At 43.4% G+C, this 72,089-nt stretch overlaps 1 protein-coding gene across 1 annotated transcript; it reads left to right on the top strand.

Moving 5' to 3' along the window:
• Positions 1-19,919: 19,919 nt before the first annotated feature.
• LOC138920977 (collagen alpha-2(I) chain-like) lies at positions 19,920-58,665 on the top strand. Its single transcript, XM_070252755.1, has 9 exons — positions 19,920-20,794; positions 38,771-39,360; positions 50,049-50,138; positions 52,483-54,188; positions 55,191-55,390; positions 55,967-56,108; positions 56,500-56,585; positions 57,307-57,515; positions 58,231-58,665. Exons 1-2 carry the CDS (start codon positions 19,920-19,922, stop codon positions 39,099-39,101), a joined length of 1,206 nt encoding a protein of 401 aa, XP_070108856.1. The 3' UTR covers positions 39,102-39,360; positions 50,049-50,138; positions 52,483-54,188; positions 55,191-55,390; positions 55,967-56,108; positions 56,500-56,585; positions 57,307-57,515; positions 58,231-58,665.
• The last annotated feature ends 13,424 nt before the right edge of the window (positions 58,666-72,089 follow it).

Genomic DNA, 72,089 nt, shown 5'->3' with positions numbered 1-72,089 from the left:
GGTGATAGAGATTTCAAAAAGCATTAGGAAACATTTTATCTCCTAAATTCACTAAGTGAATGTTGGATATGGTTATCACTACTCATGTTTTCACTAACTTGTATTGCAACTCGAGTTTCTTTAGTTTGTGATGAGGTTTTCTCTACTGTAAACAAGGCAGTGGGGAAACTGTGTCCACCTTATGAGGTGGCGATATGACTTAAACAACCTGGATTTTTATGTCCAGCAAGGAAAATAATAATATTTAAATACGGCACTTTGCACATGGTGATATTTAATAAATAATTATTAATTTGGTTTAAAGATTGCAGCCATTTCACATGAAGTAGTAAATATTTAACATCATAAGCTATCAGTCCGAGAACGAACTGGAAAATATTTACTCTCAGATCAGCTGGGGACAATACAGTGATTAGATATGAACAAGCTCTGACCAACAGAACAGATACCCTGCAACTTACTCAATTAAAAAAATAGAATTATGTTTTTTTGCAAAATACATAAATACAAAGTAAATGCAAAATACAAAGTAGAAATCTCTCTCGGACTCCAAAAATCAATACACTACCTTACTTGAGAGCTGGATCAGCTTTTTACCCCTTTACTCCTACGTAAAGTAATGTGTGCCATAAATGTTAGTTGGGAAGAAAAATAAGCAAACTTAAGAAATAATCTTTCTTTACATAAAAAGTAAATGGGTTTTTTTTGACAGTTAATCATTTGATTATAGACCATAAAAATCACTTAACAAATAAAACCATTTCAATTTTTAAAGTAAATTTGGGTCCTATTTTATACTCGAGAGCATATTTATTCAAGTCACGAGCATACTTCTGGAGTTTAAGACAAATGGTAATTCATAAGTTGCTAATTGTTCTTCCCTGCTGGGGCTCTAAACAAAATGGATACATTATTTTAGGTTAATTGCTTGAGACAGTTCAATTTGAAACCCCGTATTGATAGTTCTGTGATCATTTAAATTCAGAATGCTTTCTAAAAATTACGTATACTGATACCATCTACTCATTGATCAAATGTTCTTTTTAAGGTGAGAAGTATCCTTACAACTTGTAATACATTTTAATGGCTCCGATTCGAGTGATTCTCTTTAAATGTGCCTAAAAAGTAATTCATGGCCTTTTCTTAATTTGGTGGATTTTTTAAATCTTATTTTTTTAAATTCTAATCATTTCATGTGGTGCTAAAAACAGGCAAATGTTCTACAGCAGTTCGTACACAAATTATATACCCCTCTTCCCTCTTCACTGTCCTTTCCAGGTAAATTATCACTTGGGCTTCTTGCTATCCCTGGAAATGTGTAATTTCACAAAATATGCAATGTACAATGTTCAGAAACTGAAACTTGATGACTTCAGATGAACGGGCATTCTTGAATTGGCAAGATTTTTAGCTAAAGTAATCTGTACCGGGTGTTTATTTGGCTTGGCAGGCCCCTAAGTACAGACTTCTGGGTTTGCATGAGTCTCATCATTTTGATACCATGAGCAGGACTGTCTTTTTTATTCGTTTTATTGACTCTACACCAGAATTATATTTACACAATAAAATCTTGTAGTGTATAGGTTAGAATATTTTCAGCTGCAAATGGCAGAAAACCCAACTCAAACTAGCTTAAACAATCAGATATTTGTTGGCTCAATTAATTAGAAGAGAAGGAGGAGGGGCCTTAGAGGTGACAGTCCTGTCACCTGCTAGAGTTCTTTGCCCCACTCTAAATAGAACCTTCATCTTCAGGGTAATAGCAAAGTAGTTGCAGAACAATCATGCAACGTCTGGAGAGAGGGTTACTCTGAGGATCTCTCACTGGGATGATGAGTCGTTCTCAGATGCCCCTTGGAAACCTCTCCTCACATTATTTTGGTCACACGTCCTCTCCAGTCACTTGCATTAGGGATGGAGTTAGCCTTGGATGCACCAGAGTCACCCGTGGAGCAGGTAGTGAGGTCTGCTTCTCCTGAGGTCCATTCGAGGTGTGAGGAAGGGGAAGACACTTGAATAAAGTCTGCAAAGGAACGGAGAAGCGAATGCTTGTGGACAGCAGAAATGTCTAGTTCAGGGGCTGGGCCGATGGCCGAGTGGTTAAGTTCTCGCGCTCCCCTCCGGCGGTCCAGGGTTTTGCCAGTTGGGATCCTGGGCGTGGACATAGCACAGCTCATCAGGCCATGCTGAGGTGGCATCCCACATGCCACAACCAGAAGGACCCACAACTAGGATATACAACTATGTGCTGGGGAAATCTGGGGTGAAAAAGCAATAAAAAAAAAGTTTGAAAACAAAAAAGAAATGTTTATTTCAAATGGTGATTGGTGATCATATATTAAATAAAGCCCTCCAAAAATCAAAGGTAAATAAAAACATTGAGAGAGCAATGCTCTTCTATATGTAAAGAATTTTTATTTTGTAGCTTTAGAAGTATAGAGAGTCAGGAGACTTTTTGCAATCCTGTCTTTCAAATTCATAGTGTGTTTTCGACTTTTTGCAAAAAAGGAGTCATATACCAGGCGAGTCATTCTGTAGCTGCTATTTTTTAAATCAGGCTGTAACTTTAGAAATAATATCCAACATTTTTTCCTTTTTGCCTCCCCTATTCATTACTGTGCATTTCAGACGATGTTTTTGCTAACTTTTTATGCAACCAAACTTTACCTTTTCTTTTTTTTAACCAAACTTTAACAAGGACTTCCTGTATTCACAGTACGGTGCTAAGCACTCCTTCACACATCTTTCACACATTATTGGCATGTGTAGAGTTCACGTAATCAGTGGAGGAGGTAGAGTTTAAGGAGGATATGCTGGGCTATCTGACAATAGGATTTCTTTGAAGTGATTAATTGTAAGAAATAAGAGATATGCAAAGTGTTATATTACTTTTATATTTATGTTAAATCTCAGTTTAGTTGCTAGACGTATTCAAACATCCTATTAACATTCATGCTTCACTGGACACTTGATTTAAGTGTGATCTTAACTGATGCTTATAAAATCAATCATATGGTTAGAGATCCATCTATTATAACCACCTACAAGAAACTCCTGAGCCTATGAAGCTATTTCCTCCTTTATAAGATACCTCACCGAATTGCGGGAAGATCCCAGTGAGATGAGCTAGGTAAAATTGTAGAGCAATGTCTCTCATAAAGCAGGCTCTCTGTAAAGGTTAAGCAACTTCTGGAAAATGTCTGTTGATGGGGTCTCCCAATTAGAGAAGCTAACATTCAAAGGACGTGAGGCATGTACATGCAAATCCTGTAATTTTGCAGTATTACAAGATTTTTTTTTTTTCAAAGATTGGCACCTGAGCTAACAACTCCTGCCAATCTTCTTTTTTTTTTTTCTGCTTTATCTTCCCAAACCCCCAGTACACAGTTGTATATCTTAGTTGCAAGTCCTTCTAGTTGTGGGATGTGGGACGCCACCTCAACGTGGCCTGAGGAGCGGTGCCATGTCTGCGCCCAGGATCCGAACCCTGGGCCACCGCAGCAGAGCGCGCGAACTTAACCACTTGGCCACTGAGCCAGCCCCTACAAGATTGTTTGTTTAATGAAGGACAAAAGTAAAAAATATAGAAATTAGTACAGTGTCTGGCTGGGTGGCACAGTGGTTAAGTTCACACGTTCCGCTTCTCGGCAGCCCAGGGTTCGCTGGTTTGGATCCCAGATGCAGACCTGGCACCGCTTGGCACACCATGCTGTGGTAGATGTCCCACATATAAAGTAGAGGAAGATGGGTATGGATGTTAGCTCAGGGCCAGGCTTCCTCAGCAAAAAAAGAGGAGGACTGGCAGTAGTTAGCTCAGGGCTAATCTTCCTCAAAAAAGAAGAAAAAGAAATTAGTACAGTTTAAGTTCAGATTCCCAAAAATCTATAAAGAGGAAACCAAAAATTTTTTTAAATTTTTCTAACAGAACACAAACATGTGTGTCTAGTATGGTCTGCTCCATAAACCCGGAGGAAAAAAAATCAGCTACACGTATCTCTTATTTTGTTCCAATTAACCCCGTCAGTCAAAACAACACCTACAAGCAGGTAGCCCAGTAAACCTTAAACTCCACCTTATCCTCTCCTCCCACTCCCCACCCCTGTGACTACCTCCACTTCCCCACCTCCCACCCCACCCCATCACCATTTACCAGCAACCTCCAGGGATCACTCAGTGCCAGTTCGGTCAATCCTTGCTGAGAGGCTGAGTGGAGAGATGACTGAAGTCCAGTCGGCCCACTGCTACCGGTGTTTCTCACTGCCACACAGTGCCACTGTGGAAACCTGGTCCCCAGAGCTCCTCAGGTCCTTGTTAACCCTTGCTGAGCTGGTCCAAGCCCATGCTCTGGCTTCAGGGACGCCTCCTGCTTGGATTCCTGGAGTAGAGCTCTCATTATTTGTCTACAATGTCTTGCTTAGCCATTATTCCCCAAAAACACCATCTCTAGGCAGCTGGGTCCTGAGGGTCTTGTAACATACATCATCAGCTGTGTCAGATCAGTCGTCCCCCCAACAACACTTGGGATCTTATGTCGAGCCTGGATCGGCCAAGACCTGCTCCCTTTTCTAAGGACACTGTATCCCCAGGCATCCCATTGGCCCTCTCTGCTACTGTGTCTTGATGGGAACCCTCTGAGTCTACCCTGACAGCTCACTCTAACTCCAAATTTTGGGGTATGTGTCTTGGTCCCAGTCTTTCTGAGTCTGCTATCCTCTTCATGCAAATTTCACATCTGGGTTTGTAAGGAGTAACAACATGGAGTGAGTGTCGAAAGGACTCTATCCTCATGCATACCTCCTCACTCTATACTCACATAACTAGGGAAACCACAATTATTAGTTTCCTATGGCTGCTGTTATAAGTTATCACAAATTTGGTTTAAAACAATACAAATTTATTCTTTTATGGTTCTGGAGATCAGAGGTCTGAATAAAATCTTACAGGAACAAAATGAATGTTTCTGCAGAGCTAGTTCCTTTTGGAAGAGAATCCCTTCCTTACCTCTTCCATCTTCTAGAGGATGCCAGCATCCCTTGGTTGGTGGCCTCATCACTCCAATCTGTACTTCCATTTTTACGTCATCTTCTCCTAACTTTAACACTCCTACCTCCCTCTTAATAGGACCCTCATGATTACATTGGAACCACTTGGATAATCCAGGATGATGTCCCTATCTCAAAATGCTTAATTTAATGATATCTGCAAAGTCCCTTTTACCATGTCAGGTAACATTTTAACAGGTCCTGGGGATTAGGACATGCACATCTTTGGGGACTCATTATACCATACCAATCAAGCCATTGCTTAGACAACAGAAATCTGCTTCAGGGGCACATTCTGTTTCCACCCTGTGCTTAGTGGACGGTAACAGGATTTTTTTTTTTTTTTTGAGGAAGATTAGCCCTGAGCTAACTACTGCCAATCCTCCTCTTTTTGCTGAGGAAGACTGGCCCTGAGCTAACATCCATGTCCATCTTCCTCTACTTTATATTTGGGACACCTACCACAGCATGGCGTTTGCCAAGTGGTGCATAGATCCGTGCTGGGATCTGAACCGGTGAACCCTGGAGCACTGAAGGAGAACATGTGAACTTAACTGCTGCGCCACGAGGCCAGCCCCAAGGATTTTTAAATATATGCCTCAGTGAACATTCCCTTAAAATCCACATTAACCAGCGTCTACCTCACACCTTCCTAGCTGCATGGCAGAGTGAGAAAAAAAACTCAAAAGCCTAGGATGTCTTTATCCAATAGGTTACTAAATAATATGTGATTAGAGGACAAGATGGTCAAAGGCATGATTTGAACATGGAATTCACAACTTCCCCTTCCTATGGTCTATCCTGAGTCTCCTCTTTCTCTCTTTCCTGCTGGGCCTCCATGAAACCCTGCCTCAGGGCCACCCCTTACAGTTCTCTGCTTGGGTTCAAGGCTGTCCACCTTCGAAAGGCTAACTGCTAGGTAGGTTTGCCTATTTCAGTGGGGCGCCAGGTTCACACTGCCACGAGCTGTAGTGAGCAACATGCTGACCTCAAAAGTGTTGCTGACTTTAGGTTTTTGTCTTGCCTCATCCCTGAACAACGAAAAAATGTTTACTGTGGGCCAATTAGAATACCCATTCCACTTAAGTATTTTAGGCAATGCTAATACAGAAAATACTCAACAATAAAACAATGAGGAGCCACATTTTTAGTCATCTGATATGAACAGTTATCTAATACCAGCTTTATTGGAAAGTACCCAGAATATTAAGTTGAACTACACGCAATTGCCTACTTTTCCAGTTTTTTTAACCTACAAAAATGGTAATTTCATAAGATAAAACAAAATAGAAAGTCTGTTAATGGAGGCCTCACAGACTCCAGCAGCATTCACCTGAAGCTCTATAAGGGACAACTGGTGACTCGCCAAAACATACTCCTCCCTCCCCCACCCGGACCCTGGTGATATCTTGGTGTGTTGGGTACCTTCTGTTTGCCTCTCCAGACCCATTCTCCACCATCTCACCATCACCCTACTCCAGATCCTGGGAGACTGGTCTGGCCATATGGCCTTCAGGGGCGTTAGACATGGGGATCAGAGGGCAGGAGGACAATGAGGTGAGAGGGTTTAGTCACCCTCCTCCTACTCCCCCAGCTCATCCTTGGTTATCTGCCTCCCTCCCTAAAGGCCACAGACATTCTCTTCAAATAGCCTCAGGGTCCAATCAGTCCTGGGACAGGTAACGGCTCTCTCCTTGCTACTTCTGGAGTTCTACATAATCGCTTATTTTTGTTTTTTCTTAAACTCTCCCCATGCTTTTAAAAATAATCCTTTTACCTAGTTTGAACTTACTCTGTATTTTCTTCAGAAATCCTGACGAAAACATTTAAATAATCACCTAACCCAGGTTCTCCAAAATAATAACTCCCACACATTTCATTTTGTGGGTGGCATCTCCTCTAAGCACCCCCGGAACCAGAGAGAGGGTGGAGGGTTGTGAGGGATATTGCAGGCTGCACATCCAGCTAGACCCGCCCAGGAGGGAAGGAGTCTTCAGATGATTCCAACCCCAAGCCTCCTCATCCTCCACCTGAGACTCGGGACATATAGGATTGGAGGGCCTGCTGTAGCCCATGTGAATTCCCCATCCACAGAAACCAGGAGACATAAAAACTTACTGTTGCTTTCAGCCACTGCATTTTGAAGCAATTTGTAACACAGCAACAGATAACTACTGCACTTGTCCTCTCTAGTGTCTGCCCTGTGAGGAGCATCCAACCTCTCTCTCTTTCTCACTCTCCATCAGCTCTGCCCTCACTGAGGCTAACCATACAGCAGAGCAGCGCGACTCATTTCTCTGGTTTTCTAAATCTTTCCTGCAAGATTTAACGGCACAACACAGTGGTAAAGGGTGCACACTCTACATCTACCGTGTGGCTTCGAGCACCAGCTCGGCCACTTACTAGCTGTGAGCCCTCGGGCCAGCTATGTGATCTTTACACGCCCCCGTGTTTTCATCTGTAAAATAATAATAGCACATGGCTGATAAGGTTATTAGGAGAATTAAATGGGTTATTATTTGCAAAGGTCTTAGAAGAGTGCCTGGAAGATAGAAAGTGTCACATAACTGTTAGTTAAACAAAATAATGCAGTGTCCCAGAAAATGACCATTTTCCTCCCAAACAAAGCAAAATGGGTAAGATTCACTGAATCCAGAAAATCTTAAAGGAAAATCTTAAAAACCTAGTCTTTTCGAAAGTATTTCAATAAGGGTAAGATGCTAATTACCCAATGTAAGTCCTTGATATAAGTACACAGACATACTGTTTAGCTAGTGCAAATTTTTCTGTGGCTTTCTGAAGCATAATTTTGAACTTCCTTACATAGACTGTAGCTTTCTCCTCTGCTCTTTAATAAGTCTTGAGATGTGTATCACGTCTGGTAGATGAGCCAAGATTCCAATAGGAAACAGATGATACTCTCAAACTGGGTAATTCAAGAGAGTTTAATTAGGGAACTATTTTTAAAAGGTGGATAAGATTTAAGAAAGCCAAAAACAAAGGATAGTACAGCTAGTAATGGCAGGGAGCCATCACCTCCCACAAGCTGGATGGCAAGAAGAGCTCTGTGGAGAAGGCTGTCTTGAAGAGACTTTGGCAGAGGCACATAGCCCACCAGGGATGACCCAGTGGGAGGTTACCAGGTGCTTAGTTATTGGTTGCTGTGTAATGAACCACCCTCAAACCAACTAGGGTAAAACAATAATTATGTATTATGCTCACAATTTTGTGGGCTAGGAATTCTGGCAGGACACAGAGGAAATGGATCATTTTTGCTTCACAATGCCTCAAGCCTCAGCTGGGCTGGTTTGAACAGCTGGAGATGCCTGGGACAGCTCAATGGGGGTCATATATCTGGGGCCTCAGTTCTGCTGTTGGCTGTGTTTCTTGGTTCTTCTCCATGATATATCTGCTGGGGTTGGAATGTCCTCCAAGATGGTGTCTTCACTCACATATCTGCCCGGGAAGGCCGGAATAGCTGAGGGGGGACCAGCATTGCTCTCTTTCCACGGAGTCTTTCCCTGTAGCTTCCTCCAGCAGGGCAGTCACAGGGTAATCAAACTTCTTACATGACAGCTCAGAGCTCCAAGAGTGAGCGCTCCAAGAGACTTGGGTAGATGGGGCTGCAAGGCTTCTTGTGATGACTTTGCCTCAGAAGTCCAAAAATGGCACTCCCTCTGCATTCAGTCATTCAAGCAAGCCACTTAGGCCAGTCCAGATTAATCGAGAGGGAGGAATTAGGCTCCATCTTTCACTGGGAGAAATAGCAGAGAATTTCCCACCATGTTTAGTCCACCGTATCAGGTCAACGAAGATTTTGAGCTCATTCTCCTCCTGCCCCCCATCTCATACTGATGCTCCCTATCAAGGCAACCAGTAGCCAGAGGGGAAAGGAGTTTAATGAGGTGGTCCTTACAGGTCAGCCCTCTGGGGAACACAGTAGGACCTGGAGGGACAAACGGAAGATGTCCAGCACATCCAATGGCTCTCCTAATCCTCAAATGCTTGTCTTAGGTCTTTCAAGCACTGTGCCAGAGTTATACAGGGGTGTGTTCTTAAGAACATAAGGATGACCATGAGGAGAGAGCCATATAAGCCCTCCATTACCTACACTTGTATTTCCCATTATGGTCCCTTTTACTCTTACCGTCTTAATCAGTGTTCATATAGAGTTTTCATTTGGGATAGAGTTTCATCCTCAAAGCACACTCTCCATTTCTGGTACCTCAATTTCTCCACCTACAGGAAAAATAACCTTACTTCCAGTTGGAATCTGCCTATGGAATATTCTTACAAGTGATTCCTACACTAGAGCAGCGAGCACCGTGTCAGTCTGTGCGTGCCAGCGTGCTGAGGCTTGGGAGGCAGTGCGCTTGACCCACCAGCATCGTTGGACACTGGGTCCTCTTCCATCGTGAGGTTCAGTTTTCCAGACAAGTTTTTTGGTGGAGGGCAGGGAGTGGTAGAGTCTCAGGCAAAAGCCTCAAAAATCACACTCTACGTCTTCTTCTCTTTGCTTTGTCTTAGGAGTCAAACAGTTATCACCTTCTTCAGCAAACACTGGTAAAGTGGCATTTAGATTCCACTTCTTCCAGAATCTTTTGCTAACCATCAAATCAGTGACTTTAAAACATCTTGTAGTCTCATTTTAAACTAAGTCTCATCATAGTTTTCCAGGTTCCCCAAATAGAAAGAGCTTGTTTCTCTTGAATAGTCCACATACGTCTAGTGACAGGTGATACAGGGCACCACAGGAAATCTGGCCCTTTTTGTCCTGGGACCAGGGGATTCTGAAGAGTGGGCGGTAGGAATATTCTTGTAAGTCATTCCTGCACTAGGGCAGCTAGCAAAAACTTAACAATAAAAAGAATTGACTTTGAACCAGTTACAGACGTCACCTTTAAACTAAACTAAATTAAACATATCTCTACCTCAACCTCCCCTTAGCTGGATCCCAAAATGGCTGCAGCCACTCCAGTGATGCTACTGAAGAAGTCCAAGATTGGAAGGTTGGGCTGGCGAGAGTCAGCTGTCTTCATCAGGCAGCAGTTAAACACACACAACCATGTGGACACATTGCTAGGGACCCACTCAGAGACTGAAGAAGGGGCCCTGTGAGCGAAGGACCCTAAAAGCTTCCTTAGCTTTGGGGTAAATCCACCTCCACCCTTTCTGCAGATGAGTTTTCCTGGGGGAGCCCTTGCTCGTCTCTGCCTCTGAGCCTAGGTCAGGGACACCCTGATTCAACTTGACAGATCCCCCATCCCCCCCGTGCCAAATCACAGGGAACAAAGTCACATGTTTGAGTTTCTCTCCTCCAGAAGTTCGAAGCTTCTTGTACAAATTAATCTAACTCTATCTCAGGGGCTTCCTTTGCTCACGGGTCTTAGAGAACCGCAGCCTTTTGTTTCAAGATCTTCCTTCCACTTCAGACAGGAGAAACCTTCCTATCCTACATTTACATAAATGTAGGCAAAACTTAGATAAGGGCAAAACTTCAAGTGATTCTTAGCAGAACAAAGATCTGATTCAAAGAAACTTTTTGCCTCCTTTTCCACAGGTTGGAGATGCTCACTTAATTTTTAATTCCCCCCCCCAATGCCTACCCACAAGGATTGTCTGTCTGAAGAGGCTCCCTGTTACTCATCCATAATATTAACCTCTCTGAAAAGATACAAAGGTAGATACCAGCTTTTTGAAGGCAACTTCAACTAATATATGTATATATACCTATCAATTATATACTCTAACATTTCAGGTTAGAGGATGTGCAGCATATGCATTTTACTGTTCTCAGGGAATTTATAATCTGGAATTCAATACCTTACTAACATTAAGCATCCACTCTGTGCCAGGCAATATTGTAGGAGCTGAGAACCCACTGGTAAAAAATCAAACAAACTCAGTCTTACGGCGATTACAGAGATCAGGAATAAACAAACAAATGATAAATATAGACTATAATCTCCAGAACAGATAAATGCTATCAGGAAAAACACAGCTGTGTTTGGCAGTGCGGTGATTGTGTGTCTTATTTCCTTATGTGATCTGAGGAAACTTCTCTGAGATGGATGGTGAGCAGAGACCCACATTAAGAGAGAGGATTAGCTATGCATCTATTTGGGAGAAGGTATTGGTTTTTCCAAGGATTTCCAAGATTTAAAAAATAATCCTAATAGCAATAAAAATTGTTAATGAGTCACAAGAATAGTAAATAAGGTGTCAGAAACATTATTTGTTCATTCATTCATGTAATAAATGATTACTGATCCCTTTTATGTTTCTAGGGGTACATATATGAACACCAGGTCCTGGGGGGCTCAACTAGGACCAGCATGAACATGACGCAGTGCCTTCCCTCCAGAAGCTCATGTTCCGATGTGGAAATAAATTTCAAATAAATAGAGCTTTACAATACGGTGCAATGAGTGAGCGGGTGCTGTAAGATTACTTAAGAGAGATACCTAAATGAGACTTGTGTGGGAGGTGGGGCCCAAAGTGGGCCTGGGAGTGTGTGCTTCCGGGAGCATCTGAACTCTAAATTAAACCCAGAGGAAACAGTAGGAGTTAGCCTGAAGCCAGAGTACGAGAGCATATTTTAGCCACATGCAAAGTCCTGGGAAAGCGAGAACATGCTACATTTATGGAATTGTGGCACTGATGCCTCCGCAGTAAACCGGGTTCAGAGGGCAAATGGCCTTATAGTTCTACTGAGAAGATTGTCCTTTACCAGAGGACAATGGGGAGGCACTAAAGTGTTTCAGGAGGAAAGCGACTCCACCAGGCTTACGCTTTAGAGAGCACTCTGCCTGCGACATGGAGAGTGCATGGATTCACAGGTTGAAGACAAGAAGTAGGATAGAGAAAAGGGGATGGATTTAAGAGTCATGATGAAAGATCAATCTTCAAGACTCCAAGATGGGTTGGAAAGAGAGAATTGCAAAATGAATTAGTTACACCAAAGAGGTGACTTCAGAGACTGGATTCGGAGTCAGTTTGGGATGATGCGCTGGATTTGAATAGATGGAGAAAGGAGTTTGATAGGAAGGAGGAGGCTGGAAGTCCCTTCATGTAGTTATTCTCTGAGCAAGAATTATTGAGCTCTAACTGTGTGCTGGGCACTCTAATTACTACTGTACATTTATGATGTCACTTAATAGTCACAACAAGTCTATGTGGGCTGTTGTTTACTCCTGTTACAAAGAAGGAAACTGAAGCATTGAGCAGTTGACTAAATTGCCCATGGACACAATGCCAGCATATGAAAAGGAGAATATAAACTTCCAATCTAGAGAACAAAAATCAGTCCCATGACTTTATAACCATTTCTCATTTTACAGAAAAAAAAAATTGCATTTCCCACCAGTCCATAGGTAGAGTGACTTTTGGCTGTTTAAAATATATAAAGAAACAAATTCACTCTCAGCATAAAGTAAACCAAAATATTGTCACTAACGAAGAGATGCAAAAAGACTAATGCAGACTCTGAAAGTGTTCCAAAGAGGAATTTCCCGAGATGTTTTCAGCAATGGCAACACAGTGGATCAAAATAGATGGCCTTCCATGGCAACTATTGCAAAGAGAAAATCACTGGCATTGATCAATTAGGGAGTTTTAAGACATTATTAAAACGTTTTTCAGATTCCCAGCCCTAATATGAAAGAGATTTTGCAGGCCTTACTCTCATGCTGGAATAGTTTGTGCAATGCTTCTAATTTATGCACCAGCTCAGTGAGCTCACAGAGAAGAATGAAAATAAGTGAACTGAAGGAATTGGGGCCTGTTATGAGGATGTAGTTCCTTCTTTCTATTGATTTACTGATTACTCTTCTTGGAAGTGCTATCACTTAAAGACAACATTCTCTGTAAGCACGGCTGGAAATTTTATCCTGGAACTTATAGATTAGTATGACTGCAAGTTATTCCCTTTCACTATATTGTTAATTTTCCTATAAGAAAGGAGTAGGGAAATTGAGTCACTATGACCGCATCTATAAAGAATGAACTTCTAGCTTAATCTATATCGCCATACAGCCTTTGTTTATTCAAAAATGTATTTTCAAGTCATGTATCAAACTTGAGCGAAAAATTTTGCACATTTTATAGTATTCCTAATTTTGGAATCTTGCGTGAGTTTTCATTGATTTTATTAAATTGTAAAATGTTGATTTTTGTTTTAAAAGAATTGATTCAAAGAAGTTTCTCCAAAGGCTACTCCTAAAAGATGAAAATTCTCTCCAGTCATGAGGTTCTTTCTTTTTCTCTGGCATGATAATTAAATCCTACTTTTTCTTACAAATTTGGGAGGAGGCAGGCTTCACAACGGTGTCTATGCAGCCATCTGAGACTCTGAGCATCAAGTAAAGAATTTTTATCTATTAAAATAGGAAAGACAAGTGATTCTCTAGACTAGCAATCAAGATCAATAAATCTCTTTTCTCTTCATTTTCTTTTGAAAACACACATTTTTGTTCCTTCAGCCTTTAAAGAGTCTATTTTCAATGACCTACTTTTAAACTGGCTTTTAGTTAAGTGTGTCAAACCTGGATGCAGTTGGCTTCACAGCGTTTCACTCGCCGCTCTCTCTCTAAACTCATTATTTTATTTTTAGTCATTCTGACTACTGCAGGATATTTTCTCTAGAGAAAGGAATCTCTTCTTTAACAGGAAAGTGGATGGGAAGTGTATAGATTTGTTCTGGGTATGAGCGTTTTATGTGATTTTATGTTTCTACGAGTGGTTCATATTATTTATCAATGAAAACAACATAATTCCTCTGTTTAACACACTCTCCATATGCAGGTGAAAGGGCAGAGGGGAACCTCAGGAGCTCCTGCAGTGATCTGCTTCTTAGAAGGGACCTCAAAGCATCATCAACAGATGGGTGTCCACCCCATTTGTGAGAACCTCTAGGGAAAAATTCCACAGTTGGTTTTCATCATGAATCCATCTGTACTACATCCCTCTGTCAGGAAAGTGTGTTTAGTATCTGTCCCAAATCCCTCCTGTTTTAATGTAAGGCCATTTCCTCTCTGTGCGACCTTCATTGATACGAAGAACAGCTGCACACCATCCTCTGTGTAATGTCTTTTTACATGGATCAGCCTTTGTGTATCAAACTAAATTCTTGGCTGCTACAAGAGACTTGGGTAGAAAACCTCATGTTTGATTTGGGAAAGAAAATATTGTGTACTGATTGGAATCATTGCACTATAACACAGTTTTATTATTCATGAGTTGGCTCTGTCTTTGAGATTGAGAATTATGATCTGATTTAAATTCATGGATTTCAAGTACTAGGCTGATCTGTACTTTGCAACAACTTGAAACATGTACTCCAACACTACCCTCAGAAATCTGCTGTTTCACACAAGCCTAGTGCTGCTAAGAGTAAAAGGTGATCTTATTAAGTGTGATAAGACTTCCAAAGACCACTAAAAGAAGTAAAGAATTATTTATTCTTATCAAAGATTAATTGCTGATATCATTTACATACAATATGTATATAGAAATACTGCCCAAGGACTCTAAGAGAAAGCCCACATTTCTTAAATTGACCCAACAAAGATCTGCTGAACATACGCTATGACCCAGTCACCATGCTTTATCACAGTGTTATTCCAGACGGATTGCTGTGCTGGCCTCCACCATCCCCACCTCCTGGTTTTCACATCCTGGTGTGATCCCCTCCTCTTGTGTGAGGGCAGGATTTGACTTGTTTCCAACAAACACAATAAGGCGAAGGTGATAGGCTGTATGTGATTATGTGTATGTGATCGCATGATTATGTTACATAGGATTACAGTGCCTATCTTGCTGGAGTCTCTCTCTTGCTGGCTTTGAGGAACCAAGCAGCCATGTTGGGGAATTCCATGTGGCAAGGAAGTAAAGGTGGCTTCTAGAATCAGAGAGGGCTGGAAGCCAGCTAGAAGCTGGCAAGGAAAAGAATCCCTCAGTTCTACAATCGCAAGGAACTGAATTCTGTCAACAGCCTGAGTGAACTTGGATCTTTCTCCAGGTGAACTCAGACGAGACTGCAGCTCTGACTGACACATTGATTGTCTCATGAAACCCCCTGAGCAGAAGAGCTGGTTCAGCTGAGTCTTGACTTCTTATTCACAGAAACTAGAAGATGATGTAGGTATGTTGCTTTAAGCCACTAAAACTGTGGTAATATTGTTACATAGCAATAAATAACTAATAGACACCTCTTTGGTCTTCATCTTTCTCAACCTGGGAATCTTTGAAGCATACAGGCCAGTTATTTTGTAGAAAGTCCTTCAAAATGGGTGTGTTTATGTGGAAATTCCTCAATCTAATCCTCATGATTAGATTCAGATTTTTGGCAGGACTAACACAGAAATGATGTTGAGGCCTTCTCAGTATATCCTATTAAAAGGTATATATGGTTGGTTTCTCCAATAAAGCGATATCTAAATGATCACTTGGTTAGAGAGGTATCCACAAGGTCTCTTCGTTGTACAGATACTATTTTCCATGGTAACTAATATGTAACTTGTGAGGAGATACCTTAAGATGATGTAAATATCGCAGTCATCACCAAACTTTCACCTATTAGTTTCAGCAACTGTTAATGATTTTCTAACTATATGATTCCTTTTATGTTTATTACTTGGCATTCTACTGTAAGGGACATTCTCTTCTCTCCTATTTATTTACTTATCTAGTTATTTATTCATATCAGTATAGAATCACAGTTTCTTTAGTCAATGGTTTATAATTTGTTACTACTACTATATATTTTGATATTCCAAGTGCTCCAGATCTGTCCATTGGAAACCCCCTTCTGTTATATCTTCTGTCCTTCTGATACATAATTGCCGTCATTTTTAAGCCTTTTTTATTTTCTGGCAAAACAAAATTTCTGGGCACTTGCACTTTCCCTGTCCTAGATGTGGAATATTTTCTCCAAAGGCTCTTAGTTTCTTTTAAAGTGGAGAATGGTATTTAGAAACCAAAATCTGGGTACTAAGGGTACTCATTGCTACTAGATGATCATTGCTTCTAGTACCTCTCAGTGACACAGCTGGAATATAGATAGCTAGATAGATGGATAGATATATAGATAGATACATACATATATAAATTTAACAAAATATATGCAACACATATACATTAAAACTACGAGACATTGCTGGGAGAAATTTTAAAAGACCGGAATAAATGAATAAACATACTATGTTCATGGATTGTAGGACTCAATATTATTAAGATAATTATGAAGATGACTTCTGCTTAGCATCTCACAAGGCTGCAATCCATGTATGGGCTGGGATTGTGGTCTCGTCTGAGGTTTAACTGGGGAAATATCGGAGCTCACTCAGGTTGTTGGCAGATTTTACCTACTTGTAGTTAGAAGACTGAGGGATTCATTTTCTTGCTGGCCAGAGCTCCTTGTAGGCTGTCAACTGGAGGCTGCCCACAGCTCTTAGAAGCTGCCTGCGTTTCCTTGTTATGTGGGATTTCCCCACAGACAGACACACATACACACATACATTTTATTTTTAACCTCCAATTCCATTTCAACACCACAATGCACCTTCTAGTCTTACTCCTTCAACAGTGAGAAACCTAGATACCATTATATGTGCAAATATATTTACTCAATTTTATCGAGCCTAGAATACACAGGATTGCTGCAAGGGAGCAGAAGATATCGTGTGGCATTTGGAAAAATAACAAGGCAAGGCAAGAAAGATGTCATGACTCTTACAATTTGTGTTCTCTTTTTTGGAAAAGGAACTTGATCATCCATCATTTTGTTTGTTTATTCTGGTTGTGTGACCAAAGCCTTTAACAGTAGAGGTAGGTAAAAGTCACTCACGTAGAACTTCGTAAGCCATGTTACAGAGTTTGGGTTTTATTCTAGTACAATGGGAATGCATTGGAGGGCTTTCTGTCAAGTCACATTTGTTTGTTGTAAATGGCATTAACAGCATTTTTCAAGTTATTTCCTGGTAATGTTTATTATTTACTCATTCTTCAACTCATTTTAAAACAAAATTTGAGATGCTTAGAGCAATCCATACCAATAAGTTAAAAACATAAAATAATTGAGCAAATTGGGATAGAATAAAATGGAGCTAAAAAACAAGAGGCCAGGGTGAGGTCTGTTCAAAATACACTTACCTTTAAGTACTTTAAAATTACAAGAGGTATTGTTACAATTTTTTCCTGAACTTTCTAGAGCATTCTAGAGCATATCCCTTGTATTATGCTCACCTCAGGTAAAAGACTTAAGCGGGAACCCCCAATCCACCATCTACACCACAGGGAATTGAGACTCACCGACGGGAAAATCCATGGATTGCTTTTCTTGCAGTGAGTTTTTTAGAAACCTTCCTAATTTCTGATAATTTAACCCTTTAAGGTTAGGAGAGAAAAAAGGACACTTGGATAGAGCCTGTTTATTTAATCAAGGCAGCCAACCAAAGCAAATAATTCAAGCCAAAAATTGACTCCATCTTTAGTAGGTAAGTGGAGTTTTAAATTATAATTGACTTCCTGTTCGAAGAAACACATGGATTTCCACAGGGAAACACTGAGCAGTGAGGAGAAAGTCTCTACTTCAAGAGCACTGTCACCAGTATCACAGTAACACATGAAGAGAGAACTCTCATTTTAAAATCGGACACAATTTATCACGCACTACTTCACACACTACTGCTTTGCTTACTTTTTATTGGCTTGTGGTTACTTGCGTACCACAGTCAAGTTTTCGAGAAACTGAAGTTACAAAAGGACAATTCTTTAATGTGGGAAAGATACACCATTGCACTGGAGAAATGGAAGACCTTTTTTAACCTTCTCATATTATCAATTTAATTATGTGTTTCTATGTAGTGAGTAATGTCTTACGTTCTTGCCAAGAATGTTTTGGAAGGAGTTTGTAAAAGTATGTCAGTTCAATCACTTTTGGTATATCGCTGCTAATGGGGTCGTTCACACGTTGTGAAACACACAACGCCAGATTTAATTCTGCCCCAAAATTTAGGTCATTGCGAAATACCTTACTAAAATTGCAAATGCAGGACAGGGAGATGGGGGTGAGGACAAAGCAGAGGAAGACACCAATTTCTTCTTGTAAAACATGACAGGGATGGGACAAAACAGAGAAGGAAGGCTGATCCCTTTTATAGGGATTCTTTTTCCAGAGTGTGTGTGTGTCCATGTTAATTCCAGTTAAATATAAATGACGAATTAATGTCAAGTGGGAAACTGGCTGCTCTGCTCTGTACTGGCTTAGCACCGGTGCTCTCAAGTTACCCTAATTGTAGAGAGATGTCCTTGTTTTCTGACTTCATTCACAAACCATCCCTGATTATTTCAGTTTACCTTTTTCTTTTTCCGGAAAATCTTTTTCTAGTCACGAAAAGGGGTTGTCTGATGCAAAGGCACTTAGCTTATAATGATTATTGTTCTTATTAACATGAAGTACGGGAATGGCTTTGCTGGAAGTTACCCACCCAGACCCGGACATCTGTCTTGGCGGCACACGCCCCTCTCCTTACCCGGCCATGGTCGGTGGCTGGGCGATTTGAGCCACCGCACTGGCTGGGCTCCGAGGAAGATCGGTCCCCACTCTCCGCAGACCGGAGCGCTAGGCTGGAGGAAAGCGAGACGGGACAGTCATTGTTCTCCCAGGCCCAAGGAAAAGCGCCCAAGGTAGCACCACCTCTCACGTTCGGGCGAAACTTCCCCGAGCTCCCGCTTTCTGGGCTCGGGATGGGTCTCCACATCGCGACCTTCCCTTTCCTGGAGTAGGCCACTCCGAGAACACACTACAGTCACCTTTGCGCGCTCCCCGGGAGCCGGCATGGCACACAGCGCATCCCAGCGGCCGCGTGGCCTCCTTCTAGCCGTGACCACTTAGCTTCCGGAGAGCTTGCCAGTCGCCGCCGCAGCTGCCTCGGAATCTTGGGACTCGAGAGCCTGTGAGAGCCAGGCTCGGCCGGACCCCAAGGAGGGCGCGGGGCTGCGGCGCAGGGCCCCGCCCGGCACACCTGGGAGCCGTGAGGACTGGGAGAGGAGGGGCGCGGCAGAAGGCTGGCCCGGTGCCGGAGCCGCTTCCCCGAAAGCCGGCCAGATTGGAGCAAGGCGAAGAGGGAGCGTCTCGCGGCAGCAGCCTGCTCCTCCGAGGGAGGAACCCCTGCTGGGGCGGCCGAGCAGCGCCCGCGAGCCGCAGAGACGCGCTGCGCCCATCATGGAGCGGGCCGGCCTCGGCTCTGCGCCGCCGCCGCCGCAGCGGGAGCAGGACACAGTGGAAGCCTAGCTGGACGATCACTGGGACTTTACCTCCTCTTACTTTGTTAGGAAAGCCACCAGGTAAGAAGAGCATCCAGGGAAGACGCGACCGGGGCGCGGAGTGTGACCTGGGGCTGATCTCTCCCCTCTTTTGAATTTTCCCCTTCGTTCACCATTAAACCCCCTCCGTTCCCAGGCCCTTCGCTTTTGAAGTAGGTCCTTGGTCCTGTTACGGTGTAGAGACCTCGACTTTAAGGCGAGTACAGTCAAAAAACCCAAGCGTCGGATTCGATCCAACTTGCTCACAAAGTTCAAATACAAAAATGTACGTTCCGCCCCCGCGCCCGCCCCCAACCGTGATCGCCCTGGTATTCCCTGGGAGCAAGATTATTTTCATACAGCCGTGCTCCCGGGCCTTCCTCCAGCCCTTCTCTAGCCTCCTGGTTCCCCTAAATATCCTTAGCGAAACCAAAACAGTTTTTGAGCCCCTTCCCTGCAGCTCCGCAAGCACCATTTCCAACTCGGTCCCAGCGGCTCCGCTTCTCCCCCGCCCTGGCGGGGCGGGGAAGCCGGGGAAGGGGCGAGACCACGAGGAAGTCCAAAGGCAGCAACATGCCTGAACCTTCCCAGAGTGAGTGCCTTTTGCCCCCTTCCAGTCCCCCGATTGTCCCGCGCGCCTCCTTTCACTCGCTCTTGCGCCCAAGGCGGCGCCGCCAAAAGGGCTCCGCGGAGGGGATCGCGGCGCGCACACAAAGGGCGCGGGGGAGAGCGGCGGGCAGCGGACCCCGGGGGGCTGGCGGGTCTCGCGCGGCCCCAGCCGACCCCATGAGGGCGGCTCCTCCTGGTCAGGAGCCAAGCGCCGGGCGGCCGCGGCGGAGGGCGGGGAGGGAGCCTGTCCTTTGGGAGGCGGCGGCGCAGCGGGCAGTCGGGGCGCGCGTGGGAAACGCTTGCCTGAGAGTTGGGGAGGAACTGAGGCTGAAGCCGAGGGACGAGGAGGGTGGAGAGGAGAGCGCGCGGCGGGCGGGTCCTCCGAAGCCCGAGGAGTGGGTGCGAAGCCGGGGCGCGGGCGAGGCTGCTGCGCGCGGACTCGGGCCCACTCGAGGACCCACGCCTTTGCAGAGGGGTCCCGAACCGCGCCCCGCCGGCTCTGGGCAGCGGCCATCGGGCAGCCCGCGCTGGCCGGCCCGGCCGCCCGCGAGGCGCGCACGGGGCGGTGATGGTGGAGGAGCCGGCCGGGACTGGGCGCTGGGCTCCCACCCGCCGGCGCGCGGCCTCGGCTCTGCCGGGCACTCCCCGCCAGGGGGCGACGCAGCGCGGGGCGGCGGCGCGGCAGCGGGGACGGTAGGGGACCCGGCTTCGAATCTGGGCCTCACCTGGGCGCGTCGTGGACCGCCGGCGCCTCCTGGAGTCCAGGGTCCGCCGGGGCCGCAGGATCTGCACCTCGAAATTCCCACGTTTGCTATGTTGCCCTTTGGAGACAAAACAAGGTACTTCCTTCAGCATCCCCCGTCCCACTTTCCCCTGGGGTGCGGCGGGGGGGGCCGGGTGCTGGGTGGTGACGCTGGGTCACACCGGTGGGCCGATGTTTCATTGAATATAGATTGTAAGACATTTTTGTCTTCCTTTAGTCTCTTGGGGATGTATTACTTTGGGGTGTTAGATGTGGCTCTTTTTAACCCTTTCTCCTAACGAGTTGTCGATTTGATCACTTTCGGGGTTTTTGGACAGAGGCGATGGCTTTGGGACAAATCTTACGTTTTGTTTAATTATTCCACCTTCGTTTTAAATCCTCTTTCCCTCTTTCTCTTTCTTCCTTCAAAATCCTAAATCTGGAGCGACCAGAGTAAACCCGGAAAGGAAAGTGGTTTCTTCTCAAAGGGCACTTTTCTGTGAGTTTGGGGTGAGGCACTAAGGCCATCCAGGTCTGAAGTTATTGATTGCTGTCGGTTGACAGTGTTCAGATGTCACCTGCTACCCCAAGGCCATCTGTCCTCACTTTCCTTTCCCCCTACGTTTCCACCTTCTGCCCCCCCGTAAATCCTAGCGCACAGAATGGGGAGTGGGCAGAGAACTGGGCTGAGTTTTTCAGCCTGTGTGGCTGTTCGCTGGAGGTGTTCTTTAGTCTGATTATTAACAGTTGAAAGAAAAAAGTCGTTTTATAAATCAGCATAAATGTCCTTCACCTCCCTCCCCCAATGGCATAAATTTGGGATTGTTTGTGGTAGTTTTTAACTAGTCATACACTTCACTTTCAAAGTCTGCCAAAACATTGAAAGTAACATATTATTGGAAAATAAATGAAAAGAGTTGTTACATTTCTTTTCGCATTACTTCTCCCAAGTAGTATAGGATTAAAACCCTAATTCTCAAAATTATACTGCTCTGTGTAAAATTTAGATCGTCTGAGACTATATACTGTTTTTCAGTTAAGGTTTTTATATTATAGTTGATGTTGACAACAGGCTGAACCCTTTCTATGATATATATGTGTGTACATATGGTCTTAAGAGAAGAGTTTATGTTGCGTATAAGTTGGAAAGCGAAAGTGTCCAATATTTGAGTAGTACAGGCCCTCATTTTAGGAGTTGCAAAGTGCTGAAAGTTGTCAGTGTAAAGAATATAATCTGAGAGCTTGTGTGTACCCAGAGGTTCTTCACAAAACAATATTCCAGTTTGGGCTGAAATTTGGTGGCATTAACTGGAGACTTGAGACTGAGAGTTTGGACGTTAGTTGATTATAAAAATGCCAAACAGCTAAATCCAGTAAGATTCACATGGTTTTGGTACAAACTTATCGCAGACATTTTAACTTTACAGCTAAGATTTTATTTTTTAACTAGAAGCTCACATTGCTTTGCTTTTTTCCCTTTTATTACACTTTGTAAGTGTAAATGAATACCGTATGCGATTCAGGAACCCATGAAACAGGATAGTTCTGTAGAGGCATTTGGCATGTTTTAGGATTTGAAATACATTTGGATTCACTTAGATTGGCCATCTGTGCCTGTAAACAGGCGTGTTGATGGAACTATTTCTAGTTATTTGATTTAATTGTTGTCCTTTGACATTCATGCATGCACGCTTCTCTATCCTGTCCCCGGACATGAATGAGCTGCACTCAGTAGCAGTCATTGAACAGAATGGAGTTCCTGGCATTCCTAAATTCTCATTTAAACACCTGTGAATTCTGGTTGACCTTGAATGCAGTTGTGCTGCTCTGTTACACTGTTTCTTGTAACTATCTTCAGCTCTGGAGCTAAGCACCCCATTAAAATCTGTAGCTTGGAGCCTAGAATACACGCTTTTTAGTAATCACAGCCTGTTTATATGAATTTGAGAGAGTCAGTTGAACAAGTCATAATCTACTGGCATAAAAATGCATTTGAAACTAGTAACCGCAATATGTGGAAAACTTCCACCCTCACTATTATAGACAACTTTGCAGTCCTCCAGGCCAGAGATCCTGTCTTAATTAAGGGCTCTTAAGGCTCATGCATTCACAACACAGCCTTCCCCTGCTAACGCCGCTTAACAGCTGTTGTTATTCTTGACAGCATATTAAAATAATGTTACCTTTCATTAGTTACTAATCAGCTCTGTGGTAGTGGGTGATATTTTAGGTCATTTAGTGTGGTAGGGGTAATATAATTGACTTTTTATTGCTTTGTTTTGTACTAGGCAAAAGCTTGAGAATATTTGGTATATACTGGAAATAGGAAATATTAAGTGAGGACAAGTTTTTATGACTGTTTGGATCAGAACCCAGAACCTTCACACCCCGTGTAGTTTTCTGTTGTAGACTTTTCACTCGACCCTGCAGGGCTGTGCTGAATTAGTTGACCTTCCAGGTCCTGTGTTTGTGATCCTTTCTTTTTGGTAATTTTTTTCTCATCTCTAACAGCTGAAACATCTTTGTTTGCAAGATATTTTTATTAAAATCAGATGATGGATATAAAATAAACATTGCTATGTGCTCTTAAAAGTGACTCTTTCTATAACTACATAGGGATAGAAACTTTTCACAATTTTCAGACAAATGGTTTGTTAAGCAGTCACTAGTATTAAAGATAAAACTCTGTGGGCATGGACTCAATCTGACTTCAATGTTATTTATAATATTTTTCTGATGGTGCAATTACGGCCTTTTTTGCTTTTATTGTGTATAACCAGGGGTCCATACAGCCAGCTCTAAGCAGCCGTTAGTGACCTAAAAGTCCTCATGTGGATTGAATTCTTCCTTTCTGGAAGAATCCGTAGGAGCCCCTGAAAGGATATTTCTCATTGCCCTTCTAGCTCTAGTGTTCTCCAGGTTTCAAATGCAGATCCATTCAGATCTTGAAATACAAGATCATGATTCCTAAAATGTGGTAGAATTAATGCAGTCGCCATTAGTCATAGATGGAGATATCTGTGTGCTTAGTATGACATCATCTAAATAGGCCTGTAGTACTATTCAGTAGCTTTTTTTTTTCAGTTTGTGATCAGAAGGTCTCTAGAAACTGCCAGTATTTTCACAAGGTCATGTCTTCAGCACCTCAAGATGAGCACTTTTTAGCATTTTGATTATGTCGTGTAACAAAATTTCCTTTTTAAGTAATTCCACCTAAGTAGATGATTTGACTCTGGTCTCTGATATCATTTTCTTTTAAAATATTTGAAACTGCTTTCAAGTTGTATGGATAAAGTCTTCGTCTTCACCTTTCATCTGATGACAGAGAACATGCCTTACTGAGATGCTCCCCTTCCTCTGGATTTGAAAACACAAATTCACTTAGAACTTTGTTTGAACTTCCCAGTGCCTTTTAATAATTCTTGGGAAAGATTTCTTTCATAATTGAAAAGGCTAATCGGAACTGCTCAGTATTTATTAGTTTATCCCCCAAACATTTTTCAACTAATAATTTATTAAACCGTATAAATTTATTATGTTGTATCGAGTTAGATTTGTTCTCTGTTCTCAGAGCTGATTGAAGGATAAAAACCTCTTCCTGGGATAAAAGCCTTTCGTAAAGACTGCAGGGCGATTAAATAAATCCCTGAGTTGGTTGATAGTGGAGGGTTGAACGATGACTGATTTCTGAGTGTAGGATGCAGACTAGCTGCTGACTTGCAGGACTTCCTGTGAAATTAGTTTAACTGGACAGATGGACACTCAGTGGGTCAGTGTTACGGCGGATTGACGTGGCCTTGGCAATATCTGTTATGTCAGGTTCTCAGTGAAGAGTGCCCGTGAGCTACATACCTAGGAGTAAAAAATCGAAGAAAGTCTTTCCACATGAGTCATCTGTTTGATATTTAACTCTGTAATCTTATTTACTGACTCAGTAGTCTCATTTTATTTTGAATTATATATATATTTCACAATGTAAGTGCTTTATTCATTTTCTCTAATTGGTATGAGTTTATACTTATTACCAACCAAATGTTTAAGACAGGTAAAGCGACCTCAGAGTTAAGTTCATCAGAATCATTTTGATAATCATTCTAAAAAGCTTTTCAAAAGCCTTTAAAGAGATCTATGTATCTTTCCCTCGGTCTTCTGGTTTGTAGTTCGCAGGAAACATGCTTTTACAGTGTTCTTGTGCCATTGTTAGCGTCTGGATTTTTTGAGATTTTTCCCTTGATTCTGACTTGTAAAGTAAGAGTAACTTTTTGCAAATTATCTTCTCTGAATAATTTTATTGTATTTAAACTTGGGGGAGAAAAGATCCTCGCCTGATATTATACTTCTAGTGATAACTACAAAAAATAAGAATCATCATTTCCTCTCTGTTGAATGTCTATCCTGAGGTCATAAGAAGAGAAAAGATCCTGATCTTTTAAGCTGGCGAAATAATTAAAACACACATACAGGATCTTTGAACTTTCAAGTTACAGAGGATCATGTAATCCAGTGTTTCTCAAACTTAAGTAATGTTCCCCTGTTAAAGACACATCTTCTTCTTGAGCTCCAGGATATTAGTTAGAAAGCTTTTGGTCACAAGTGACAGAAACCCAACTTAAACTCATATGAAATTGACTCACATAATTGAAGTGCCTGGGGATTGGTTTGGCTCTGAATTTCAGCTGATCAAATAATCTTGTCAAATTCTGTCTGTCTGTGTATCTAGCTAATCTATCTTTCCTTCTTTCAGTCCATGTATCCATCCATCCATCCATCCATCCATCCATCCATCCATCCATCTTTTTTGCCCCTATGCTGTGTTTATTCTCCTGCATACTTTCTTCCTGTGCTAGAAAAGGTTTTTCGTGGCAGATTTATGTGGGTCTTAAACTTCTGATTCTAGAGAAGTACCTTCTCATCTATATCAGTCCTCTCAAAATTACTCTGGCCATGTTTGGGTTCCATGCCTTCTCTGTACCAATCACGGTGTCCAGAAGAATAGGGCTATCTGATTACTTTGTTGGGGCAGGTAACCCATAGTTGGATATGTCATTGGGGGAGAGGGAATTCCCAAAAGAAAGTGATGAGGGCACACCCAGAAGTTCCAGATACCTGGGGATTGGTTTGGCTCTGAAATTCAGCTGATCAAATAATCTTGTCAAATTCTATCTGTCTGTCTGTATATCTAGCTAGTCTATCTGTCTTTCCTTCAGTCCATCCATCCATCCATCCATCCATCTTTTGGATGTGGACGTCCTTTTATTTTAATATTAGTTAAATATGGAATTCTTAAGAGTAGATATAATTTAATCACAGTTACAGCGTTTATGCAACTGTAATACCAAAATAAATTTATAATTTAATTATGAATAAAATGATAAAACTCCAGCCAAATGCAAATTGACAGCATTCGTTAACTCACCCTTGCAAAGTGAACGAACGTGGCCCTGACTGCCGGATGGAGGGTCTGGTGAGGTCAGCTCACCTTTGCTGTGGCTGCCTTAGGAGGCATCCTTCACTGCTCCCGCTGGGTCTCTGTGTGAACAGTCATGAAACTTTATTCCTATGGCACAGCATACCAGTGTTTGGGTTTTACTTGGTTTGAAAGCATATTTGCATATTATATTTACATCTTTTATTTTCTCTTTATCCTACAACCACTCGGCTGCACTGTGATTGTAAACACAAATATAAACCTGACTGCTAAAATTGTAGGACAGTACTTGGTAATAAGGTGGTCATCCCACTAATTTAAAGTATACTTCTTTTGCCTTTTTTTGGTTTTACTTGTCATCAGTGTGAAAACACAAAATTAAAAATATTTTCACAGAAAAAGTACAGATCTTCAAAACATACTTGTTTTTGATTCTCAGGACTTCTCAGACCTCAGATTGAGAAACGCCAATAGACCAGTCTCTCCCATATCTAAGCTGCAAAGCAAGTCAATTTACACATTCACAGCATAGGTTTCAGTTACGATGTTTTTCCATTCAGATGTAAGTAGGTTTTCCTTAAAGGAACATTTTTCATACACGTGATTATGAATGCGCGGAGAATTATAAAACGGGTCTCTTCCAACTCTCGGTCAAATTTGAATGTAAAACCATATGAGGATATCACTTGGAGGTGCCCCAAATCTCCTGTTTCATTTAATACTGTTATAGTATGTTAATCTTTTATTCATCTAAATCGATGCTTCCCAAAGGGCATGCTATTGTCATCTTGGTGGACCAAAAGCTTTCTAACTAATAAGACACTTTTTTTTGTTGTGAGAGACTGTTCAGCGCATTGCAGCTGTTTAACGTCTCTGGGCCCCAGACACTAAATGCCAGGAGCACCCCCATCATTGTGATGTCACGGTCACAATGCGCCCTAAGGGCTGGCACCATGACTGAGTTGGGAGCCACTGTACAGAACCCTTTAAGATTTATTCCTGTTTATGGTGGGCCAGGGCCCCACGTAGGACAGACTCAGACTTCACCCCCAGAACTACCTCTTTCTGAGAGTATGCCCTTAGGTACTTTATTTGCTTTCTCTGTTGAATGGAAATAAGAGCATTCACTTCATAGAGTTCTTGAGAAATTTAAAGGAAATAACGCCTATTTCCTTACCTTTTTTAGAGTGATTTTCAGTTGTTTACTATTTTACCTTGAGAATCATCAATGCCTTAAATATAATCACCAACTGTGATGGTCATTCCCTTATTCTGGCAAATGGGAATTAGAAGAACAGAACAGGGGTTTTATAGACTTTAAGTGTCCTTCTCATTCTTTAGATGAATTTTTATTGATGGTTTGAACAGAACCTTTGTGGATTGTGTAAGGTCCTGGAAAGGTGACTGGAATGGGAGACCAGACTTCCCGAGTTTGTCCCCAGCTTTGTGACTGCCGCAAGTTAATAAACCTCCACTTTAAAATGGGAGGTGAGAGGGAATGAGAATCAAGGCAGACAGATTAATCAGTGAGCTTAAAAATCTCATCCAGCTCTAAGCATTCTGGATTCTCACCAGGAGAGCAGAGTGTCGACTTCTCAGATTGAATAGTTTCCTCCTTTAAGTATTTTCCAAATACCTGTTGTGGATCCAGTTCAAATTATGCCAACTATGTAACTAAAACTGTATAGAATTAGGATCCAAGAGCAGAAAAATTTCTAACATTATAATGTGAGTTATTTTTATGTTTTTCCTACAGATAATTTTAGTAGATTTCCATATGAGTTATCAACTATCCCTTTCCAGACAGGAAATTAGTACACTCTTTGTAATTCTGGCTGTAGTGATTAATTCACATGACTGATGAAGAAAGCACTGGAGAGAAAGAAAAAGGGATGATGTTTTAATAGTAGATTTAAAAACACGAGAACTCGTGTTTTGTGGATCATTGAGGGCGTGCAACTTTTTGCTCTTGTTTTGTTCAAGGCACCCCACAAGTCTCCCCAAATGTTACTGCTCAAGGGACCTGCTATATGGCCATCCTTGAGGCCCATGCATCAGCCTGCTTACAGAATTTCCCCAAGTGAGCCCCCTTGGGTAGGAGCTAAAACAGATCAACTTTAATCCCCAAATCTGCTGTCGCAGAGTGTTAAAGCATTGTTTTCTCATGTGTTAAAAACATTCTCCAACTTAGACTGACAGTTATTATGAAATACTGCTATGGTTTTCATCATCGTAATTAGTTGTATATTTTCTCAGTCAAAGGGTTTTATTTTATCTTTGATATTTTGGAAAAAAATCATCCCCCAAATCTATAACTTATTTTTTTAAAAAAATTAATTTCTAAGTAGTAATGGAAAAACAAGTTACGTTCTTGCAATTATTTTTCTCAACTAAATGTTCAGCTCTTAATCTTTCTGTGTTACTCAGAACATCATGTCACACGTAAGTGTAGTCATTGGTCTAGGGACTCTATGTTTTTTCAGTACTAATTTGAGAAAATGCTAACGTTAAAACAACTTTTTCTTATGAGTGTTTCTGTAGAGAAATTAGTGCTTTTAAACTAGGAGCAACAAATGGCTAACATCTAGTTATTCTATAGAAGCCCATCGAATAAATTATTTTTATTTTTACAAAAAAAAATCACTTTTGAGGCTGGCCACATGGTTTAGTGGTTAAGTTTGATGCACTCTGCTTCAGCGGCCCGGGTTCCTGGGTTGGGATCCTGGGCGTGGACTTACACCACTCATCAGCCATGCTGTGGCGGCATCCCACATATAAAATAGAGGAAGACTGGCATGGATGTTAGATCAGGGCTAATCTTCCTCAAGCAAAAAAAATTAAAATAAATCACTTTTGAAAGTATACTCAATTTAATTGGTTAACTTAAAAACAGTAGCTATCATGTGTTAAACATTGTGTCCCGGGGGCTGGCCCGGTGGCCGAGTGGTTAAGTTTGTGCACTCTGCTTCAGTGGCCCAGGGTTTTGTTGGTTCGGATGCTGGGCACGGACATGGCACCACTCCTCAAGCCGTGCTGAGGTGGCATCCCACATGCCACAACTAGAAGGACCCACAACTAAAAATATACAACTATGTACCGGGGGTGTTTGGGGAGAAAAAGGAAAAATAAAATCTTTAAAAACATTGTGTCCCAGACTCCATGCTATCATTTATGGGCATCATTTCCTTTTTCTTAAGAACCCTATGAGGGTTATTGCCATTATCTCCATTTTAGAGAGAGAGTAATTAATGTATCTAAGGTCTCACTCTTAGTAGTAGTTCTGGGATTGAAGGCTAAGTCTTTGCCACCTGGGACCCTTAAGCGCCATGCTCTGCTAGAATTCACTGTCCACATTCCTGGAAGCAAAGCAAGGCTCCTAGAGTTAATGTCATGTGACTCTCACTCAGGAAGAGGTGGAAGTTTCTCCTAGGGCCTCTTACTGTGCAAGCATCTTACTAAATGATGTGCCTAGAGACCTTGCCCAAGTGGGTTTAGTTTCCATATATAATTTGAGAGTATAAAAAGTGGGAACTCTCAAATGACTTTTTAAAATACAGTGGCTGACAGTTTAGGTACTAGGCCATTACAATTATATTTTTAGTATTAGAACATGAAATACCCTAAGTACAGTATATTTTCAAAGTAATTTTTATCCTTTGATACATTATTTTAAGCAAGAGTACAAAATACATTAAACTAGTTGCTCTACAAGTAGGTTTCATCTAAAATCTAATTACTTTTTTTTTACAATTTTTTTTTTTAAGATTGGCACCTGAGCTAACATTTGTTGCCAATCTTCTTCTTTTTTTTCTTCTCCCCACCAAAGCCCCCCAGTACCTAGTTGTATATTCTAGTTGTGAGTGCCTCTGGTTGTGCCATGTGGGATGCCGCCTCAGCATGGCTTGATGAGCGGTGCCATGTCCATGTCCAGGATCCGAACCCTTGAAACCCTGGGCCGCCGAAGCGGAGTGCGTGAACTTAACCACTTGGCCATGGGGTGGTCCCTAATTAGATTTTTAACTCATGAGAGTTATTGAGTTTATATCACAATTTTACTTTACGTTATAATTTTTTCTTTTTCCTTACTTTTCTAGATGCCAAGAAATATTCTATAAAACCTAGGCAGCGTATTTTAATTATTTTTCCCTTTCAAGACATCTGGAATATTGAATATGAATTTTTAGACATTTCTGTCTTTTTGAAGATTTCTTTTGTAAGATGAGTAAGCAGTTCAGGTTTAGTAGAAAGTAAAGTTATTGCTGCATGGAGCCCTTATGGACACAGGCAATAGTGTGTGTGTGTGTGTGTGTGTCCCTTTTGCTAATCATATTTGAAATGCCATGCAAGAGCTTGGGTCCCTCCTTCCTGTTGATAAGTTTTGCATATCCTATTTAATACTTCTAGATAGTAGGCATTTGGAGGAAGCTGTGACTTGTCTAGATTAGTGGTAAATTTCCAGAACACAAAATAAATTATAGTTTTCTTTCCTGTGATAGGTTTATAATAATCTTGAGTGAAAATGAGAAATTGGGAAAGGGGGAAAGTTTTGATTCTTAACAGGATGTGCCATATTTTCATTTTTTAACTGAATGTTACTGATCTATAAAATTTTTAGAAAGTATGAGATCAAGTGTACCCAATATACAAAACTTATTTAAATATCCCTAAAAAAGGTATTATTCGCTTGGCACCATGAAATTTAATCAATAACTTAATTGAGTCTATGATACACTTTTCATCTACCTAAAACATATGAGCACATAGGAAGTGTAGAATGGAATATATAGCGCTTTCTCTCTGCCATGTGTGTAATTTTGATGAAATAAGCCTTGTTTTACAACCATTGTAAAAAAAGGACAGTTCACCTTCTAAGCTTCCTACCCCCCTAGAATTCCTTTGATGTTTTTTATCATTCAAGAATGAATGTATTCATCCCTCTGTGTGTTAGTAAAGACATAGCAAAATGTCCGGCCCTGGAAATGTCAAGTTCAGCTTTTGCCTGCAGCCACTGCTAGACCCCGGCTGCCTGGCCTTGTGAGTGTGTGAACTCAATTTAGTTTTGCAGGGCGCTCCACCCACGTTGTAACACCGTCTTGAAGGGCGCAGTGCTGTTAGTGCTGTAAAGAAGCCTCATGAAATCAAAATGTGTTGAGCGTTATTCTTCATGACACTGATTTTTATATCAAATTGTCATTGGAGGAGCAGTTTGAGCTGCAAAAGTCTTCTCTGAAATAGAATATTAGGACAATAAACGGGGATTGATTGCATTCATTGTTCAAAAGAGATTTGAGATTTAAAATTCAAGTTACATTTTTGAAAACTTATAGCAAGTTTTTGGCAGCTTCCATTGGTTTTATTTCCTACTGTCTAATTCCTATCAGTGTTTTGGGTTCTTGACTTGCTCAGTGTGGGAAAGGGTCGTTCAGCGATCCTGCGCAGCATCTGTGGTATGCAGAATACAGGTTTGAAGCCACAGATAGGATTTGCATTTGTGTTACCTGAGCAGAATAACTCCCAACATTGATTTTTGGTCCCCTCTGAGATTTCTCCAGTTATTTTAAGACATATTGAAAAAAGTCTAAAACAAAACTAAATCTAATTTACCCACTTAATACAACTCATTTATGAGGTAAGAACTTTTGTGTGTAATAAGATGAGGACGGAAATAAATGACTGGAGGATAATGAAACATGCGGTGAGGGGACAGGGAATGGTTTGGATGGGATGTTAAGCATGAGGATCTCGTCATTGATTATAAAGCCTTGGCGTCAGTTTTCATCGCCTCTCCCTTGGGCATGGCTTTGTTTCCAGTGTCTAGGGCCTGTTGTCTTTCATTAAGAGCCTTGTAAACGTTAAATCAACTCAAAGACTTCAAGACGACCGCTCTGCTCGTGAGTGCTCCCAGGTTTCAGGGCAGTGAGCAAGGACAGGCTTGCACATGGAAGTCAAGTCTCTGAGTTAACTAGTGCTGGTAGCAAAGGGTGAAATACCTTTGTGGAACAGATGTCCCCTTAGTTCTTTTTGCTCGGATGGCTAGGGTGTAACTTATGTAGAGTTAGGATGTAACTCTTCTTTTTTGGGGTAAAACTTAGGGAGAGTCTATAAAGAATGGCATTCTGAAGTATCTGCTTTGGCCAAGGACTTCGAGTCCTCAGGGTGCATGTAGTCAGCCTGTTTCCAGACCCCATGAAGCCCCCTCAGCCTGTGGGCCTGTACCCAGGAACACCACCTTTTTTCCCTTGTCTTTTCCCTGGTTCTCTTGGCAGAATTTTATGAGGAAATAAACAGCCGTTGCTCCTTACCCCAGCCCTACATCTCCATTGGGATGAGTACTAAAGCATGTGAGACAGCAAAACGTTAAATACGTGGGAGAGATTTTGAAATGCTTCCACACGCGTTTCCTATCTGACTCGTATGTCAGCCCTGTGCGGTGAGTGAAGGAGTAAGGCTATGTAAAAATGAGGAAGCCGAGGGACAAAAAGAGGCTAAGGAAGTTGATTGACCTAATGATGCCCGCCTGGCCTTTGATACTGTAAGCCGTTGTCGGGTCTTCATGGCCTGTTAATACAGCTGCCCATTTTTACACCTGGAGAACCTGAACTCCAGAGAAATTGTAACTAGTTCACCCTCACATATGTGTTGTCTTGTAGCTGGAACTGGAATTATCTGCTGACCGCCAGTTTGGTATTCTTGACTTCATACCCTGCTGAAGTCAGCACCTTGCACTTCGAAAAGAAGTCAGAATAGGTGGTATTTGCCCTGTTTATAGAGGATGAAATTGAAATGCAGAAAGAGAAGTCTGCCACTGGTTACACATCCTGTTAGTAGCAAATGCTGACTAGATTAGAATTTAGGATTCATGGGTAAAAAACACAGCTTCTTAATGCTTTGTCGTCCCCCAAATTTTTAGCAGTTAGTCAATCTGTCTTTTATATGTCGACTGCAGTTTGTTTTTTCTCAATTAAATATATTATATAGTATGGTTTTGAGAGTAACAGGAGAAAGCTTGATTTAAGGAGGAATTTTATGCCACAAATTATTAATCCAGGAGCTTTCAAAAGGTTCCTTTATCCATACACAGGAGCACAGTGTTGTATACAGGATCCTTTGTGCTCTTTTGATGATAAAATTAGTATTAGAGATTTGATAGCCTGGAACTCATTAGTATGCTGCATAGACCTTACCTTTTCTTTGTGGTCTTTCTGCCAACAATTCCAGTTGGGAAAAACAGAAGATAGAATGACTAGAGTGGCCGGCTAAAGTACAGGACACCCAGTTAAATGTGAATTTCAGATACTACTTATACTAAAAAATTATTCATTGTTTATATGAAACTCAATTTTAACTGAACGTCCTGTATTTTTACTTGCTAAATCAAGCAACCCTAAGAATGACTCTTGTCTCGAACACATTTATAATACATTCTGTTTAGTGCCTTGTCTTAGATTTCTTAAATGTGACCTGTTTTCAGAGAAATACAGACGTGGGATTCAGGCAGGTTTTTTTAAGGACACTAACCTTAAGAATCTTTGTTCTCTTGAGTCCTCTGAGGCAGAGTTCTTACCTCCGTGGTTGAGTGTGCCATCCTTTTGTGATCTGGATGGAAAGAAGTTAGAGACTGTTATTGGAAGTGATCTTACTCTCCCTGGCCTCGTGTGCCTGAATTTGACTTTTACCCTTTCTGATGCAGCGGGAGGTTATGGAGGCCTTCTTCATGACAAGCACTGAGGTTCCCGAACTTTTGTATTCTTCCAGGTTGTAAGACTTGGAACAGGAGACCTGGTTTTGCTACCAAATAGCAGAGTATGTTTGGTTCAACCATTTAATTTAGCTTCATCATTGACAAAGCAGGATTGTTAATGCCTGCCTCACTAGGTTTAAATAAAAGGTGCTTTTTTACCCTCAGTATCACTGATGTAAATAGTTTTCAACGTCCCATACAATCAAGGAAGAGCAAGAAGGGAAAACAGAGATCGTATGCAAGGTCATAGGAGTGATTTGCCCGGTCAGAATCACCACGCAGCTTTCTTGAGTCCCATCTGGTACTTTTTACCCTTATATTTGACATGTTTACAGTCACCTTTTCCATCTTTATTCATTTGTGTGCATTTACATTTAATTTGATATGACAGCAAGATCCAATATATATATAAATTAACCTCTGAACACAAAATAAACTTCAGTTTGGGGAGGAGAGGTCAGTTAATAATTTATCTGAGGTTGCTCATTACCATTTCCCTGGTGCCCTGCCCTGCTCAGCGATCTTTACCTCATGAGAATAATTCATTCTAGACAAAAAGGACGCTTAAAAGTGAATTCAATTAAAATAGCAGTGAAAATGTTTTAATTGGAACTTTATCTTGAAAAATGGAACCGTAGATTATGAAAGTAAATTTATCTTATTTTAGATTTCATAAAATTGAGATTATAATGAAAACTCCTTGCTAATTTTTACAATAAACAATTGATTTTCTGACAAAACTATACCATAAACCATGGCACATGTTTATCATATAAATACATGTGTACCTCATGTTTGACTTTTGCAGCAGGATCATAAAGAGATTTTTTTCCCCCAAAAAATAGTTTTTTTGAATTAATATTTGAAAACTTCATCAGTTTTTCCAAGGGCCTTTCTTAGTCTAGAATGTAATTATTTGAACAGAATTCTCTTTTCAAGTATCTGTTATCTCATTATCCTGGTTGATTCTTTCTTCAGTTGTTAGCTGGTCTTTAATTGGGCATAGCTCTTGTTCGTCAGTGGCTCTGTGTAATATTAGAATGCTTCTCCAGCATCACTTTTGTCTACTTCTGGAAATTCTGTATCTTGTATAGGAATTTCAATTTCAGTTTGCAGGTGATTTGTACTTGTATAGAGACTGAAGTATTAAAAACTCATTGGAAGAGGATAGAAGTTAGTCTTAAGAGGAGGGGCCCACTTCATCCAGCCACGTAGGTCATGCACTGCAACACTTCTGGGAGGCCTGACGAGGGAGGTGTGAGGGACGATTTAATTTGATCTGTGGTTGATTCATAAGTGATGGTTTTGATAACATGTGTTTTCACACTCAAGCATATAACCGCAGGGGCTCAGATAATCAACAATGTGGTCATGAGAAACTCCTTCCCTCCAGGACTGGTAGTTAATAAGAATTGTTGATTGAATGACTGAATATACTAGATCCATTTACCTGTGTCATTTAATACTGAGTTCATGTCTCCAAGAAAATATCTAGAGGTAAATCACTTGTGAGACAATTAACTATAGTAATAGACAACACGTGAAGAATTTTTTTAAAAGATTGGCACCTGGGCTAACAGCTGTTGCCAATCTTTTTTTTTCCTGCTTTATCTCCCCAACCCTCCCCCCCAGTACATAGTACATAGTTGTATATCTTAGTTGTGGGTCCTTCTAGTTGTGGCATGTGGGACACCGCCTCAACGTGACCTAACGAGCAGTGCCATGCCTGCCACCAGGATCTGAACCCTGGGCCGCAGCAGCGGAGTGCATGAACTTAACCACTCAGCCACGGGACCAGCCCCATGAAGAATTTTTGAACACTGGCTCTGAGACATGTAGTCGGCACTGCAGCGTATATGAGGATAAATTAGCCATGATCAGTTACGTGCTTAACGTCAGAGAGATGGTTAATAGCTAAAACACAATGTTGATTTTCTGTAACGAATATACTAGCATTCAGATATTCAAAAGACAGTTGTCCCTTTTGATGCAGTTAATTTAGGAGGCTTCATTTATTTATTCACTCACTTCACTCAAGAAATATTTACTGAGGACATACTGTGTAACAGGCATTTTCTATGTGACAGGGAATGCAGTAGTGAACAAGGGAGACAAGTAGCTCTGATGAAATTTACATCTGGTCAGGAAAGACAGGCAAACCAGCAGATGGATAAACAAGAAAAGTATCTAATAATGAGATGAGGAGGCTGTGATCAGCCGGCGCAGGGGAGGGGAGAGCATTCCAGACTGGGGGCAGTTGGAGCTAGTGTGCTTGAGGAGCACCAAGGAGGCCAGCATGGGCTAGAGCAGCCGCGGTGGGGGTTTCAAAGAGTTTGGGTTTTATTCTCAGTTCATGGAGGAGCCAAGTTGGGTAGTTAAGCTCTTAAGGTTTACTCTGTTAAAAGATTACTCTGGCTGCTGTCTGGAGAATGGATTGAAAGGGGCATGTATGATATGAGAGAGAGCAGTTGGGGCTGTGGCCATAGTCCAGGTAGGATATGGTGGGGCTTGGACCAGAGCGGTAGGACAGGAGATAGAAATGAACAGGTTGGGATAGAAGGTTTTGTGAGTCAAGTAGATGCAACTTGGATTGGACGTGAGAATGGAAGGAAACGGAGATTGAGAGTAATTCCTAGGTGTCTGGTTTGAGTGACTGGGAGGTGATGGTGCTATTTCTTACTGTGAGGGAGACTGGCTGGGAGTGAGGTGGGAGCGAGATGATGTTGGGAGGGGCATTAGGAATTGTTTCCCCCGTTTTCACCTGTCTGCTTAGATATCCACATGGAGCTGTTACGTATGTGGTTTGATTAAAAAATAAAAAGGTTGATCACCATTTTCCAATGAGAAGATAAGAAATAAGTTAGGGCAACGTTTTGGGTTTGTAGCTGAAATAGTTAAAATACCTATTTTCATATTGATTTCGCAATTTAAGTTACATGTACACATTTAAAAATCTCGTAAGTTCCATGAATTTACACGTACTGTTTTCCTATCTTACATTTTACAAAACAATTTTATTTAAAAGCTTCCTATACATTTTTGACAGCTTCACATGTGTTTGTGACATCAATTGCCTTTGGCACTGCGGCTGCCATATAAGCATTTCCCAGAGTACCTCCCCCTCATTTCTCTCTGTTTTTAAGATACAGCATTATTTGAATCAGTGTATGTTGCTGTCACTGGAAAGTTTGTCCTAAGTCACAGCATGTCTTCATAAAGCATTAGGACAGTTATTTTTTAAAAACTCTGTGCGGTGGGTATATACTTGTGATCTGTGCTATGGACCTGTCTACTGTGTTACTTTTAAAAGAGAGCTTTAAAGGGGTTTTATAACTGCATCCAATGCTTGAAATTATGAGGGCATCCGGATAATATCTGTGTTATTTTTTTGCCCATTTCATTCTAGACTGGCACCATTTCAGAATAATATATATTTACCAAACAATACAGTGTTGTTCAAAGTAAAATAATTAAGGGAGCATCCCATAAATGAAAGACTTAGTGGAAACTCAGAAATAAGACAACCTCTTCTTTTCCCCTCAGCTTTCTTCTTTTTTCACTTAATAAATCTGGAGATTATTTGTATCAGTGCGTATGACCATCTTTCACTGTCTGCCTAGTGGTCCATAGGATAAATGCGTTTAGCTAGCCTCCCATTGGTGTTATTAGGTTTCTTCTCACCTTCGCTAAAACAAATAGTACTACAGGAAATACCCTGGGCATTGGCAAGCTTTTTTTGTCTTGCCATTTGGTGAAATAATCCCTATGTTATTGTAGGGTAGAGATTGCATTGTTCTTATTATGGGCACATTCTTTTAAGTATTCTCAGCAGTAGCAAGTTTTTATCTTTTGAAGGTAAATTTGAGTTTTGGGGAAAGTCAAGTCTTGTGCATGAGCTAGATAGTAAGTTAGCTGTTAGTCTAGGTTTTTTTGGGTCTTTGTTTTTTGAGAGGACGGCTTAGTGAAAACCAAGATCTAACTTTTAGATAAAACTAATCTTATTTGGCTTACAAATTTTCTTAGAAGTTAGTTTCAAAAGAAGAGTTCCAAAAATGTCTAAAGTAATGGTAGTATCAATTGGTATAAGACTATGGCTTTCCAAGGGGAATTATTTGAAATGAATAATCATTTGGATGTGTATGATCTGGTATGTTTGTTTAAAAAAATCACCCACTGTGAAGGCTTTAGCTCAAATAGGTTTCTTCCACAGGAGGGTACATTAAAAACATAAATAATTTAAGTTTTCTTGGATTGAATTTTTAAAATTAGGTATTGCCTACTTTTTAACTTTCTTCCTTTATACCAGGAGTAGGTAATCTAGAATAAATCATTTTTACCATTCATCAAGCATTATTAGGATATTTATAGAAGTCTAGTCTTTCAATCAGATAAAATTGTTTGCATTTCCCATTTCCCCTTCTAAATCTAATCTATATATAGCAATATAGATAAAACTATCTAAAATCAAGCATATTGCTAGCCAAATTTAGATAAATATTTATCTTTAACTTTCAAATATTTAACTTCAGAACAAGTTGTATGTTTTAATCAGCAGATTAATTTCCCTATTTATGTTTTCTTAAGACTATTGTCAAATTTAGTGTCTTTTACTTTAATATAAACTGGTTTTGAGAAAAGCAGACTTGATGCTTGATGTGTTGTAAATCAGGTATCTGAAAATATATATATATGGGAGTCATACTTTATTAAAATTATTCATTGAAGCAATCGTCCCTTACAGTTTTTCAAAATAAAACTTTCTTAACCAAACCATCTTGTTTATATTTTCTATGACAAATCGAATTATGATCTGACCAGCTTACCGTGAGGGAACTTTTAGCAGCTGTCAGAGGCAGCGCCTTTCCATCTGAAATATTTAATGTGTCACGTGTTCTGTTCTGCAGAGAGATGGTCAATTCATGGTTTGCTGACAGAGTTCACACCATCCCTGTCTGCAAGGAAGGCGCCAGAGGCCACCCGGAATCCTGCTCTTCCCCCTTGCAGCAGACTTCCCATGCAGATAGCAGCGCCCCTGGGACACAAACCAGGAAAATCTCTGCCTCCGAATTTGACCAGCCTCTTAGACCCATTGTTGTCAAGGATTCTGAGGGAACTGTGAGCTTCCTCTCTGACTCAGAAAAGAAGGAACAGATGCCTCTAACCCCCCCTCCAAGGTTTGATAATGATGAAGGGGACCAGTGCACAAGACTTGGAATTAGTGAAAGATGTTTCTAGTCTTTTGGATGTCACAGCCTTGTGTCACAAAATTTTCTTGCACATCCATGGACTCATTGCCGCTGACCACTATTCCCTGTTCCTCGTCTGAGAGGACAGCTCCAACGACAAGTTTCTTATCAGCCACCTCTTTGATGTTGCAGAAGGTTCAACACTGGAAGAAGCTTCCAATAACTGTATCCACTTAGAATGGAACAAAGGCATTGTGGGTCATGTGGCAGCGCTTGGTAAGCCTTTGAACATCAAAGATGCTTATGAGGTAAATAGGGAGCCTTTGGAACCCTGGAGATGGGCTGGGGAGGGGAACGTGGGTAGGCATTGGACAACTACTGTGAATGGGGGTGTTATTAAAAACTGAGATGTATGCAATAAGATAACTGAGAGGTAGTAATTTGTGTACTTAGTTAAAACTAGAATGTATGGTAGTAACTTTCCCATCTTTTAAATCTTTTTTACTGGTGGTTGAGTCAAGGATATGAACCTGAGAAAAATCTTATCTTGTTTTTCTCTTTAATGATAATTTAACATAGCTCATCTCATAGTTATATTCTCTCATCACTATACATTTTCCTATCTGTTATTTCCATGTCTGAGGATTTTACTGAGATTCCAACATGATAGGTCCAAAAACTGTCAAGAAACCAAACTCATAGGCTTTTCAAAATTCATTCATTCATTCATTCAATCATATCCACTCATTCAAAGTCTCATTGACACCAAAAAAGTTTGATTTTCTGTCTTTCCATCCTTTCTTCCGTGTAGTTGTATGTTATGTATAGTTGCTGTACATTGTGCTATAGTTATGTATAAGTCTTTAATTAAGGACCTAAAGATTATACTATACGATTCTTCAAACTTTCTATTTAAAATAATCCTTTTTATTGATAGAATTATGGGTTTTAAACAAAGCATCTTAATTGAATGACACTTGATATATTTATGAAATACTTTCTAGCACTTTGAAAGAACAATTATTCTAGCTACCTACCACATAGTACACCATAAAGGTTCCGGGATAATCCCAGCTCAACATTCTTATATGTAATTTGAGAGGTCACTGCTGTTTTATTCACCCCTGTATCACTGGTGCCTAATACAGTGCCTGGTGCATGGTTGAGTCTTAATAAGTATTGATTCAGTGAAACTTATAGTAGATAAGATAGATAAGTAGAATAGAAAGCAGAGCATAATAGATGCCAAGGAAAATGTGGTAGGTTCATGGAAGCAGGAGATGACATTGAGTTGGGGAAATGGAGAAAGGTTTCTTTGAGGAAGTAATGCTGATAACGGATCCTGGAAAATAGATAAGATTTGCATAGATTGAGTTGCGTGCACGGTGAGATCCAGATGTAAAGAGAAGCTGGAAGAAGAGACAGGGAAGTTGGAGCGCATGGCACTTGTATGGAAATGTAGGGGTATAGTCAGTATAGACATTAAGGAGCTGTTGGAGCAGAGCCCAGAGATTGCTGGGGTCTTGAATTCACCAGGTTGAGGAGTATGTATGTGGTCCGGGGCCATGGGGAATAATTGAAGATGGTTTGAAAAGTGGACTAGTATGATTCTGACTGTGCTTTAGAAAGATGAATTTTACAGTGGTCATAAAATGAATTAGAGGGAAAAATACTGGAAGCTGGGAGGATAGATTATTGTAATAGTGTGAAGAAGTGAGGACCTGAACCAGGGCATTGGCCTTAAAGATCAAAAGGAGGGAATGGACTTCAGATGAAGAAGCAGAATCTGCTGGACTTGAGAGCTAATGGGAGATGGAAGTGAGGAGGAAGAGTGGAGTCACAGGTGACTCAGGTTTCAAGTTGGGTGAATAAATGATGGTAACTGGTAAGGAACACTGAGGGCAGGGATTTGGGGAGAGATGTCGTAGCTCAGAAAGGTTAAATCCTGAGATATTTTTCAGAATCCATTCTGTACAAGCAGTTTCTTCAATTCGGATTCTTCATGGAGCTCTCTCCATGTCCTCTTTGAGCTCTGTAGTAACGTCACACGGTAGCTGACTCCAAGAGGGGGGTATTAAGGACACAGCTGAAGGACTGCTGCCAGATTTGCGGAATTCCCTTCCTGTCTTAGGTGACAGCTGTGTTTCCGCTTTTCAAGGGCACTATAGTCTCAAGTACAGTAGGACCATAAATATGCTTCAGTTTTCCTGAGAAAGTTTTCATCTGTCCGCGTGCTTATGTTTCTCCAGCCTGGAGAATTTTTTCCCTTATAAGCATTTTGTTTCATCTGCTTACCATCTTTAAAGTTTTGACAATGTAATTTTTGTTTTGCAGTTAGTAATGATTTAATTCTTTTTTTTTTTTAAAGATTTTATTTTTTCCTTTTTCTCCCCAAAGCCCCCCAGTACATAGTTGTATATTCTTCGTTGTGGGTCCTTCTAGTTGTGGCATATGGGACGCTGCCTCAGCGTGGTTTGATGAGCAGTGCCATGTCCGCGCCCAGCATTTGAACCAACGAAACACTGGGCCGCCTGCAGCGGAGCGCGCGAACTTAACCACTCGGCCACGGGGCCAGCCCCGTAATGATTTAATTCTTGTACTGCTGTCTAAAAGAGGCCCCATGCCCTTGATCTGTGACGCTCCCAGAGTGAAGCCTCTTAGCATGTGGGTTCCTCATGTTGCCACTTCACTCTTGGCACCCTGATCTGTGTTTCTAGTGGCCTTGCAGAAGTTGTTTGTGTCCCAGGAATTTCAATAGAAGCTGTGGAGTTGATCTGTGACATGTAATTTACATTGGTATTAACAGTGGAAGTCAGTGGCTAATGAGTAATTCATTTCTCAGCCCCACCCATAATTTGAATAATCAAAATACTGTCTCATGGCCTTTGTGAAAGTAGTCAGAGTATGAAAATACATTCTAATGTTTCCTGAGTCCTCCCTCTTTAAAAATGCATCTGTAAAAATGACATTGTACAACAGTATTTCTTAAGCTTATTTGACCACAGAACACTTTAAAAGTTGTAATGTAGCAGAAGACCATGAGGTAGCCATGAAATATAGTAGTACTCAGACTGAAGCTAAGAATTAAAAAATAGTCTCAGACAAATTAATTGTAAGAAGGGGTCAACATTTGATTCGCTCTTTAAAACTTTGTAACAGAATGACCTAAATTTGAGGATTCAACCATTTTATTACTAGTAAAATTACACATTCATATATTTAAAATCTAAGACAAGCTCCCCAACTTAGACCAGTAATTCTCAATTAGACCACAAATACCAATGATAGGGTTAGTTGGTAAATGCTGCCTATATATTGATGTTCAGTCACACCATCTCCTCCTGCATCAGCCCATCATTTATGCAGCTTTCTTGAATGTGGCACAGCATTTATGAATAATAAGATATTGACACATAATAATCAGAACAACTATATAAATGTGTTTTGGTGTTTTCTTTGTACAGTCATGGGTTGCTTAACCACAGGGATACATTTTGAGAAATGCATCACTAGGCGATTCTGTTACATGAACATCATAGAGTACACTTACACAAACCTAGATGGTTTAGATTACACACCTAGGCCATGTGGTACTAATCTTATGGGACCGCCGTCGTATATGTGGTCTGTTGTTAACTGAAATGTTGTTATGCGGTGCAAGACTGTATATGAAAACTAGATATCATCCAATATCTAGATTGGATTGTGTATAAGGGTTCTTCAGAGAAACAGAACCAACAGGATATATATAGATATATTAGAGGAGATTATTATAGGAATTAGCTCAGTTGGAATTAGGTAGAACTTCCATGATCTTCCTGCTGTCTGCAAGCTGGAGAACCAGGAAAGCTGGTGGTGTAATTCAGAGTCTGAAGGCCTGAGAATCGAGGGGCCACTGGTGTAAGTCTGGTCTAGGTTTGAATCCGAAGGCCCAAGAGCCAGGAGCTCCGATAGAAGGCAGGTGGGCAGCAGAAGATGGATGTCTTAGCTCAAACAGAAAGAGCGAATTTGCCCTTCCTCTGCCTTTTTGTTCTGTTAAGGCCCTCAACAGATTGGATGATGCCTGCTCACATTGGTGAAGATCTTCTTTACTCAGTCTGCTGATTGAAATGCTAATCTCTTGAGGAGACATCCTCACAGACATACCCAGAACTAATGCTTCACTAGTGAATTGCGCATCCCTTAGCCTAGTCAAGTTGACATAGAAAATTAACCATCACAGATTGCCTTGAACCCCTAATTCCGTGACCTTAAGCCTAGCTAAGATTTCCTATGTCAAAGGATTTACATTGTCAAAACACCCCTCGTTCTCCCAAGTCAACTGGAGTACAAAACTTGGACACTTCTCCTGTTTCCATAGGACAACCACTCCATGTATGCCATGATTTCTGGAAGAAAACTTGGAGGGTCTTAGGTAAGGGTCACATTCCACTTGTGTGGCCTTCACCACGTAGCTGCTAATTCCTTCCATCCTTCCATCATTCCTCCCTTGTCATTCTTTCTCCAGATAAATGAATCTTCCCCATCTCTCACCCTGTGGGTCTCACCTCTACTCCAAGGATTTATCAAGATATTTTTCTAAGGAAATATGAGCTCTCTCAAATGAATTTCTGATGAGTAAAATTATTTGCAAATTGAATTTTAGAAGAAAGAAATAACACTAGCAACTGTTTTAATTTTGATAAATCTACTAATCTGTCATGGCATAATTGTGCCCCAGGGAACACAGTTTGGGAGCTGCAATATTTGTCTTTGTTCAAAGTTCTAATAATCTTGGGGCAATGTCTTAAAAATGCCACTCTGGAAGAAAACTGGTGTATAATTTGGCAAGTCTACTCTGTTGTTTCCTTTTTTTGTTTTTTTATTTTTATATAATTTCGAACTTACAGAAGAGTTGCAAGACTGTATAAGACACTTCTGTGTACCCTTCACCCAGATTCTCTAGTTGTTTATGTTTTGCCCCATTTGCTTTATCATTTTCTTTTTCTATATATATTGCATATAAGTAATAATGCATATTATTTTTTTCTCAACCATCTAAGTTGGAGACGTTTTCACTAAATATTTCAGAGTATGTTTTCTAACAAGAATATTCTTTTACGCTATTGTAACACATTTATCAAAATCAGGAAATTTTATGATACAATACTATTATCTAACGATGCATAGTCAGGTTTTGTCAATCGTCCCATAAATGTCCTTTATAGTTATTTTTTCCCTCTGATCAAGGATCTAACCCAGGATTACATATTGTACATACCTGTCATGTCTCTTTAGTCTCCTTTAAATCCAGAATAGTTTGTTAGTGTTTATTTTTCTTGACATATATTTTGGAAGAATACAGGCCAGTTATTTAGTAGACTGTCTTTCCTGAATAGATTCAAGTTAGGCACTTTGGGCAGGAATACCACAGGTGTTGATGTTGAGACCTTGTTTGGTTTTCCAAACAACAGTCAATTCTTTCCTCTTACACCAGCTGGGGGTCCTACAATCCAGTTCAGTTCTGACTGTAACTACCTGGAATCAGCGCAGACCCCACGGGCTAAGGACTCAGTCCCACAAGATTGCCCCCACTTCAGACACCAGCCACAAATGGAGTCCCCAGGCTAGCTGCACTTATGCCCAGCTGATTGAAAATTCAGGAGTTCCCCCCTCAAGTTCACTTATTTGCTAGAATCACTCACAGAATTCAAGAGAGTGCTATATTTACAATTACAGTTTTATTATAAAGGAAACACTTTGGGAACAGCCAAATGGAAGAGATGCATAGGGTGAGGAATGGGATGTGGGGGACACAGAACTTACATGCCCTTTGCGGGGGGGCGTCATCCCAGCACATAGATATCTTCACCAACCTGGTCGCCAGTGCCCACTTCCCTCTCTGGAGGTCGGGGGTGGGTCTGAGAGTTCTAACCCTCCAGTCAATTGGTTGGTTTTTCTGGCAGCCAGCCCCCATCTTGAAGCTATCTGGGGCTCAATTACCCATGAATCATCTCATTCGCATGAACTAAGTTGTGTTTGAAAGGGGCTTGTTAGGAATATCAAAATATTCTCCTATCAACTCAGGAAATTTTAAGGGTTTTAGAAGCTCTGTGCCAGGAACCAGGGATAAAGACCAAATATATTTTTTATCATACCACAGACCTCCTCAGTGTATGTTATCAGGAAGCATGTGATATTAGTTTATCCCAGTATTGATGGTGTTAAATTTGATAACTTGGTTACAGTGGTGTCCACCGGGTTTCTCCACTATAAGGGTACAATTTCTCATTGTAAATAATAAGTAGCCAGCCCTGGTGGTCTAGTGGTTAAAATTTAGCATTCTCACCGCTGTAGCCCAGGTTCGTTTCCTGGTCAGGGAACCATACCACCCGTCTGTAGATCGTCATACTGTGGCGGCTGCGTGTTGCTGGGATGCTGAAAGCTATGCCACTGGTATTTCAAATACCAGCAGTCACCCATGGTGGACAGGTTTCACTGGAGCTTCCAGACTAACACAGACTAGGAAGAAGGACCTGGCCACCCATTTCCACAAAAATGGCCACGAAAACCCTGTGAATAGCAGTGCAGCATTGTTTGATACAGTGCTGGTAGGTGAGAGGATGGAGCAAAAAGACCCAGCAGGGTTCCGCTCTGCTGTACACAGGGTGACTAGGAGTCGGAGAGACTTGATGGCACTAAAAACAACAAATTAGAAATATCTTATGGGGAGATACTTTGATATTATGTAAATATCCTATCCCTCATCAACCTACATTTACCAGTTTTGGCATCCAGTGATTTTCTAACGCCATCATACCTTCTATATTTATTAGTTGGCATTCTAATGTGAGGAAGAGTTTTGTCTTTTTTATTCATTCATTCATTCATGTATATCACTGAGGACTCATGGATTTTCATTTTGTTTATGAGTTATGATCTGTTATTATCTTTATTTATTTGGCTTCTGAAATTATATCAGATTTGCAGACTCCCGTGTATTTTTGATATGCCCCCATCACTACAATTTTCGTGCTTTCTGGTGGGGCTGAAAGTTCTCACTGCCTTAACAAGATGTTCCAGGCTCTCTTAGACCTTCCCTGCCCTAGCCCTAGAATGTCTCCTTTTTCCAAGCAGCCTTGCTTCCAAGGAAAGGATTGTATTTAGAAACCAAGGTCTAGCCACTAGGTGAGCTCATTGCTTCTGATATGTGCTCATTGCTAATATGTTTGCAGACAGAGCTAGGAAAAAAATAAACAAATATACACACATACTATATTTTATTTATTTCTATACCTATCTGCTTATTATATTAAAAACAATGAATTCTTACTGATACCTCCAATTTCAATCCACATCTCAAGGTACATTTTTTTTTTCTGCTTCTTTTCTCTGTTAGGTGTTTCCTTCTCCAAAAGTGAAGAACCAGGCTTCCTTACTCTGTAAGCATATGCTCAAGCCAAGTTCTAACCTCTTCACTCCTTTCTGCAGGTTCCAGTATCTTTCCCTTTAGGCTGAAGAACTTCCATTAGCACTTTGTGTAGTGTGGGTCTGATGCTGACAAATTCTCTCATTTTTAGTTTATCTGAAAATGCCTTTATTTTGCCTGTATTCTTAAAAGATATTAGTTAATAGTAGTTTCTTTCAACACTTTAAAAGAGTTTTCCCACATTTTTCCTGTCTTCATTTTTCTCATGAGAAGTCAGCTATACTTTGTGTTTGCACCTCCTGTGGTGCTGTATTTCATTTTCACACCATGTGTATAAGTTTAAGGTTTTCAACAACTTTGAGAAATTTTTGGTTTAATTTTAAATATTTTATTTTTAATTGTATTTATTTAAATAAAATATTTAATTTTAAATATTTTCTGCTCCATTCTCTTTCTTCTTTTCGGGACTTCAATTACGTATATGTTAGATCACTTGATATTGTCCCAGAAAACACTGAGGCTCTGTTAACTTTTTATAGGTTTTTTCTTTTTCCCCTCTGCGTTCTACTGATTAGATACTTTCTGTTGATCTTTGGTCAGGTTCACAGACCCTTCAATGAACTTTTCATTTTAGACATTATACTTTTCAATTCTAGAATTTCCATGTGGCTTTATTTTTCTTTATAGTTTTTTCTTTCTTTGCTGAGATTCCTTATCAGTTCATTATTACCATATTTTCTTCTAAGTCCTTAAATGCATTTATAGTAGCTGCTTTAAAATCTTTGTCTGTTAATTCCAACATCTGAATCATCTTGGGGTCCATTTTTATTGACTACTTTTTCTCTTCATTATGGGTTGCAATTTCCTGTTTCTTCACGTGTCTTGATTTTTGATTTCATACTGGACATTGTGGATGTTTCATTGCAGGGCTTTTGGATCATTTCGTCTTCCTTTAAAATAAGGCTGACATTTGTTCTTGCAGTTGAGAGATCTTTGGTCTTGTTGGCCTTGGTATTATTATTTTTTAGGCTGGATGTATTTTACTTTTGAATTTAATCTTAGGGAGTGCCCCCTGAATCTAGGATATGGTTCTGTGTCTCAACTGAATGCCTGAGGTGCTTAGTAAGATCTCTCCTCTGGCTAGACTGGAAGTCCAGTGTCTCTAAACATTTCCCAAACTGGTGTCCCCGTTCTGATTTCAGACTTCAACAGGTCATTTTTGCAAGGGCAGAGTCTTGCTCTGTACGTGTCTGAAGTGAGTAGCTGCTCAGTCTTCTGCCACTCCTCCTTTAAACCCCTTTCCCCAACCCCCCAAGACAGCCTCTCTTATCAGGTACTTTGGCTTTCAAATTCCAGCCCCTTTAGAAGTCTCGAATTTCTTTCACTTCCATTTGGAACTGTTGTTCCACTTGGATGCTGCCTGCCTTCTCCCCAGCAGGAAAATGCCTCCAGGAAGAAAGCCGGAGTGTTGCATGGCAATCGTGCATTTCTGCTCTCCACTGTCTAGTAAAGCAGTAGGGCAAGTCTGGTACCAGTTGCTTTATCATGGCAAGTGGAGATCCAAGGCTTGTGTTTTTTTTACACTGACATGTTCTCATAAACAATAAAAGGAATAATCACAATAACAGTAGTGCTCCATTCTTTTTAAGGTGTTTCTTGGACCTAATGGGGTTAGAACTTCTCTCTGCGTATTGCCTCTGCAGTGAGTGCATTGTTAAAGGAAAATATTTTGAGATGCCAAAATTCACCTAAAGTGAATTTGAAGCATATGTTACTCCCGCCTCCTTCAATGAAGAGAGCAATCCAGGCTGCTGTTGATTTTAAACTTCTACTATGCACAAAAATGTTGTGATAGTCCTGCTAATTTCAGTCTGTGAAACTCTATTGCTGTGATTAGATAGTTGGGTTTAATCGTCTTCATAAATTGGTCTTGTAATTCAAATATTCATTAACAAAATAATTGCTGAAGGTGCAGTTTTATTCATATTTTGATTATTAGCTTGTAGAATAATTTACTCTATAAGTTAATAAATTTCTACTTCTTTAATTCATCAATATCAGAATTGCTTTTGATACTTTGCATACTAAAGGATGTTATTTAGGAACTATTTCTTAGAAACATTCAGCCCAGGTTTTCTCTGTGTCTCAATATAACTTGGAGTATGTTTGCAGAAAAAGCAAAAATGCGGTAGCGTTTATTTATAATATAAAATATTTAAACTGATTTTCCACCATTTTATAATTTTTCTTTTGCAGTTGTCCTTAATGTCGGGTTTGGCCCTCTCAGGGGAAAATTGGCCTCATTTCTGACCCCAATTGATGGAATCTAGTATAGTCATTTACTTCATTCACAGCTTTGGCTTTGCATGACTTTAGACTAATTTAAAAAAAAAAAATAGAAATGACCTTCAAAGATGAGGATTTTCCAGTGTAGTGATTCCATATTCTCTGAAGGGAATTCCTACAGCAGAGTTTTGAGAGCAGTGATGCTGTCATTAGGTTAAACATGTAACTTCCCAAGGCTGTTGCTTTGAAGGAACAACACTCATTCAAATATTTATGTTCTGGTTTGTTTTTTCCATTCTAATCTTTCCTCATATAGTGGTTATCTGTCCATTTCCTTTAGTATGTTTTCCCCCTACCTATAAGATTTAATTTAAACTATAATAAACTAAAAATGATCACAGTTGATAACTACGATATCACTTGTTGATGAATTCTTTCATTTATTTACCAAATGCTGTTGAGTTCCTGTGCTAACATTGGGAATACAGTGATGAGCCCAAAAAAAGCCCCTCACAGAGTTTACAGCCTAAGTAACTTCAGTCTTCCCAATCTGGAGTTTAAGAGAAAATAGCCTGTACCTTTCTTTAGCTCACATTTAGAATTTTTACACGTGTCAAAGTCCTTTGCAATTACTGGATGTGCATGATATACTTTATAAAAGGGGAAAGAAATTCAAAAGATTGAGTTGTTTACAGTCTGATTGAGGCCATGCAGCTTTTTTACATATACAAAAAGAAAAAAGAAAAAAGATATAAATTCTTGTGAACACCTGAGATAGAACAGAATACTGAGGAATTATATAAACGACCATTACAAGGGAGTAAAGTCAATACTGGAAGTTTGTTTTGGAGGTGGTTCATTTTATAGGAAAAGTTTCAGAGCAGAGATGCTTTCCTGTTGGATGGCATGGAAGAATCAGGTAGCGAGATGGGAACAGGCAAGTTGTGTTACGGGGAGGAGAGTTGCCAGTCTTCCTGAATCTAAGTAAGGCTATCCAAATTGGTTAATATTTTGAATTTCCTTAATTTCTTTGAGTTTATTTCTTTGTTTATATTTCCTTTATATGTTTGAGTCTGTATTTTTTTGGTTCTCATAAACACTAGCTGCTAAAAATCACTTAAATTTATCTTTGTCAAAGATGATACGTACTTACATTCAGCAGTGCCTTTTACAATGATGAAATTGTCATTCAGAGCAACAAGGTAAGTCAAAGGTTAGATTTCTCTAATCTTATAAATGGGAAAAATCAAATCAATCTTTGAACAGGTCAGTCATTAAACTGAATTTCTTTTTCCCTACTAGGATCCTCGATTCAATGCAGAAGTGGACCAAATTACAGGCTACAAGACACAAAGTATTCTTTGTATGCCAATAAAGAATCATAGGGAAGAGGTAAGCCAATTTTCCATTTTATAAAAGGTTATTTGGAAACATTTCTCTTTTTGAAAAAAATTTTTACTTTACTTTGCACATTTATGAAATAATCCCATAGTGATTAAGTTAACTATGAAGTGCTTAAATGTTCTGCTCGATATTTTTTATTTGGACCTTAGTTACAGGGTTCAGTCCTGAAGGAGACTTTACTTTGACTCAGGAATAAACTTCAGACATTTTGCTTCCTTCCTGTCCTTCTCCCCCAGGACCTTATTCTATCCTAAGATATATAATTGTGGCTGCAGTTGGAATCAATTTATTTCATATTATAAGTGTCTGAATAATGCTCATTTCATAAATGGTCATGGTCATAAGCCGATTCTTTTTGGATCCAAAATTAAGTTTTGAAAAAATGGAAATTGTAGCTAATTCCAAGTAAATTTCATTGTGAAGTTATAACAAGCAAAGGAAAATAGGTTGGTTTATATTTCACCTAACTAGAAGGTTTGGAGTCTGTTAGCACTGATTTCCTCTTCATTTATACTTATTTTAAAAAAATGGTTAATAAATTACCAATTAAACTGAATTTTTCAATTGAGTGTTCTCAACCCTGGCTGCACATTACAATTGACTGAAGAACTTCTAAAATATTACCAATTAAATCATAATCTCTAAGGGCAACGTCTGGATACTGATATATTTTTAAGGCTCCCCAAGTAAACTGTAGCAAGGGTTGAAAATCACTACTCTAAGTGAAAACAAATAGATTGAAAGAGCCCATATTGGTGTTTCTTTACCTTGGCTGCACAGTAGAATCACATGGGAAGTAGTCTGAAATTCTAATGCCCAGGCTTCACCTTAAATCAGAGTCTCTGGGGTTGGGACCCAGGCATGAGTATTTTAAAGCTCATCGTGATCACAGTGCAGCTAAGGTTGAGAACCCCTGCCAAGAAGACTAGAAACACTTTGATGCTTCTACTTGATTTACATTCGGATTCTGACATCTTTCCTTTCTCTCCTCCATCTGGTCCGTTACCAAGTCCCATTGATTTTTTTCCATTAGAGTGTTTCTCATTTCAGTTTCTTTCTTTTCATTCCTGCCGCCTGCACCAGAATTCAGATCTTGAAGCAATGCCTGAACTTTTAAAATATTCTTGTAAGGGGTTTCTATACTTGCAGTCAGTTCCCCTTCAATCCACCCTGCATATGCCCTGGGAATTTTCCTAAAACACAGCTTTCTAAATCAGTGCTCCTAAAATATTAATGTGTATGTGAATCACATAAGGATTTTGTTAAAATGCAGATTCTGAATTCAGTAGGTCTAGGTGGGACATGAGATTCTTTTCTAACAAGCACGAGGTTGATGCTGATACCCTGGGTCAATCACAATTTGATTAACAGGATCCAGAATCAGTCACTTCTGAGTATCTAAAATAAGTTCTCAGTGCCTTAGAGTTGCCACAAGGTTTCTTAAGAGGATAGTTACTAAAAATTCCTGCACCTAAAACATGAATATCAGATTAATTATTAAGTTAATTAAGGCAATGTATGGACTAATGATGATAGTGCTATTAATTGGGTTGCCAGATATAGGAAATAAAAAATACATCCCATGTAACATTTAGGACCTAGTTATACTAAAAAATTATTTGTTGTTCATCTGAAATTAAGTTTGCTTAGAGGTCTTCTATTTTATCAGGCAGCCCTAGTACTTGTAAACCAAGGACTATGATTCTGTGCTCTTAAGAAGACAATGTTCAGCTTTTAGTTAGTATTTATGCTTTAAAATCATGGCCCAAAACACAACTTTGTACTGGCCAAGAGACTCAGTTTGAATCCTACTCTGATTAAAGTCCTTCTAAATAGTGTGAACAGTCTCAACCTGTGTCATTGTGTGTAGCTGGACCCTCTGCTGGCTACATGCCTTGTCCCCTCACTAGAGCTGTCATGCAGGGGGGCTGGAAACCTTTCACACAGCTGTAGGGCTGACTGCATATTTTGTGGGGCCCATTGAAAAATGAACATTCAGAACCCCTTATGCAGGAAGCAGGGGGAAATACGCAGTTAAAGGTACCAAAATAGGAAGCATTTTCCTTTAAAATATCTTATTACTTATAAAACATAACAGGACTGAAAAAGACATGAATAACATAAATTTACACATTACAAGGCAATCTTATCAGTCTTACTTTATATAACATATACAGTACATGACACTTTCTCAATATTATGTTTAAACAGATCATAAGATTTTTCTGTCTCACTTATGCAAATTCGTTTATTATGTCATGAAAATATATAAAGTTAGTAACTTTTATTTTAAATTCATACAGTTGAAAGAGGTCTCTGTTATTTTCGGCAGATGCAAGATTGCAGATCACGTTCACTTATGCCGAGGAGAAGAGTCTGTGTTGGGGTAAACACTCGTGGAGCCGTGAAGAGTGTTTTATAGGCTATGACAACATTGGAGAGATTTCTGATAAATTATTTCAAAATACAAATTTTATTACACCTAGAGCTGATGATCCTTGTGGAAAAATTTTTCTAAGAAGATTTAACCCTTCAAACAAATCAATTTCATGCCATCTGAATTTAATTTTAAATGTAAATTTATACTTTGGCATTTCAATGTTTCCTCTGACATTTCCCATAACTTATGGAGGGTGTATAAATAGCTGAAAGTGTGCTTTACATTTGCATATAATTCAAAATGCCTTTTTATTCATCTACCATTGTGTCTTTGGTTACATGGAATATTAATTTTCTACTTGTCTTTCTTATTAACACGTGGTTCTCCTGAAGGTTCATGTGAAAAAAGTGTTTTCTGCTGACTGCAATGATCTTTTAATTTTCTTTACTATTTCTGTTTGTGGATATTTACTTTGCAACATTGCAGCAGTTGTGAAACCAGAGATATTAAATCATTTGAATAATTCTAACACTCTTCAATTCTCCCCGATATGATTTATTGCAATGCCCAGTATCCACTTTTATTTTGCAGGAATTTCTTGATTGAGTTTGCTGCCTGAGTACCGCAGTTCGTGTCCTTGCATTCAGGCTGGACAATTGTATTTGTGCAGATGCCACGGGGACAGGCTCGTGGGACAGACAGACCAGCCAGCCTGCAACCGCGGGTCCTGGCACACCCCCGTGCAGTGGCCCTCCTTTCTCCTAAGGCTGAACCTGCCGCTGCCTCTGCTACCACCACTTGGGGCCCTGCTGCCCCTGGAAACATCCCCATCAGCAGCCAATCTCCTGAACAGCAGGGTTCTGGAAACCTCCCAGGGGTTTCCACCAGGGGATGCGTCGTCAGGGGCTGCACCTTTCATCCAGGAGAAGGAGAGCTGAAGTACAGCGCTCCGGAGTCTGAAAAAAGGGCTGGGGAGCAGATGAGAGACCCAGGGCACCCCGGCTGGTCTCTGGGGACTGGGGCACCAGCCCCTCCTATGGCATCTCCTTCAGGATCTGTGGGTCCCTGAGTTGTGGAAAGCCGCCCAGCCTTCTGAGCTGGGGGCCCGCAGGGTTAGCTCTGGTTGCTCTGGGCACTTGTGGGAGAGCAGGGTCAGAGCGGAGGGCAGCAGTTGGGGGCTGAATGATGGTGCCCACCCCTGCACACCCCGCGGTGGGCGAGGCCGCCCCTGCCTCCCTCTCCAAGGAGCCGACCACGAAGTCCGGGAAGCAGAGAGGGGAGATGGGGAGGGAATGGCAGTGGGGCTGCAGGGCACGCTCGGGTCAGCGCTAACCGCTGGTGTAAAGGGACGAGTGGCCACTTCTGGCGGAACAACAGGCGGCGGTGGAAGGCAGCGCTCAGGCCGTCAGCGGGCCTGCGGGGGACGCACTCACCGAGGACCAGCAGCACTTTCCGGCTAGGCGCCCGATGCGCACGGCAGAGCTCAGGGTCCGGCAGCGCCTCGCAGGCGCGCAACCCGGGCTCTGGCCCCGCCCGAGTACACGTGCGCGTCAGGCCCCGCCCCCAGGCGCCCTGGCCCCGCCCCTCGCTCAACCACTGCGCCTCCAGTGGACCCTGATGCGGTGATCTCAGGAGACCCCCAGCTGCTGCGGTTCCTGGTGAGTCCGCGGCGGCAGTGGGTGGCGTTGGGCCCAGGGAAGGGTAGGCGAGCTCCCGGGAGAAAAGCGGGGCCGCGGGGGGAGGCCGATGCGGGGCCCGGCGCAGGGGCCGAGGATGCGGGCGCCTTCCACGTGGACCCCGCTCCCCACCCACTGCGTCCCAACACAGGTTCCCGCCTCCCTCGACCTTGGTGGAGCCCGCAGGCCATAGACTCTTAGGCAGCGTGGTGTCCCACCCGTAGACCCCAGGTTTCGCCGTAAGTGGCTTCGGGGTGGGGGCCACGTTGTGCCCAGAGCGCCCTCGCAGGGGCGGGGATGAGGGGCAGTCTGGGGCCAACTCTGTGCAGGTGGTGCCAGGATCCTATGGATGCTGTGCACTCTGAGTTAATCAAGGGGCCTTGAACTTCCCAGAACCAACTAGAACCCCTGGGGCCCCCTAGGATGCCAATGCCACAGGTGGGGGCGGGGGTAAGGCAAGGCCTCAATGGAAGACACCCCCTCCAGCGCTGCAGTCCCCTTAGTGGGTGGAAGTCTCCATGGCTGGCCTTTGCAAAGCCTCGGGCCCTCAGGGCCTCCAGTCCTCCCACCCACACCAGCCAGAGGAGGGAGCCCCCTGGACGCTGCTTCTCTCTGCACTGTGCCTCCTTAAATTCCCTGGGGAGGAAATAAAAAGAAGCAAGTAGATTTTCCTTGGAGGAAAAACTGAGTGTTTAGGCTTCTTATTGAGAAACTGTTTACCAGCTAGGGTTTGGGCAAGTGGGGTTCTGGGATTTGGGGCAGGGGTGTGGGGACACTCCATCTTTGGTGGAGGCCCCCTCTGCACAGGTTTCTGGCTTCCTGTCTCAGACCAGCAAGGGGGTGGGATGTAGGCCATCAGGCTCAGACCCCCTGGAGGGGAGACAGATTGTGCCTCTCCTGATGCGCTGGACCCCCGCCCTATTGCTGGGTCCTCTGAGGCCGGGACCCTGACTGCTGGTCTGTGTTGCCCCTGCTCCACCCCAGGCTGAGTGAGGCCAGGCCCTCAGGCTCCAGCATGGCCCTGCCAGACCACTGCTGCCCCCCTGCGGCCGTGCAGAGGAGGCTGCCCATGCTGGCCTGGCTGTTGGACTCTGAAGATGGACTTCATCACTGGACTTTCAGTGGGGCTCAAGGTCATTCCCCACGCGCTGGCCTGTGCTGAGGTGACCTGACTCCTGCCCCAGGTGAGATGTCTGCCCCTGCTGCTGGCCACATCCCCTCCCTGACCCCACACTTGGCCTCATTGCCTGCCCAGAAGCAGAGTAGAAATGCACAGTATCCCCTCCAGACAGCGGGGCACCCAGGGCTCCAGCCCCATGGGAACCAAGAAACCTTGGTTTACAGTCTAGAGCATGTGACTGCCTTTGGGGAGACGCGCGCCCTTATAACTTCTCTTGTCACACTTGTCACACACAGGTATCAGGGCAGTTCTGGGTTGTGTGATGGGGCCAGCAGGATGACTCATTGTAGCTTTAAGCATTATTTCTCAGACTCACAGACTCACACAGAAACACGCAGGTCTTTGTGCTCCCGCAGGTGGCACCTGTGGCCCCACTTGGGTGTGGGTAGAAAAGAGGTCCCCTCATCACAGCAGGTCACACTCATGGATGATCGAGGGTGAGTGGTTACCCTGCCTGTGTGCGCTGGTGTGCCCAAAGTACACAGTGGACACCGCAGACCCCTGTGCTCAGATGTCTACACCAGGGGCACCATGGGTGTGCTGTGTGCCTCCTGGGTGCTCATCACTCTCTCCCCAACAGTGTGGCTTCTACTCTGCCTTCATGGGTGCTTCGTGTAGTTCTTCCTGGTCACCTTCTGGCATGTTACCCTGAGCCCGCCTGTGCTGTGCTGCTGGCTTTCCTGTGGGCTGCATGCAGTTAGCCATGGGGTCCCTGCGCTTGGGTAAGACTCTCAGGCCTTCAGTCCATGGTGGGGGAGGTGTGGTTCTGCTCTTCCCAGAGTAGCGGGGCCCCTGCCTCCTGGGGATGGCCCTGCCCTCAGCATTTCCTTCTTTGCATTCCAAGGGCTACCCCTGTGTGTGTGTAGTAGGGGCAGGGGGACCCTCACCCCTCAGCCCTCCCCTATTCTGCTGAGAGGCCAGGACACTTGGAGAAGCTCCCAGAGCCTCAGACCCCAACCTCCCTTTCCTGCTCTCCAACCAGCCCAAACAGAGCATGTCATTCCAGTCCTCAGCCTCAGTCTCATCCACACTGCCTTTCCCCGCCATGTCCACCCATGTCCTCTGGGACCAGGCAGAGCTCTGACCAACACAGTATTCCCTCTTGGCTGCCAGGGTTCCTGCTGGACTTCGTCTCCTGTGCCATCATTAAAGGTTTCACCTCTGCTGCTACCATCACCGTGGACTTTGGGCAGATCCAGGTAGGCTCACTTGTTGGCACTGGGGCACCTGCAGGGTAGCAGGACCGAGGCCAGGTCCTGATATGTGTGGGTCAGTCGACCCCTTGCTTTCCAGAGCTGGAAGCACATGGTGCTCGCGTGAGTCTCCATCAATGAAAATGACCCTCAGGGCAGATGTTGGGTGAGGGTCAGATTGTGCAACAGGTAATCTGGGGGAGTGGTGATGACAACCCCGCTCTTGGTGGAGATTTCCCACCAGTGCGCTTGGTTCCCGCACAGGGTGGTTTGTTCCGCTGCCTCTACTACCCACTCAGCCAGCAGCCTGCACAGCTCGTGAGCATCCTGCCTAGATTTTGACAAGCGGATTATACCTCCATGCTCATTTAGCTAGATGATTTCATTTTTTTTCCAATTTCTGTCGACTGTCTTTCAAATGGCTTGCTTCTTTATGTTTCTGTTTAAACCTCCATGAGAAGCTCTAGATCAGTGATCACTGGTTCCCCGAGGCCGTCATTGGTCCTCCTTTCCCTGGGTTCGATGATCCTGGGGGGCAGGAGCTGTCTTGCTCCCGACCGTGGCCCCCAGCGCTGTGCTTGGTATAAAGCAGGTCAGCGCTCAGGTGGGTGTGCAGAGTGGACCTGAACTGTCTTGTACAAATGAAGCTGTGGGGCCCCTGGCGGCAGACTCGGGGCCAGGCCTCTTTCTTGTGACCTGGTGTTCTCACCTGGGTCTGGTTCTCCAGGCTGGCCTGTGCAGTCTTCCCTGATGGTGGGCAGTGAGCAGATCAAGACCAGGAGGAGGCATGTGTGAGAATCCAGCAGCTGACACGTCTTCCCTCTCACTCTGTGCTGGGGCTGGATCCACACTTTCCCTGTGCTCGTTTCTCATCACACCCCTGGGACAGAGGTTTATCATCATCTGCATTTAGAGAGGAGGAAACCCCTTAAAAAGGTGGGTGAATGCGATTTATATATTATGTACACACACATCAGGGGAAGCTTGGCAAATGGTCTGTCCTAGGATAGTCTGTTCTTTATTCTAGAAACAATATCTTTCCTTTTTAGTGTCAGTAATGTTCCCTGATGTGATCATAATACGGGTAGAGGGCAGCTTCTTTGTGCATTCATTACCTGGCAACCCTACACCCACAATGTCATTAAAACCTTGACCACGTCATGACAGCCATCTGAGAGCCCCTAGGGTGGGGTGGGGTTCTCCTGACTGCCCAGGACAGAAGTGAAGGAGGTGGAGGTAGGAGGTGTCCCCTGGCTAAGTAGCCCAGACTTCCGTGGCACCAGTGCCTCAGTCACCTTGGCCCTGGAGAGCGGTGTCTGTGCCCAGGGGTGTATACTGTCGTCGGTGATAGTCATGTGAACTGAAGGGACACCAAAGGCTGGTATCAGGAATAGGCACACGCCTGGACAAATCCAGGATGTCTTTGTATTTGCTTTTGTTTAACCGTGAAAGGTGCATTAAAGCCTGATGAATTTTAATAGACACGTGCCCTGAAATATCCCGGCACACAGAGCTGAGTTTTCCACAGTTCCTTGTCGCTCTACCTGCTGGTTGTGCTGCTCCTCGTTCACGTCTCTGATCTTATATAGACTTTAGGGTCAGACTAAGCATCGAGAACAGCCTTTTACACATACTCTTGGACTCTTTTCAGTTTGATCCTGAAGGCATCTGCCACTTCTGGAATCCACTCAAACCACAAGGAGGAGAGTCACTCCAATGCCTGTGAAATGGAACCTTCAGGAGTTTTTAGTTATAAATCTTGGAATCTGGAAGATTCAATTCATGATTGCAAAATATTTATTTCCTAACATTTTGTTTTTTCATAAACTGATGCTTTTGAAAGAGATCTCATTAATTGGGCTGTTTGACTTTGACGTCTCTTTGGGGTGGAGCAGTAATAAACGTGGGTCCACTTTCATGTTCAGCGTGCACATCCACGTGATCCGAACTCTTCCACTTCTTTTCTATTTGATGGCTCCCTGTGTTCCCCTCCCCCGGGTTATGATGATTCTTTTCTGACACTTGTGAATATGTTTTTTTAAACTTTAAGTGCCTTTTAAAAAAAATTAAAACATAGAAATCCTCATGGATGTTTCAGGTTGTCTTAGTACCTAGAACATTCGCTACTGGAATTCCTCTGCGTTTTCATTGCCCTGGTTGGGACCCTTTAAAGTGAGTGAACGAGACTCTGTCCTCCCTTCTGGGGGATGTCTTCTGTGTTGCTGATTCACCGTGCAGTCTTTAGTCATCATTACAGCGTCAGTGAGATATAGTTCACATGTAATACGAGTCACACTGTAAGGTGTGTAAATCAGTGTTTTTAGTATACTCACAGAATTGTGCAACGTCACCACAATCGATTTTGGAAGCTTTCCATCACTGCTCCAGAAGAAACACTCTACTCGTTAGGAGACAGTCCCGTTTCCCCTAAACCCTCAGGCCTAGGCAGACAGAAATTCATATTCTGTTTCTATGGATTGGCCTATTTTGAACATTCCCTATAAATGGACTCATATGATGCGTGACCTTTTGAGTCTGGCTTCTTTCACTCAGCATGACGGCTTCAGGGTCCACCGTGTTGCCACATGTGTGAGCCCTCCATTTCTTTTCGATGCTGAATGGCATTCCATCGTGTAGCTGCAGCACAGTCTGTTTATTCCTCAGCTGATGGACATTTGGGTTATGTCTACTTTTTGGCTATTATGTATTTGTCTGCTATGAGCATTCACGTACAAGGTTTTGTGTGGACACCTGCTTTCGTTTCTTTTGGGTCTGTACCCAGGAGTGGAATTGCTGGGTCACATGGTAACTCTTGGTGTCACTGTTTGAATACCTGCAAGGAATTTTCCCGAAGCAACTGCACCATCGAGTGCAGACCTGCAGGACGCTCAGGTATGTCAGGTCTGTGGCCTGGTTGCAAGGACATGTGGCCAGCAGGGGGCACCGTGGGGCTATCTCAGAGGTGAGCCTGCCTGGCCCTGCCACCTGGGAAAGTCTCACAGGCCAGAGGGAAGTGAGCAGTGAGTTCACTGAGCTGTGCTGTGATGAGACTGCAGCGGTCAGGACCTCCGGGACCCAGGGCCATGAAGGGCCAGGCTCTCTCACCACCTGGGGCCTGGGAGGGTGCAATTCTCTTCCTCCTCCTCTTCCTCCAGGCAACAGAGACTTTGCCTAGAGCTGAGGGGTGCTGCAGCGGGTCAGGGACCTGCACACATTTGAATGTAGGAACTCCTCCCCTGTTGGGTCTTGTAGATAATGAAAGAGATATGGGGGACCCCAGTGTCCCTGAAGGGGTCTTGGGAGGGGAGCTCTTGAGCACCTGCATGGTGCGTTGGGCCCATTTCCCCATCTGCCTCCTCACTTTGCACAGGTGCGGGGGGCCTCTCCTGAGTGGAAGACTCTGGGGAGCTTCAGCTCACCTCTGCTTCCCCCTCACTCACTCAGCTCACTGTTCTCCCTGTGTCTCCCGCTATTGATTCTGGGTCCAGATGGGACTGACTCAGCCACCCTCAGGGACCAAGTCCCTGGGACAGACAGGCACACTCACCTGCACGGGAAACAGCAACAGTGTTGGCCAACAGGGGGCAGCATGGCTGCAGCAGCTCCCGTGCCTTGTCCCCAGACTCCTGAGCCACAGGAGTAACAGCTGGCTGTCAGGGGTCTCTGAGAGATTCTCTGGCTCCAGGTCAGACAGTGTGACCTCCTAGATGTCACTGCAATGGCCCAATCCTTCATTCCTGAAAGGTAGGGACAATCAGTAGACCTGCCTGAATTGAGTTGTTGTCATTTTCCAGTGACATTAATCCCAGGGCATGGTAGTTGTAGGAGACACCCTAAGGGGTCTTCTGTGTTATAGACACCCTCTTCCTTACCTCCACTGTGAAATAATGGTCCAATTTCTCCTTGGTGAGGTAGTCAGGAGAAGTCACCCCATCCAGCACAGTGATTTCCTTCTTATCCTGTTGATTTAGAGGCACGAGGAGCCCACAGTGCCTAGCTGTCAGTCTTAACTTCCAGTTCAATGAGATCGGCATTGTGTCTCCTGGTGGCAGCATATATCCCTTTGGAACTAAGAGCTTTAGGCTAACAGAACATAAGATCAAGGGGACAGAGGTTAAACACTTGGCTAGTGGGTCACTAGGAGTAATAGTTATGTCATTGCTATTTCCACTCCTTGATTCCTGGAACCCTGAATGCTGGATGTGGGAGAGAGAGCATCACATATCGATTAACGATTCAGTGCATTTAAAGCCTCCTGAAAAGCCATGCCCCAGCCCTACAAGGGATCGTCCCCTCGCCAACACTGTACTGGGAATTCAAAAGGCCACTGCACCATTCTGTCAAGCCAGCTGCTTCAGGACGGACAAGTGAATGGACAAGTGAATGGACAGGTAAAAATTATAAGCCAAGTGAATTCCATGAGCATGGGCCCATTGTCTCACATCATCTGCTATGAACTGAGTTCCTTGATCAGAAGCAAGGCTATGTGGAAACCATAACTGTGGGAAAGAGATTCTGAGCTCACTAACGGTAGTTTGGGCAGAAACATTGTGTTCAGGGAAGCCAAGTCCATATTCACAGTGAGTGTCTGTTCGGGTAGAACAGCACACTACCTCTTCCATGTTGGATGCAGTCCAGTGTCATCACTGTGACCCCAGGCAGCTGACTGATGGCTGTGGCGATGCTTGCTGTGCGAGTCACTCAGTGTGGGTCTCCGCTGTCAGCAGAGTGGGCGCCCAGCAGTGGCCGGAGCCAAATCAGTCTCTGTGAGTGGAAGTCCATGATGCTGAGCCCATGCAAAATGTCCATCCCTGGCACCGCATCCATCCCTGCCACCAGGACTCCTTTGCTCATAGCTCATTGGGTGATGCCAGGGCTGCTGGGGAAGAGGCTGATTGGTATCCACAAACAGGCCATCCATTTGATTAAAATCCTCCTGTGCCGAGGTCACCCTTTGGGGAGCATTCACATTTGAAACAAATCTCTGCGCATTTTTTGCCCATTCAGAGAGACCTGTCTACATTTTCTTGGTCAGCAGTTTTCCAACGGTATTGCTTCCAGGGACCTGACCATCAGGCCAAGCAGTTGGCCACAGCCCATGTGTCAGTGCATGATCCCACCCGTGGATCACGTTTCTTATTCCAAGCAAAGTGAGCAGCCAGTAGCGCTGCTGGAAGTCCTGCTCACTGGAAAGATTTCCCCTCATCACTGACCTTCATGGATGCCCCAGAAAGGGGCACAGGGCTGCTGTTGTGCACCTTTGGGTGGGACCTGCGTATCACAGATTGCTCTGGAAATCTGGCCCGAGGCTTCTCCTGCTCCCCAAGCTGATCACAGGGAACTCCTCACAAGGCTGTTTCCACAGGGGTTAGAGAGGCTGCCTCCACCGGCAAAGAAGATTCATCAGAATTTAGAGTTGTTGTTTTAAAGATTGGCGCCTGAGCTAACATCTGTTGCCAATATTGTCTTTTTTTTTTCTCCTTCTCACCAAAGTGCCCCCAGTCCATTGTTGTACATTCTAGTTGTGAGTGCCTCTGGTTGTGCTATGTAGGATGCTGCCTCAGCATTGCCTGATGAGCGGCACCATGTACATGCCCAGGATCTGAACCCACAAAACCCTGGGCTGCTGAAGCGGTGGGCAAGAACTTAACCACTAGGCTAGGGGCCTGCCCCTGGGGGTCTTTGTGTTGAAGGATCCGCAGGCTGGGGGGTTGCTGGGATGAGTGAGAGAGGTGCGTGGATGTCTCTAGGATGACTCATGTACACAGCTGGGGATGTGGACAGTCGATTAGAGCACAGATAAAAGAGCAGCTCCGGCACAGTGTCTCTATCCATGCTTCACCCTGTGTGGGAGAGGGGAGAGGCATTTTTGTCTTTTTTGTTGACTCATTTATGTTTTCATTCAAAATTACTTTTGGACTGGCTACTACTAAGTCTCAGCACTCTCCCGGGTTTAAGTGCCACAGCAGTGAAACAACACTGTTAAGGCCACAGGCATCCTTTGGCTTTTAGTCTGACTCAGCGGTAGAGAAGTTGAGCAGATGTTTTCTGTGACTCAGTCAGTTGGACACAGTCAGTACTTACAGGAATAGAGTGTAGAGGACTGAGGTCAAGAAGCAAGTGCTTGGCTAGAAATATATGTATGTAATCGACTGAAGTTTATTAAAGCCATTGTAACTACACTTGTGGATCTGGTCACTGGGAGAAACAATTTTGTTAATGTTCATAAAGCATGTAGGATAATATCTAACACATGGCAGTGCCACAGAAGGATCTGTAGAGTAGGAAGAAATGATGCATGGGCTGCGAGTAGAGGATTTAGACAAGAAATCTGGGGACATCTGTGCCACCTTCCTCACCCATTTGCTTGCAGGTTCAGCCCCTCTGCACTTCCCCGGAGGTCCAGCCCTGTCCTAATGCACAGCCCGCATCGTGTGTGGGAGACCCATTCACTCTGCTGTCCACCCTCAGGGCTGTGGGTTCCTGGCTGCTTCCTGGGGGGACTGATGTCCCTGATCATCTTCCCCAGGGTGGACGAGCAACAGGAGAAGCAGGTCTCTCTCCTAAATAATAAAGGTTCTTCTGGAAGAATTCCTTGTGTGTAGTTATTAATGGACCCCTGCCCCACTGAGGGTAAAGGTGGGGACAAGTAAAGAAGGTTATGGAGACTGGCCTGCCGTGGCTGGAAGTGACCTGTGATGAGGGAGAGAGGAACTGGTCACCTCAGGCCCCCCACAGAGAGGGTGTGGAGGAGGGTTAATGCCCTCTGCCCTCTGCCCTCTGCTCACTGGCGGCAGGACACGGTCTCTCTGAGGGGTCAGTCACCCATGGCCCCAACACATAATTAACTAATGGTGGAAGGGGCAGAGGAGTGACTTTATACGAAGAGGCCATATTTTTGAAGTAAGGAAAAGATGCGGTGACACCTGCAGCACAGCAAGGAGCCCCCTGGGGACGAGAAGCCCTGGCCCCTGTGTGGGGATGGGTAGGGTGCGAGGCAGGGCTGAGTCCAGAGTCTCTCTCTCTCCTTGCTCAGCCCTGGGGTATCCATCCCAGTCACAGGTGAATCTGGGCTCTGAGACAGCAGGGGGCGCTGTGGGCCTGTCCGGAGGGTCTGTGGGGTGATCTCAGCTGGGAACCCAGAGCCTGGAGCCCTGCCTTGTGCATCTGCTCTGTGCTCACTGGGGCCCAGCAGCTGGGAGCTCCCAGGGCCCTAGGAGAGGCTCCCCAGCCCCACCCATACTCAACTTCCACCAAATGTGGGCCCAGGCACTCCAGGGGAGGGGGGTGGTTTGCATGAAGGGGCCCTCTCTGCTCTCCTGAGGGGAGAGATAAGAGGACTCTGCAGTTCCCTCACTCCTGAGGCTCCGAAGCAGAGCCTGGGTGTCTCCACCGCGGCCTGGACCCCTCTCCTCCTCGCCCTCCTCACTCACTGCTCAGGTGACTGGCTTTGGAAAGCAGGAGAAGTGATTATGGGGGACAATTTGGCTGCTCTTTAACCATAATTTTGTGCACATGCTGCGGGCAATAACCCCAGTCTCAACTCTCCGTGTCTCTACCTCCTCTGTTCCAGGGTCCTGGGCGCAGTCTGGGTGACACAGGAAGCCTCAGTGTCTGGGTCTGTGGGACAGAAAGTCACCCTCTCCTGCGCTGGAAATAGCAACAACGTTGGAATATTTGATGTGGGCTGGTACCAAATTTCTCACGGTGCCCCCAAAACTGTGATGCTCAGAAGTTCTCGTCCCTCAGGGACCCCAGCTCGGTTCTCTGGCTCCAAGTCCGGCAACACGGCCTAGCTGACCATCTCTGGGCTCTAGGCTGAGGATGAGGCTGATTATTACTGTTCAGCATGGGACGATAGCATCAGCAATAACACAGTGCTCTGGACCCATGGGGAACCGAGACCAAAACATGCCCCATTCCCTGTGATCACCTCCACACTGCCTCTTACAAACAGGGTTGACTGTGGCCCATCCTAGAGTGTCAACATCTGAGGGTCTGACTCTGAACACAGACCAACTTTAAAGAGTCAGTGGCAGAAGCTCCCTCTCACATTGTTTATAATTTTATTGAGATGTAGTCTGCACGTCATAAAGCTCCCCAGTGTAATGTCTACAGTAGTGCTCAGCATATTTACAGGGCTGTGTAACTGTCACTGTAATCTACTTATAGATCATCTCCATCCTCCCTCAGAGAACGTCCCCACCCATTTGACATCACTCTTCCTGACTCTCTGCTCAACCTTAGGGAACCGCCCATCCACTGTCTGTCTTCATACATTCCCCTATTCTGGACATTTCATGTAGCTGGAACCAGGAAAATACGTGGCCCTTTGTGACCACCTTATTTCACTTATTTCATTTGCATAAGAGTTTTGATGTCCATCTATGCTGTGGCATGGCAAAGTAGTCCATTTTTAATTGCCAAATAATACTCCATTGTGTGAGCAAACCACCATTTGTTTATGCATTCACCTGTTGATGGGCATTTGAGTTGTTTGTCATCTTTCACTAGTATGCATGATGCTGCTAGCAACGTTCAGGTACAAGTCCTGTTTGCTTTGGTTTTGATGAATATGTGTCTTCATTTGCCGGAGAGGCACCCAGGAGCGGGATTGCTGAGATGTATGGTGCTTTACGTTACAGTGCTGAGGAGCTGTCAGATCTTTCCAATATGGCCCACTGGTTTACATTTCCACCAACACCATCTGCATGTTCTGATTCCCACACATCTTCCCCAACGATTGTTATAGTCTCTCATTGTTATCATAGCCCTTCTAGTCTGGGGGGAGTGATACCTCAGTGCATTTTGACGGGTATTTCCCTTATGCCCCATGGTGTTGAGCCTCTTTTCATGTGCTGTGTTGTTTTTCAAAAGTGATGAGCAGCAGAGGCTCTGAGGCCCTTCCACAGATCACTGACACTAAGAAACTTTAGATTCAGCTGTTGCCAAAATCACACACTCAGCCTGTTCAGCTCAACTCAGCAGAAAATCTTTCTTCAGGAACAACATTCCTCTCAGAGGCAACCGGCAGCATGAGGCCACCTTCCCACGTGAGGACCATAAGATCGGGATGTCCTGTGGAATCTGCCTGTGACAGACACTGAAGCCTCAGGGCTCACACTCTTCCAGGACCGTCTATAGAGTCTCATTTCTGCACATGTCTCACACTCAGTCACCTCTTCAGTAAAGCCCCAGGCCCAGCGTGTGTCTTCTGACACCTCAGCAGAGGCCGCTCTGCTGGGAACCAGGCTCGGATGGAGCTTGAGTGCAGCCCCTTCTGCCTGCACACACAGCGCCGTCTTCATTAACCACAAGGACCGCAGAGACCGCAGGCGACCATCTGACACAGAATGCACACGGACACTCTGGGAAAAGATAAAAATTCCAACGGGGGGATCAAACACGACCTGAATAAATGTAAAAATAGACGTTGCTGAGAATGATTAATATCAAAAATATGAAATGTATGCTTATTTAATGTATAAATATAATAATTATGTGTAGTATCAGTCAGAATATTCAGGAAACATGACATTTTTTCTAATATTTATGTGGGAAAAGTTAAGTCCAAGAATAGCCTAGAGCATTTTGTGAACAAATGAAAAGGAATTGGGATATAAATGATTAGATATCGAGATCTATTTGAACACACAGATAATTTAAAGAGTATGCGGTGGTTGCAGAAATGAAACAGAACAACCAACCACACAGAAATCAATGGAACTCAATTACCTGCCGAGGAGGAGGCCTGTGCGCACGCACAGCGGGCTCACGATGGGCTGTCCAAGTGCCACGCAGCAGTCACATCGTGAGCTCAGTTCTCAAACAGATCCACGCATCTTCAGGAAACACAGATGTCTTAATAAAAAAAGTGAGATTCAGAATAAGATCTCTGGAAACTACCATTTATGTAATTTTAAAAACACAAATAGTTGCAACCATGTTGGAATAACTGAAAAATGATTTAACTGCCCATTGCAAACAACTGGAAAAACCGATACATGTATAAAGGTTCTTTCAAACATTAGACAGCAGGCAGAACAAGATTATTATTTTTGTGAGGAAAAAAATGGCACAAGTTGTATCATCAGCCCATCTTTTTTGTGTGATGCACAGCCTGGCCCCTGGAGCAGAGAGGGGAGCTGAGGCAGCGCACAGGCTCTCACCGAGTGGAGCAGACGGAGACCTGAGCTCAGGGATCCGAGGCTCTTGGGAGCTGCGGGGATGAGTTCTGGAGAGGAGCGCCCTTCACAGAAAACATCTAGAAATCAGCATGGGGTTCCTCTCATCTTAGCTGAACCCTAAAATCCATGTGCATAGTGTGAAACTACACAAGGTCTGTCCACAGGGTGACCAGGAGCTGGTGGATGAGCAGTGTCCACGACTCACACAGGCTGCGAATTGTACACATTTCAAGCAGCCAGCTGTGGTCCTTGTTCATCACTTTGGGGCACTTAGTCGAGTTCACAGAAAAATACAGCAGAGGGGCTAAATGATTCTGAGACTATGCTGTTGTGGAAGAGCACTTACAGTCTACAGCAAGCCTCGGAAGGATCAAGCTGAGGCGTCAATATGCTCACAAGTGTTTCCAGCTGCTTTATTCATGATGGCCAACACTGGGAAGCAACCAATACGCCCTTCAACAGGTGAATGGATAAAGAAACACCGGTGCGGCTATACAGTGGAACGTGATTCAAGGATAAAAATACATATCATTTGGCCCCCAAAAGGCATGGAGGAAACTGACATGCATGTTTCTATGTGAAAGAAGCCAATCAGAAGTGGCTGGATCTGCGAGGGGTCCAGGATGGAGAGGGCGGGAACCCTGATCGCCTGCTCCAGTTCAGATCACAAGTCCCCTGCATCCACCAGAGGGCGCTGGTGCTCCCCAGGTCCTCAGCTTTGAGCTCTTCTCTCCCCTGCGTCTTGGAAGTGTTCCTGTGTAATCCTTGCAGAGAAGCCCTTTCCTCTCCTACACTCTCCTTTTAGTAGATGCAGGCCAGGCTAACGTTGAAGGAGGGGCACCCACAGCCTCCAGAAACGGGAAGATTCGAGTGGAGACCTCCCACCCTGAGAATACAGGTAACATACAAGAAGGGTTGGTGGGCTCAGGCCTGGTGGTGGAACTCAGGAAGCAGAGTCTGGGGGCATCTCCACCATGGCCTGGGCTCTGCTCCTCTCACCCATATAGCTCACTGCACAGGTGGCTGCCTCCAGGGAATTCTGGGAGGTCACCTGGACGTCTCCTGGCATGATGACCTCTTTCTCTTTCCTGGCAACGGAGTCTGTCCTGTCCTTACTGATCTCTGTGTTGCTCCCTCTTTGCAAGGTCTTGGGCTGAGGTTGTGCTGACTCAGACCAGCTCTGTGTTGGAGTCTCCGGGGCAGGAGGCCACCATCTCCTGCACCCACAGCAGTGGCTACATTGGGAGCAGATATGTGCACTGCTACCAGCAGTGCCCCCATCAGCGAAATCTACAAGAGTGACAAAGGACCCTCCAGGGTTCCTGATCAGTTTTCTGACTCCATAGCCAGCTCCCCTAATGCCACCTGCCTGACCGTCTCTGAGCTGCAGCCTGAGGATGATGCCGACTACTCCGGTCAGTCTGATGACAGCAGCTATAAGCGCACAGTGCTCCAGACCCGTGGGGCAGTGAGATGGAAGTTCCCCAGGGCCTCCCCATGCTGGGTCTGCCCTCAATCTGTCCCCAGCAGAGATGGTTGTTCTTTCTTGTCTCCTGCTGGAATATCCATGTTGAGATTGCATGTTTATGAATCTATTTTTTTTTCCAAAATTTCCCCCCATGTCTTGATGGATGATTTCCTACTTCCTTTGCAATCATTTCATGGAGGTGATTTGGTTCAAACAGGGTTTCTGAACCGCGGCACTACTGACAATGTGGCTGGGTCATTCCCTGTGCTGGGGCTGTTCTGCATATTGCAGGATGTTTAAAAACATTCTTTGGGGTCCGCACATCAGATAACAGCACCCTACTCTCCAAGTCATGACACACAAAAACACCTCCAGACATTCCCCAAAATGCCCTAGGGAGGGGGGCCAAATCACCCCAGTTTGGGATCCTCTGGGTTAGAAGAACATATTCTCAGCTCTTAGGAGGCCTTTGACGTTGAGACCTGTTCCCGACATTCAACTGGACAGAAGCCTGGATGTGTCACCTCTCTGTGCTTCCACTTTCCCATCTGTTATACAAAACAGGTGCACAGACTCAAATGAGGCCAGAGAACCTGTGAGCCAATCACACGGAATCTCCTCTCAACCAGAGTGTGGAGCACACATTTAGTCAGAATAGATGTGCAATTAATATTTTAAAGCTTTACACAATGCACATGAAAATGTAACAGATCCATCTTCATCTGTTCTCTTAGTGAGCGTTTTTCAAGCATGGGATACAAAGATTAATAAAAACAGACAGAGTCACATACCCTTGGAGTTTGCACTTAGTGTGGGTACGAGACAGCAGACAGAAGCAGCAGGTGGATGGTGGAGCGATTCTGAGCATAGAAGACAACCTCCAGGAGGAGAGGAACTGCCGGGAGCACGTTAGTTGTTTAAATGTCTGCTCACATTTCACTGAACTAAGAGCCCGTGAGACAATTGATTGTCACACAATACTAAATACACAGTTCAAAATCCACCATATGCTGAATGAAATTCAATATGCAACACCTTAGCCTCAAATCCGCCAGTGGAACCAGGTGGGAAAACTCATGAAAGAAGAATGACGGGTTTGAAATCTTAGTGTCCAAAAAAGACACGATTCTTGAAGTGTATGAATGGAGACCCATAGTAGACTGTCTGAGGATGGACGTGCTGGTCTGGACTTTCTTCTACTCAAATGTGTCATCCATGAACCTCACGGCTCCAAAACACAGGATGCCTTGCTCTTCCTTCACTTTCTCAGTCAGTACAAGCAAATAAGCTAACCATTCAGGAGATGACAACGCAAATACATTTATGTGAGAGTAGTCATGACGCATTGCTTTAATGGACAAGGGTTTTGGGACAGTAAAAATGCATGTGCATGATGAAGCATGGACCGATGATGCGGTACGGTGTTTGGAATTTGTTTTTATATTTAGGTATTAGGATGAGGCATAAAGAAGGGTGGGAGATTAAAGAAGTTGAGTCCTATCGATGACACTTGAGGTTGGGTGACGGGTGCAGGTCGTTCTTTGACTCATTCTCTGTAGTTTGTGTAACTTCCAAATTGTCCACAATATAGTTTTTAAATTCTCTACTCCTGTCTGATACTGTGGGTATGTCCTGCTAAGAGACACTCAGAGTTGCCAAAATGTGTGTTTTCACCATGATTTCAAGTTTAAGCCCATCTATTCCCAATAGAGAGAAGATGAGTTGGTTTTGAAGCCATGAAAGGGACAGGAATGCCCGCTTTTGAAACTATAGGCAAGTGAGGGAGGCTAGAGGTCTGAGAATAAGGAGAGGGGCTGGGAGGTGGCCCATGGAGGGGGCAGGGACCAGACCATGAAGTCACCTTAGGGAAGCTGAGGAGTTGAGTTTTATGCAAACAGAAGTGAGGAGTTACTGAAGGGTGTTAGGCAGGGGGTTGATCCGCCTGAGCTGGGTGGGAAGGGTCCCTCTGAAGGCCTCGAGGAGAAAGTGTCTGAGGGGAGCAGAGGTCCTGGTCACAGGTCATTACTAAGAGGCCCTGTGAGTCTAGACATTTGGGGACCATGGGCACAGATCCAGCAGCGCTGGTTATGGGGTACAGTGCAGAAGTGATGGTTATAGGATTTAACTGCCCATCCACTACATCGGCAAAAACTTTAAAATCTCCCATTTAGCTTGCTACCAAACTAAGATGAGTAAGGAAATATAGGTAGGAAAGTTTTCTTTAAGATATAAACAAATTGTATGAGACCTAAGGCAGAATCCTGAAAAGAAATATATGACATAGATATGCAGAAGAACACAAAGTTAAGAAATACAACTCACTTCATAGAATAAAGAAGTATGTTCCATATTCACTGGTAAAGGTGAAGCCTAACAAGGCCATGCTTTTTTCCCAGTCGCTGAATCAAATCTAATCTCTATCAAGACTTTAAATGTGTTACATGACTTTCGGCATGATTGCTCAATTGTCCTCGCTGGAATAGATCACTGATTTTATCCCTGGAAAACTCCTGTCTATGTTATTTCCCTAAACAGTCCCTACACGCTCTTCAAACCAGCGTAACTGTCCCCTCATCTGTGACACCTGACCTGATGCACATCTGGGCCACCTGGCATTTTCTAGAATGAACGCTAAATAGTTATATATGTACATACAAGCATGTCCAAACAGGACTCCTTCTGGGACTGAGAAACAGCAGTAATCATGCTACATGTGTCAGAATACCGGTATCTAGGAATCTAACCATGGGTGTGTGAACAGAGACAGGGACCTGGTGAGCTGCAGAAACCAGCTGGGCTCTCAGGGCTTTTGGGCATGGTGAGCGGTGTGCCCTGAGACCAGAAGGGGGAGCTGTGGGAGTCCTTGTGGTTCCTACATAGCTGCTTAGTGAGGACCATTCACTCAAAGGAACCTGGACCTGGTAGCTGGGCCCTGTGCTCACTGATGGGGACTCAGCAGCTGTGCCCTCTCTGGCCTGGCAGAGTCCCCTGAGCAGGGACCTTCATGTTGCCTCAGCAGGTGCTTCCTCCCAGGGCTCTCCTAAGGGGTGAAGCCTGCCTCCATCCTCCTCAGTGTGTGGTGTTAGCTGAGCTCCAGCACCAGGGCTCAGGGAGGGGCTGGGCTTGCACTGCATGGAAACCCATTTGCATGGACAGCCCCTCCTGTGGCAGAGGGTAGAGAAGAAAAGGAGGCCTGGGGCATCCTAGCCCCACTGTGGGGACCAGGGGGCTGTGTGCACCATGGCCTGGACTCCTCTCCTCCTCGTGGTCCTCTCTCACTGAACAGGTACGGACAGGACTCTGAGTAGTAGACATCCCCAATTTTCACTCTGTTCCTTCTTAGAATGCTGAGAAACTTTACCCTGGTTCCTGCCCAGCACCCATATTTGTCTGTGTCTTCAGGTTCCCTCTCCCAGCCTGTGCTGACCCAGCTGCCCTCCCTCTCTGCATCTCCAGGAACAACAGCCAGACTCACCTGCACCCTGAGCAGGGGCGTCAGTGTGGCCAGCTATCCCAGTCTGTGCTGCTACTCAGACTCAAGCATGTGATTGGGATCAGCAGATCCCAGTTGCTTCTCTGGATCCAAAGATGCCTCGGCCAATGCAGGCTTTTTGCTTATCTCTGGGCTCCAGCCTGAGGACGAGGCTGACTCTTACCATCAGATCTGGCACAGTAGTGTCTCTCACAGTGACACACAGAGATGGGGAATTAGGGACAAAAACCTGGGCCTGCTCAGAGTCTTGTTCCATGACGGTTTTAAGTTTTAAAGTAACTCGCACATATACAAATGACATTCGGAAGTGCTTCTGCTTCATAAAGCGTCTACTCCCAATTTTTCATTCCATGTTTCTGAAG

This window comes from Equus caballus, chromosome 27 (assembly GCF_041296265.1).
Source record: "Equus caballus isolate H_3958 breed thoroughbred chromosome 27, TB-T2T, whole genome shotgun sequence".
Lineage (NCBI taxonomy): Eukaryota > Metazoa > Chordata > Mammalia > Perissodactyla > Equidae > Equus > Equus caballus.
The sequence above is the reverse complement of the archived record's forward strand: the minus strand, read 5'-3'. Positions and strand labels throughout refer to the sequence as shown.

Coding starts and splice junctions, on each gene's coding strand:
- LOC138920977 (XM_070252755.1), top strand. CDS start 19,920: ATGCCTGAACCTTCCCAGAGTGAGTGCCTTTTGCCCCCTTCCAGTCCC. Junction 20,795..38,770: donor CCCTTTGGAGACAAAACAAG/GTACTTCCTTCA, acceptor TCTGTTCTGCAG/AGAGATGGTCAATTCATGGT.